Here is a 67,697-nt window from a genome sequence, read left to right on the forward strand (position 1 = left end):
TGATTCAACACGAGTTATTATAATATCTTAAAACTCGCCATTTTACCAACTCTACTAAACGTAACAATATCGATGAGATTGATAGGAAAATTTGCTCGTAGAACTATTGTGCTGTTCTACGAAACAGTGAGTCAAGAATCTTGTAAATAATGAAGCTTCTTTTGTTATGGCTTTGATATTTCATAAAAAACAAAGCTATGTGTCCCATGCTATTTTTTTTTTTTTTTTTTTCAAAATGACTTGAAAGCAAGACCAATTCTTCGATTCCTCAGCTTAATTTAAATAAGTACTTGTAGCTACGTATGTACAATGCTCCTCAATCCTCATCTAATCTTAAAAAACCAGATCAAATTTTTATATTTTGTACAATCATATGAGAAATAATTCTGTCTACTTTTCATAGTACAAAATTAATTAAATGTTCAATTAAAAGATAGCCTGAATTTTGCCCTTTTAAAACTCTTTAATTGTTTATCGGTATTTTTAAAAATTTATCTTTTAACGCGTCTTTTCAAAATTATTTCAATGTTGTTGTTGTTGTTTTTTAAATGATCTGATCATGCTTAAAAGCAAGCTTTAGTCAATGGCTCAAAAACAATTTTTCTTATACTTAATCATTTGTGAACAAAATTTGCGGTACTAATATATAAATTATAGAGTAGACATCGGCAGTTTTTGAAAATTTTGTAGTTCATCTGATGTTTTAATTTTAATTATTCTTTGCAATCTTATATCAGATCTGAATCGCCATTCTGAAAGATGTACTGTTTTGGTGCTCTTCTAGATAAATATTATAAAAGTTTTATAACAGCAAAATTATTATACTTAATGTGTAGGAATTTTATAGATTTTTAAGCACGAAAAGGAATCATTACACTCTCATATGTATAATTGGGCATCTTATTATTTTTTGGAGTGAAAAGGGTTAAACGCTTTAGACGAAAGAAAGTTTTTGCACATTATAAAATTTCATACAAATTTAGTTTTTACTTTAAAAATGTGGTTTATGAAAAGATTTTAATCTCGATCAACGCCGGGCACATCAAGTAAATTTTTCTATAAAACAAGAAGGAAATGATTCAAATGTTTGAGCATATACAGCCAGCCTCAAAATTGAGTATACCCCCTAAATGTATTTCATATATATTTTTTACTTAACGAGCTAAATTTTGCTATAAGAAAAGTGTGTTTTTTACTGTTAGTACTGTTTGTCCTCCTTTTCCAATGTGTAAGGAAAAGAATTACGAAATTGAATTTATTAAAAAAAAAAACTAATAAATGGAGTGAAAACTACAGACTTGGAGAAAAAACTATGCGACAAAATTGAGTATACGCCTTTATTATAGTCTGTGTAATTTCTGTAGGTGGTTCAAGGTCACATTTTCTCCCTCGTTATTGGTTGTTTGGTACCATTAACGTGGTAGAAAATGTGACCTTGAACTGCCTACAGAAAATACACAGACTATAATTTCATAAAAAATAGCAAATTAATATTTTGTCGCATATACACTTTTGCCTGGATCACAGACTCGCAATCTTTTAGGCATGGATTCCACCAGCTTTTTTTGTTGTTTCAACCGAAATTTTTGCCCACTCTTCTCTTAAGACCTTCTTTGGATCCACTTTATTCGCCACATCATGTTCATGGACACAATTTTTTAATTGAGCTTATAATTTTTCTATGATATTTAGGTCTGGAGATTGGAGTGGAATATGATGGAAGTTGCTGCTTGAAGTGATACAACAAATACAACTTGACTATTTTCGCGATATGTTTCGGGTGATTGTCTTGCTGGAAGACGAAGTTTGATCAAGTTCTAATTTTTCAGCACTTTTTTGTGAATTATTCTTTAAGATGCTAAGATATGCCATTCTATCCATTATGCCATTAATGAAGACAAGTTCTCTTACACCTTCTATTACCATACACCCCCGAACGAGGACGGATTAACCACTATACTTTACCGCCTTTACGGTATTCCTAGGATCTAGTTCTTTCCAAATTTCCCTCCACACCTTTTATCGTCCATCGCTTGCGTACAGATTGGATTTGGTCTCATCGAGAAATAGAACAGTGCCTCAGAATAATTCCAATTTTGAAATAGGATTTTTTTTATAAAGAAAGTCGTAACTAATGAGTTTTTGCGCCATTAAAATCCAATCAATCAATCGTAACTAATGAGTTACTTTCTTATTGGAGAACGGCTGTGAAATCCTGTGTTATGAAAAACAGTCTGAAGTTTCAGCTGAAACGCTTCTTCCAATTTCTGAGGACATTGAGTATGCAAGTTAAGGAAAGCTTAAATTCGGATTTTTTTTTTACTGGACGTATAATCTTCCTTATTGCAGTAGTGCTTAAAATTACCTTACGCCTTCTCTTCCGGGAATAATAACTAAAGATCCAGATCTTCGATATTTCTGAATTATTGTTTGAACACAACCACGACTTTTCGCAATTAACAACGTAATTTCTCTAAGAAATTTGCCATTTTTGACCATTTGATGACTAAACAACATTCATTTTCAGAAATTTCCTACCTAGGGCTCATTTTAAGAGGTTTTAAGATTGAAAAACAATAATTACAATAATGAAAAACTATTAGTATTTTTATATTCTTCATGCGTAATTGTGATAATATTTTAAAGAATTTCTTTAAAAAAAAATGGCTGTAAGAAATTTCAAATTCGTTAAGTGCGTACTCGATTTTGTGACATCGTTTTTCGGCAAAGTTTCATATTCATTATTTTTAAGAAAAAAAGGAAGAATGATGCTAATTTTTTTGTACACATAGCGGGAGGGACAGACAATAGAAATGTGATTATTTCGGAGAAAAGTTTTGCTTTTTATTCACAAAACATGTGAAACTTTCAAAGGGTATACTTAAATTTGAAGCCCACTGTACTTAGTTGCCGTTTATATGGTAAGATAAGGAATACATAAACTATGCAGTTATTTCATTAAGGATTAAATGTATATGCAATCACAAAATTGATGCTTATGCATGTACAAGTGAATGTGGAATAATAAAAATTAAATGGCTTCATAAGTTTTTTTTTGTATTTTTTTTAATATGGTATGTTACTTAAATAAAATAAAATAAAAATAATCTAGTTCATTCTTTTTTTAATAGCTTTTCAAATTAAATAAATTATTAAACTGAAATTAATATTTCTGTACAGAATTTTACAATATCAATGGGTTTTAAAATTTCGAAGATTTTTTAATATTGTACTATATTCTTGATACGATATCCGATATTTATTGTTCAATATTTCCCGGTACTATTGCTAATATCAAAAACTCAATTTCAATCTAAGAATTTAGGATTTTTTTTATGTTATTGTTTTTTATTCAAACCGTTTTTCAGATTAATCTATTAACAATAAAACACTGGATATATAATATATTATGAAATAAGTAATGACAAAAAACTTATTTTATTACAATTTCAAGCGCCATCTTTCCCTCCCTTTTTTCTCCCACTGAAGCTCCTGAGCTATGCCTTATTGCCTTTTTGCCTCATGCTTTGCAATGTGACGTGACGTAATTGCATTGCATCAGAGTATTAGTTTCATCATTTCTTTTTTAATAAAAAATTTCGACTAAATACTGTCTGGATTGATATTATCCATTTTGCCAATTGAGCTTTGCACAGTAATTTTTGATATCGATTTTTGTGGCAACAACATAGTAATCGTTCTAATCGTTTCCATCTATGCTAGCGTAACCTGAATTGGGGAGAGAAACAATTGTCAAATGCTTAAAGATTCAATAGAATCTAAATAATTTAACAAATCGAATTGTTTATTTATCATATTATAAAAAGTATTGCACTTTCGGAGGTGTAGTTTCTATTTGGAGTTGTCACAGTATTGTTTGAAGGTAGGAAGTCAATGATTTCTTAGTTCTGTAGAGATTTACAAATACGCTTTATTGTAATCATACGCTTTTGAAGTTCTTTAGTTGTACCCATAATATGTTGTTTTTATATTTATAATTCATGCAATAAGAAGTGTTTTTAATAGTAAAAATGTGAGGTAATTATAATGAAAGGTTCTTAAACATTTTAAGGAAGTGATATGCATTGTTTATTTCATAATCTGTTTATTGTTCATTCGTTGATATTACTTTTATTATGTTTTTGTTCTTATCTAATTATTTTCTTTAATAAATTAAAGCAGTTTTCTAAAAATAATATCTGGTTATTTACAAATTTTATTTTTTGTTCATGATTTATAAATTGTTTTGTTGTATTTGAAAGTGGGCCATTTATTTTTTTAAATAAAAATTCAAAACTAATGAATATTTAAAAAAAAAAAATTCTTTAAATAGTATATCGTTCCTCGTCTGACTCTCATAGAGTTTCTAAAATTTATTAATGTATAAACTTAAATTATATTTTTATGTACCAATTAAATCTTCTCTTATAAAATGACTATTTAGGAGATTTTATCATTTCTACTATTTGTTTTGTAATAAATAAAAAAAAAAGTGAATATATATATTTTTTAAAACATAAAGTTTGAATTGATTTTATTTATCCAATTGTCTCAGTAATAAATCACCGACACAATTGAGTACCAGAGGTAAATGGTGTAACAATTATTTCTTATTATATAAGTTAGTTGTAACTTTTAATAAGTTTAGTTAAAAAAAAATTTCCCTTTAGTATGAAACATGGTATTCATTTCTCTGGTTTTACCCAATTTTTTTTAAAAAAATTTCTAGTATTACTTTGAACAAATATATAAATTTTAAATAAATGGTTAGGAATCTCGCATTCAAAAAGAAAAATTTAAATGTAGTAAATTTTTATGCAAACTCTTTCCAAACTTAATTAAATAAATAGACTCTAAAATAGGAGGATTGGGTGCCAAACTTTTTACCAAAACAGAAAAAAATATTAACCAGAGCTATTAAAATCGCCTAACTAATAATTTATTAGAAATTTTTTTTAAAGATTAAAACATTTGACAGTTTATTTTCTTTTTAAAAAATTGCAATTTGGTGCTATATGGCATATCCAATTTTCTTATATGGCTGAAAATTATAATATATTGCATTTGCATATGAGAATCTAGAGGTATATAACAACTGTTAAATTCTGATCAGTGCAATAAATTTTTAATATGGAAATTGTAAAATATTTTTAAAAATTGACTGTCATTCTCTGAAAATGAAATGATATTTATAGATCTTTAAATATGTTGTTAAAATCTTTTAATTTTAATTTTTAAAATATCCATAAGGATTTAATAATGCGTAGTATTTATTTGTGTCTTCAAATTACATAATATTCTTATTAAAATTATTACATGCAATAAGATATACTTTTATTAAAATATTCCTTGATATATAAATATTTCTTCATGGCAAACAATCTTTAAGGAGATTGCTTTTTTTTAACCTAAGAAATTTTTAAAAAATAATGAAAAATATGATTTGTTATACTTGTGTATTAATTGCATGCCAGCAGTTAATCACCAAAGTTTTCATATTCATTGTAATCAACGAATATTTGTCAAAAAATCACCGAACATGTTATATTATAAGTAGCTAAAATTAGATTATATTCATCATGGCTTTTATTATGTTTTTCATATTTGGTAAACCAAAATCAAAGCTTATGTTTAATATATGAGTACTAATATACATTTAAAAGCATTGAGTAATGAAATATCATAAATGATATTAAGATTTTTCCCCCCTTCTTTTAGATCCTATTATGGAAGATTGTAGCGATTTAGATCGACAGATAGAACAATTGCGGCGTTGTGAAATTATAAAAGAGAGTGAGGTTAAAGCTCTGTGTGCTAAAGCACGTGAAATATTAGTTGAAGAAAGTAATGTGCAGAGAGTGGATTCTCCTGTAACTGTAAGTATGATAGTTCTCAAAAAAATAATTTCTTTTACTCTATTATTTATATTAATAATGCAATATTTTTTATTTATGTTATTATCATCGTGAAAATATCGTAATTATTTGGGTTGCAATTTAATTCTGTAAAAAAAAAAAAAAAAAAAGTAATATTTAAATTTTATATCTGCACAATGTTAATGGCTTTTACAAATAAAATTTTCAATTATTTTTAAAGAGAGATAGTCTTTTGTAGGGGAAGGTTGGGGACAAAGTTGCAAATTTTTTATTAATATTTTTATTATTATTATTATTTTTCAACTGTAGCTTTGGCAAACAAAGTACTTAAAATGATTTTTGACCACTTACATGTTTCATATCACTGAAACTAAAAAGGATAACATTAATTTTCTGCATTTTATGTTTTTGATAGTGCTGGAGATTGTAATATTGTCACACTATTAAGGTATAATTTTTTATATAGCAACAGTTTTATTATAAATTGTGGGTTTTTATTCATTTGAATTGAAATGTGGAGATATTTAATAATTCCTTAAGGCTGCCTTAAAATAAAATGTTACATTTCATAAGTTTATATCTAATTGAATAGCTTTAACCCTCTCGATGCCAGCCGGGCGGTTTGAGAATTTGCCCTATAATATCCACGTGGGTCGGTTTGGGGCGGCTGCTAGCCGTTTCAGGGGAGATGGGTATTAAAAGCGGCTACTCTACTAAACACTCCAGGTGGTCCTCGTTATCGATGACAATCGCGGCTTTTTCACAGTAGTTTCCCCTGTGCCTTAGGGCGGTAGGGGTTGAGGAGGGATTCAGTAAATAGGTTGTTGGCGTATATTTTGTATTTTGAAAGGGTTTTAGTTTCTATTTTTATGTGTTGTTAGCTGAAAATTGGAAAGACTTTTATGGCCATTTATTAAAAATTTTCCACTGAAGTGCTCTGTTAACGATGAATGAAATGTAAGGATACCGACAAGTTGTTTATTTTTCGAATAAGCATCAGAAGCTCTTTTCAGTATCAAGACTATTGTAATGATATAAAGAAAAACTATTGCATTGTCACTGCAGCCCATTCACATGGCAGTTTTCTCACAAAATGTGTAGCGACTCTTGTTACTGTAGATGGAAGTCGCTTTACACTCCAAGCGTCTTATTCTGTCATCAAAGGACTGTGGAATTTCTGAGGCCAAGTACAAACTTCCGCTTTCAAAATAGCAATAAAAGACCAGAAAAAGATTGGGAGTATTCTTTATTGCCCCCTTCACAGAGTGAGATAAGTTATATAAATACTGAGTTCCTTTTTCAAATGCTATTCTGAAAATTTCTCCAATTGTGAATTTCTACTTTTTATTTTACGTACTGTGAATCGGATTTTTGGATTATCAGAGTAATTTTTGTATTGAAACGCTTATTATTTTTTCATTATGAGTAAAAGAAATCGTGAACACATTGAAGAAGAAATTAAAGCAATTTTACTTGCTTCTGATGAAAGTGACTGCGATCTATCAGCGAAGATGATGGTTGGCCAAAAAATGATACTTTAGCTCAGCTCTCGTTTATTCTAAACAAAGAAGCAGGAGACGAAACTAATGAGGATCAGATAAACGAGAGAGATGGAGATGAGGAGTCAAAAAAATGTGACTATGTTATATAATTTGTTATATAATTTATATAACAATGTTATATAATTTACTTATTATCAAAAATTTGCAAATGATTCCCTCATGCGTAAATTTATGAAAATTTCATATGAAATTTTCTTTCAAAATGTTATCTTGACTTAATAATATAGAAAACTTCACATAACGTTTTAAAAGCAGATTTTCAGCATGACAGTTTATACTAAAAACATAATATTTATGATGAATGTAATAATAAATGTGTTAAATCTTCATGTTTAGTTAATGAAGAATGCAATAGAGATGAATGTTTTAGTAAAATGTTCAGGCTGAAAACTGAAGGAATGTATTTTCAAAATATATTTCGCTGAGTAATTTTTTTTCCCGAATTTTATTTCATAATTTTTGTATTTCAGTATTAAATAAAGTTTAAAAAATATGTTATCTCATCTATCGAATTGTCTCGATAGATGAGATATATAAAGTTTGACATAATATATTCCTTGGTTGGACAAAAATTTTAAGTTATATTTTAAAAGATTAGTAAAAAAGAGTGGCAAAATAAAGATATTTTTGAAATGTATATTTACTCCACATTCTTTTTCGATTATTTAATGTAAAAGCAAGAATGCGTAAGGTTTTGGAAAAAAAATGTAAAAACTTCTTTAAAAATTTAATTAAAGTTCTAAAACTTTTCTCTTAGTATCACTATCGAAAATGCAAAATAATATTTTGCATTCAAAATTTCAATAAAGATAACCGTATATACTAAAAAAAAAAAAAGAATGCTAAAGGCAATAAAAAAAAAAATCTTAGGTAAGTGTTGAAAGAGCGTATTCTTTTCGAAACGTCTTTCAAAAAGTGCAGTAACATTTTTTTTATTTTTTTATTCAACGAATGTTTTTATTTTGGTATTAAATGAAGATTTAAAACATTATCTTGTCTATCAATGAATTGCATTGACATCTTTATTATGTAAACAAATGTACTAATTGCCTTGATATATGCACAATGTATGTTCTACATTACTATGTAAAAAAAAAAAAAAAATACATGCTAATATATGACATACTATTTAATTTTGGCAAAAAAAAAAAAAAAAAATGTAAAAGCCTAATGAAAATAAGACGAAAAGATGTTTTTGGAATTGCTAGTAAAGCCAGTTTTATTTAAATGGTTTGGAAGCCTAACATAAAACTTGCAAAAAATCCCTATTTTCTCAATTATAGAATAAATTTAATATTATTTGTAAAAAAAAAAAAAATATGAGAGCGAAACGCTTCACACTAAAAAATATAAATACATTAGAATAAAACTCTTAAGTTGATGGAAAATGATTCCCGTCGTCGAAAACCGCAAGGCAATTTTTCAAGGCAGAGCGTCGACAGATTTATTACTCGGAGTGCGGGGGGTAACTGCCCCTCAGCTTGGGAGAGTCCATGTTTCCTATAGACACGCTGAGAAAGTCTGGATGTTAAAGGGAGTACCGCTTGAAAAGTGCTTGGATGTTAAAGAGTTAAATCTAGAGGGAACTATAAAGATTGTAACTGCAAAACACCTGCCATCATATGCTTCCCTGACAGTAAACTTATCTTTCTATCTTAGACTCATGTTTAAATATCCAAAATAAAATGCAAGTCAGTTTTATAAAAGAAAACTAATAATAATGTAAAGAAATATAGTAAACATTTCATTTTAAAAATCAAAACTTTTATTGTGAAAATGTTTTTAGAGAAATTTATATTTCTAATTAAAAATCTTTAAAGGGAATGTGCATAGCTGTAAAAAATAATAAAGTTTGTATTGCGAAACATATGCTTGTAAATGTATTAATTGGACAAATTATGTATGTAACAATATGCTCTATTTCATCCTTGTAATCTTGTACCTTATCTGATGTAGCAGGTAAGAAGAAGATTTTTACGAGTATGTAATGTAAATTTAGACTATCCATTTAATCTAAGCAGAATTTTAACTTAATTTTTTTACTACTAAAATATTGTTCTTTATAGTATAAATACTGCTCAGGAATAAAGATAATTTAATTTGCTTATAAAACTTGTATAAATGGACATATAATTAATAGAACAAATTTTTCCAAAATCCATGAACTTCTGGAGAACAAGATAATTGACAAGATTTTAAATAATTTGGCCTTCAGTTTAAAATTAAAATTTACGGCATCCTGTGCAATACTTCTTCTATTGATAAAAATTCGCTAATTTTTTTCTAAAATGTTGAAAATGAGGCTATGATATAATGCCCATTTGGAATTAATTTTTCTTCTAGAATTGTTCATTTCATGTTAACAGATAAAATTGGTTAATGATTTAATTTTTGAACCAGGCCAATATTTGATATTTTAATGTTGATTCATTTATTCTCAAATAATTATTAAATTGTATTTTATTCCTGTGAAATATAAATTCCTATATTATATTCCATAATGTTATATTTTCAGTAATTAATTAAAAAAATCAGTACATTAATTTTAAAAAATTAATATCGATGAGAATTAATGTTGCAAAACGCTATGCCTCCAATTTATTTACATATATGTTTTGAGAGATTTATATAACTGGAAGTTTAACTCAAACTTTATCTTTTAACCATATTTTACAACTGAAACATGAAATTATTATGCATCTGTTATGCTATTATTGCAGCATCTGAAAAAGAAAATGTTGCAAAATTTAATCAAATCTATATGTATGATTTCATTATGTTTTTCATTTTAATAAGATCATTAAAACAATGTTTTTGTAGTTGAAAGATGAATTTTGCTAATTTCTTTAATAAAATAAAAATTCTTACAATCTGAAAGTGATTTCTATTAAATAAGACATTTTTTTTTAAGTGTTTGAAATAACTTTCTTATTTTGTTGAAGCATCTAAGAGAATAATATTTTTTCCCCCTTATCAAAATAACTTGATAACAAATTAGTAGTTTGGTGGGAAAAACAAATCAACAAACTGGTTTTCTTGGGGGAAGGTGTAATGAAAACTTCCCTACTACTCTTATTAATATTTTCTTAAAAAGCTTTTTAAGAAATAATATTAATGATTTACTTCATGGTTTTTGGTTCTCCTCCCCCCCCCCCCAGTTAAAAATGAGCCAGAATGTTGAAGTTTATATGACAAAATACATGTTGTGCTTTATGTGTGTATATCTATATGCTTGCTTGTTCTCTTTTTCTTACTATACACTCAGTTATCAATGTTTTATATTGGTTTAAATTTATGATGCAGCCAGTTTAATTGTAGAATTTTTAAAAATTTGAAATAAAAAAACTTGCTGGAAATAAAGATCAATATAACTAATAAATAACAAATAAAATCTTGTTTTAAAGAAACTCTTTGTACTTTTATATTTAATGTATGAAAGATGTTAACTTATGATTAAGTTCACAGTATTTGACATTTTGTTGCATAAAACTGTGTTTAGGTGTTTGCTTATCTCAGTTAAACATTGTTATCTCTATGAATGATAAGCATACTAAAATCAGTTTTAATTCTCTGAAGTTGTTAGCTAAGTGTTTTCTCTTTTCATTACTTTTTGGATTTTTTCTTTATAAATTTTGGTGCATAGAAGATTTTTTTTTTTTTTTAGCATATTAGAATAATTTTTAATAGTTAAATTTTATTGATTTTGATTATTTTTAAAAATGAAATTTTGATTATTTGTCTCTTCTAAAAGTTGCTTATACCAGGTCATAAATAAATATATAAGGGCTAATGGACTAATATATATTTATATTTAATACAGCCACTTTTTACAAAAAGTGTCTAAATAATAAAATATCTGGACATATTAACTATGTAAAACAAATTTCAATTAAAAACATTTAATTAAGTAAATTGTCAAAAGCAAACTGATTTGGCAGCCTATTAATAAATAATGTAATTTATATGAATTAAAATTCAAACATTTGCATGGTGATTTGTATTATTTATACAACTTTTTAGGGGGAAATTGTGCTAAAACTATGAGAAACCCTCCCTTCTTTTTCCATATCTTTTCATAAGTTCATTATCATACATTCTTGCCTAGTTTCTAACATGATTTCAATTTCTTCTTGCATGAACTAAAAGAGAAGACTATTAAAATCTACATGAAATGCCAATTTGACCGTAGTATGGTAGCATTACAATAATCTTATTTAATTATAAAAATTTTAAAAAAATTATAATTTATTTCACATTTTAGTAATTTTATTCTATTAGCTTTCTTACTGAAATAATATATTCTTAAATAAGATTTATGAATTAGTTTAAGAATCCAAAGAATTAAAATTCTATTACTTTGAAATTTCTAAATCATAAATTTTAGCTCCCAAATAGATAGCATTTAAAAAAATGAAATAAATTTTTAAAGAATGAATAAACTTTCTTTCCAGTTTGATTATGTATTCAAACTTTAAGTTTGATGTACTGTAATTATTTTTACATGTCATTTAAGTTCTTTTAGTAGATATTTTTATCTATGACACATTGCAATTGTCTTTTTCATGTATTTCAAAGAAACTAAAATATGATTATAGCCTCCTCTTCCTTAAAAAGATTCCAAACTTCTAGTTTTTAATATCTTTTTTATATGTAGATGATTATTATTAATTATATTTTAATTCCATAAATAAAGCTTTCTTTAAAGCTCTTAATTCTTAGCATTCTAAACAATTAAAGATTTTAGCTTTGTAAATTGCTCTGTGTCTACTTTTGTCTTTCAGAATTATTTGAGTGAAACACAAATCTAATTTTCAAAGATAAGATTTTGTATTCAAGTAAACGAATCTTTTGGTTTCCTTACTTTAAATATTTTGAGCTAAATAGTACTTCTTTGCCTAATATTTATGTAAGTAATTTTACTAAATAATAATTTTAAATTTCTCTTGTTAAGATTTATGAAATTCATAAATTATCGATGAAATGCAACTTAAAATTAATTTTGTATGGAAGTGCTATTGATATTTATTACTTGGAAGCTATCAGTTTTATGTATTTCTTCATGAAGGAAAAGCCAGCCATGCATTTTGCCATTTTTACATCTGTGTAATATGTATAGACACTGTGTAATTTTTTTAAATTAATTTTTTAGGTTTGTGGTGATATCCATGGCCAATTCTATGATCTCAAAGAACTCTTCAAAGTTGGCGGTGATGTTCCAGACACAAATTACCTTTTCATGGGGGATTTTGTTGACCGTGGTTTTTACAGCGTTGAGACATTTCTTCTCCTTTTGGCATTAAAAGTAATGTATTTATATATGTCAATTTTTTTTATATATGAAGTGTGTGATGCATATTTGCATTACTTATTGTTTTGCCTTGAAAATTAATCTTATTTAAATTGGTACTCATTTTTGACCTGATGAGGCTCTTTAAAAAAATTTAATTAAATGTTTTCAATTTTATTTACTTCTAAATTGGAAATGATATGTTTTCTACATCCAATGCTGCTTATCTACTTATGTTATGTATACATATTGGTTTTATTTTTTGAAACAAGATGAGAAAAGTGTTTGTAACTGAACTTTGCATTTACTTTGCTCATGGTGTAAGTGAAAGTCTACTCCATTTACATTTAGAGTAAATGGCTCTTTTGTCCTAAGCATATTCCTTCTTCTGAAATTAAGCTAAGATCTCTAATAAAAGTATATTCAAAATGCAGTAAAATTACCTGGTGATGTGAAAAATATTTCCTTGCTCTGAATTCCAAATTTAATTTATTTTTATCTGTTACTAGCTTTAAGTTTCTTTGGATGAATCTGAGATGGTCATGAGGCACTAATTTCCAATGTTGAAGGTTAACCAGATTTATTTAAAAAATGTATTAGTTTTTATATACCTTACATTGATTTATATAATTTTGTTCAAAGGCTTTTTGAAAATGAAAGAATTGTGGTAAAATGTTTTAATATTATTAATTTTTGTTTTCTAATGGGAAAATACATGTTAGTTAATAACAAATATTTTAAAATAAAAAATGAATTAATTTTTGTAAAAGGTCTTCAGAAAAAGGATTGTTTCATGAGCTAGAATTTTTTTAACCATTTTAAGTTATTATATATTATTTTAAGGTGTGTGTGTCTGGTATATCGGAAAACATTCTTCCCCTCCTCTTTATTTGAATTACATATGTAATAAGGAAAAGGAATAAATAACTATATCTTCTCTAGTATTTTTAGTATATAACTTTGCAATGAGATAAGACAAACATTCTGTCAATATTATGCCATATTTACAGTTTACACTGATTTAGACTTATTGTTTTACATTTTGAAAATTTAGATACTTTCATTGAATAAAGTTTGTGTAAATAAATACTTTAGCTGAAATATGCCTTTAACTTGTAATTTTGAAATGAAACACCATTTTGAAATTTCATTGTAATATTTTCTTCAAAATACACAAATTCTGAAAAGAATAATAGCTCATGTTTAGATTTTATGATAGATTATGTGTGAAATATTTTATAAAAGCAAAAAAAAAAAAAAAAAAAAAAAAAAAAAAAAAAAAAAAAATTCTACATTATTTGTTATAAATATATATAAATATTTCATTGAAATTGTTTTGCTCTTTACTAGATTATATATGAATTTCAATTATGTTTTTAATGTAATCAAGTTATTAAATCTTGGTAATGTTTTGGTAATGTTTTCATGTACTAAGAAATAAAAAAAAAAGAAAGAAAGAAAAGAAAACATCACATGCATGTCTGTATTTATGCTGTCATTTTTTTCTCTTCAGGTTAGATATCCTGATCGCATTACATTAATCCGTGGTAACCATGAAAGTCGTCAAATTACACAAGTCTATGGATTCTATGATGAATGTTTGAGAAAATATGGTTCTGTAACTGTTTGGAGATACTGCACAGAAATTTTTGATTATTTAAGCTTATCAGCAGTTATTGATGGAAGAGTAAGTAAGAATTTTGTAGTAAAGCATGAGATTTCATTTATATTGTTATTATAAAGAATGTTAAATATGTTGTGAGCTCTACGAATTTTAATATAGAAAAAAAAAAAAACTTAACTAGCTACTTTAATTTAAAAAGAAAATAATTAGAGAACTCTTGTGATATTTGGAAGGGCTCCAGAATGATGCCAGAAACTCCTTCTCATTATTTAGTATGAGATTAAGAGAAATATAAATAAATTCAGTAGTATTTTTTTATACCATCAAATGAAATTGAAATACTCATAATTTTCATAGGCATTTCTTTTATATAAAATCTTTCCAACAAATATGCTGCTAAATGTAAGTGTTCATTTTCCTTTGTAGATCTTTTGTGTCCATGGTGGTCTTTCTCCATCGATTCAGACGTTGGACCAAATTCGAACAATTGACAGGAAACAAGAAGTTCCTCATGATGGGCCAATGTGTGATTTGTTATGGTCAGATCCTGAAGGTAAAGCTATAAATAGATTAATTTAATATATAAATTTTTTTGGTCTGATTTTGCGGCAGGTATATGCTTATAAATTAAAAAGCTTTCATTTCATGACAATCTATATATATATATACTGAGTGACCAAATTATTATGACTATTTGACGTTTATATGCAGATCGGCCATAATTTTGTTACTTTGCTAGAGGGTGATATAACTATAAAAAGATAATGCCAGGCAAAAGAAGCGATTGCACTGTATTGCTTATGAAAAAATGGACAAAAAATATGTGATTTATCTGATTATAGATGCTTGAAGTGTCAGAACCAGTATCAGCAAAACTTCTGAACTTGTGAAGTGTTCAGGAGCAACAGTTATTAATGTTTACACAGAGTAAACTACTAGAGACATTAGTTTACACAGAGTTTCATCTGAAAACAGACTTAGAATAGTCCGGGCCAACAGAAGAGCTGCAGTGTGTCAAATTGCGGAGAATTTTAATCAAGAAACAACTGCGAAGGATTCTGGCTGAACTGTTCCTGCACATTAAACCATACAGACTATAGAAGCTTACAACTGGTTCAAAAGTCTCTACTGTTTGGCTTGAGTAACAGCAGAAATCTCTATATCACTAAGGAATGTAAGGATTGCATAATAGACGACTGGAAAAGGGTCATGGATCTGATAAATTTCGTTTTCAATTGCCAGTACAAATGACGGGGTGCAAATATTGAGAAGACATGAACTCCAACTGCATTGCTACAGTGCTTCAAGCTGGTGAACCTAATATTATGGTTTTGTGGATGTTTTCTTGGCAGTAGGGTTTATGCAAAAACCAGTTTTCAAATTCCATATTTCCAAAAGGCCGTTTTTTGAATTTTTGTTTTAAAAAAAAGTAGAATAAGAAAAAATATTTTCTCTAAGTTATATAAAATAACAAAAAAAGAAATCAAAGTCTCTCTCTCTCTCTATATATATATATATACACACACACACACATAATGATATTTTAAAACTTAATTTAATCCTAATTAATTTCCTAAATTTTTAGCCTAATTCATTCAGCCCTTGTCAAAGTCATTCTAAAATATTCTCTTATTTCCTGATCCCATTCCATTTCTTCTATTTAATTAACTCAACTAAAGCTTTGTAAAAATAATTGCATCAGCGGTTCCTATGTCCTGAGTGAAGACATAAAGAATAGCTGATGTAAACAAATTCTTCTAATGGTTCCTTCTGTTTTTCTTGTCAAGGTCGAAATTCCAATTCCACGTGTGTGAAATTCCAATCAGAATTGACACATGTCATAAATCTCATGTTATATAAGACCAAGGATAATTAATGTTGTTTTCTTCTTCTTGCCTAATCTGTTGATCTCAGTGGATGTGTTTTGTCCACTTGTAATTATATGTTAAAGCTCTTTTTTCTCCCTCTTCTATTTTTAGTTCAAAATATTCTTGAAAATGATAACTTGAACAGGAAATAAATTTCATTAGTGTTGAATGAAAATGGAAAAAAAAAATACTTTCTAAATATTGATAATAATTAAAAATGAAAATTTCAAACCCTAGCAGAAACAATTTAAATTATGTTAAAATAATAAATGGTAGTTGTATTGAATTGTTAGATATATGAATTGAAATCTTAATATATCTTTTACACAACATTAAAGATGATTATACAATGGTATTTACTTTTATTTCCCTCATTCATTTAATATAACTTTATTTGTTATTGCAGTTCTTGAAAACTAGTCACCTTTAGCAACCAGCTTGTTCATCCAGATTGTGTGTTTTTTTTTAGCTATTAAATATTAATATGAAATGCATATATATTTTTAAAATTTTATCTTGTTATATGATAAAACCCTAAAATATGAATTTGCATAAGTTGAGACTAATTATAATACATGCACATTAAAAAGCATATAACTATGAAATAAAAGATTGTTGGAAATTATTTGGTTGCTGCTTCAAAATTAATATCCAACAAAAGCATTTTTTTAATCTCAATTTTAACATTGGCAAAAACACACAATTAAGTATTTTGATGGATGACTTTGTATTCATAGCATTTAAAATTCATTGTTACAAATATATATTATTAAAAACATTGTGCAGAAAGAAAATAAGTATCATTATAAAGATAATTTTTTGAGATAAAAAGATAATCCAAAGATAATTTTTGTTAAATAATAGTTTTGGTAGATATGGTAATCAATTTCCATAGGCAAGTCACAGTAATTACTCATTTGGTAGTCCTTAATCATATTTTTGCACTATATTGAACTGTGTTTGAATCCTTTTACAACTTCTCTCCGAGTGAAAAGAGTTTTGGTAAAAACTATCCAGAATATTTCTTATAATATTTTGCAGCTTTACTAATTAGTTAAACATTGAATGAAATGTAGTTGTAAAATATTCATAGTGATTTGTTTATATTTGATTTTTGCCATTTGACAGTATGTCATAAAAGTGATTATCTAGGCTTTTAATTTAGATTTTTGTTGAATATTTATATTTAGATACACAAGGATGGGGTGTAAGTCCAAGAGGGGCTGGATACTTGTTTGGAAGTGATGTTGTAGCCCAATTCAACACTGCTAATGACATTGATATGATTTGCCGAGCCCATCAGCTAGTCATGGAAGGTTATAAATGGCACTTCAATGAAACAGTATTGACTGTTTGGTCTGCTCCCAATTATTGCTACAGGTAAGAATCAAGATTTTTAAAAATTGTCCCTATTCTGTTATTTGCTCTGTTTATTGTATTGTCATTAAATTAATATAGTTCTGTGATTTTTATTTTGTAAAAATAGATATAAGGTATTAATTTCATTTTAAAACTATAAAAATAACTTTAGGAGAATTTTACTTTCAAAAATAGTTTTAGCCCCCTTTCCACCCCTCCATTCCTTACACATTTAGACAGTTGTTACTGATTTGATGCATCAAAAACAGTTATTCATGCAGTTTTTGCTTTTATGTTTCATGTTTAAATTGTATGTGTCAGATGCATAGTTATGCATATTATATTTAAAATAAAAACAGAAAATTACTGTAATTCAATTATTTCATTTATTGAATGATAATTATAATAAATTGGAGTTTTATTACAATTGAATTGATAGACGCTAAAGACTTTTGAAATTTTAATTACTTCCTTTAAATTTGCTTTCGTAGCATTAATAGGTTTTTTACCAAAATAATAATAATAATTTATTGTACATTCATAATATTTTATTAATTTTCCATTAAATTGAACCTATATGTTTATTATATTCTGTTATTTGTTATGACTATTATATTGAATTTCCTGAATTAAGTGCAGATTTAATTTTGTTCAGAAGCAGTTCAGTGAATTTAAAACAAGATAATCTATTTTCTAAATTAATCAGATTATTTTGTTGAAAAAATGTGTATTTGTCTTTGAAAGCATATTAAATTTATGCTACAATTGAAAAAAAAATTAATATAGCTATAGAATCCAGTATTAATCCATTCATATTCTTCGTGTTGGAAAAGACTTAAACACAAATATTATTGAATTTGACTCTATGCTCATGAATTAACATTCTTTGCTGTTCTAATTCTATTCTATTAATTTAATATTCAATGATTTTCTAATGTATCCACTTTTATATATTAAATTGTAATTTTTTTAATGAAAAAATTTTACTTTTCCTCTTTAAAGTTCTGTGGTATTTGACATTTAAAATTAATGAAATCTGTAACGAATGGTTGGTTACAGCTTTAAATTCTTTGTTGTAAATATAACACAAAGTAAAAAAAAAAAAAAAAAAAAAATTAGATTGTTTATTGTGAAGTTATTGATGGATGATTTTGATATGTTTCATTCAGAAATCAATATTTTTCCCTTCCTTCCTCCTTTTCCCTTAATATATGTGCACATTATGAAATATGTTTGAAAGAACATTTTGGGGGGAAATTTGTATGGTTTGTAATCATTTCAGCATTAGTAAGCTGTACATTGTGATTATGTATTTTGTAATAGTATATCTTGATCAGTTAGGATTTAAATTTTAAATATATTATTGTGCTTACTTTATTCCTCACTTATTGCCTTTAGTGACCATTTGGTTCACCAGGAATATTGGTTACATCTAATTTAAGTTTAATCTCTTATGCATGTTTTGATATTACTTTTAACAATGTGATTTTAAGCCTCAATAATGTGATATACATTAAATATTTTCTTTTATAACTTTACATGTGTTCTGTTAAATGAAGCTGCCAGTTGGAATTAAGACCCGTGGCATTATAGCGATGTTAACATTATGGTTGATTAGGCATGCAAACAGCATCATATTCCAAAGTTTACTGTCCTATTCATCTATCTTCTAATTATTTGTTGTGTTACACATGTATGTAACTTTACGTTTTCGTTCTTCATATAAACCAGCTAGATAGCTTTCAAAAATGGGGGGGGGGTATGAAATGTATTATTTTTGAAACTATAGCATTTAAATTTTATTGCAGTAATGAATAATACTAAAAAGTAAGCAAATATATACATACATATATATACAGCAAATTTTAGGCAAAAGATTTAGAAAAAAATTGCAGTCATTTATTTAAAAAAAAAAAAAAAACTAAAGCTTTTATTTATTGTTTATCTGAAGCAATTAAAGAGGAAATTTTAATTTGGTTTTTGATATTATTGTTAATGAGTCAGATCATTGATGAGAAATGCTGTACAACTTCTCTAAGAATTTGAAACAAAAAGTGGAATGAAAAAGCAAGTTTGCAGTATATGAATAGTTTAGAAAAGGAATTTCTCATTTGAGGGTGTGCAGGGAGAATTGAAACTAAAAAATTGTGTGGGCAGCAGTTTAGGACAACAGTTGAAAGATACTATTATTATATCCCAAGAGATATGGCAATTCATTGTAACTAAGAGTGTTTTCTAAGTTTACATTTAAATCAGAAGAAAATAGTTTTAATAAATAAATAAACATGGTCAAAGTGAAATATATATATAGGAAACATTGTTTTATTTCTGCTTTTACTATTGATTCACAATTTATATTGAATAATTGTCGAAATTCTGGAAAAATTACTTGGCAAGTAAATTGTTTTCATTTTTAAACTTTTCTTTATTATGATTAGGAGTTAGCTATTGTCTTCATTTGGGTATTGATACAAATCATTATTTGAGATTTTTTTTTTTTTTTTTTAAATTCTGGATATGAATTTGCTTACATATATTTGCTATGTGTTTTACTGAATTTGAATTCTCAGATTTTATGTCTAATGATTCTTGTTCTTCCAGAACCTCTCAATTTCAAGAGATTTTGGGATCATGAGGGGTCAAATTTTGGATGAAAGTCAGGCCCCTCACAGAAAAAAAATTCCTGGTTTAAATGCCTGCCTGAAGGTGGCCTTTGATAAGGTGTTCAGGCCGGATTCATTTTTATCTTAATTTTTATTAATTCACAATTGTTTCCTGGTTTTCACAATTGTTATTTCCTTTGGATTATAACTGTAAAGAAATTTATGGCTTTTCTTTACATATATATTTTGATTGATAATTTTTAATTATTGATTTATTAATAGTTTGAATTTTGTTTTGAAGGTGTGGCAATGTTGCTGCTATTTTGGAATTGGATGAGCATCTACAGCGAGAATTTACTATCTTTGAAGCTGCCCCTCAGGTTTGTTGATTAAATTTTTTACTATTGCTAAAGTTGCATAGTTTAAAGAAAAAGGGGAAAAAATCTTTAAAGCCACCATTGTTATTAATTAAAATATTGAGATATTTTCAATTGAATTAAAAATTAGTTGTTTAAATATCTTGTAAAAGGTTAATATAGTGAATTGTATAAATTTATTATGTATATGCATATTGATATTCTTTTGCAATAAGTTTTTATTTAAAAAATAATTATATTAAGTTATAAATTAGTTACTGTTATCCAAATTAGAATATGTGTTTTTTTTTTTAATTTTCATGTTAAGATTTTAAAAAAAAAATTGTTATAGTAAAATTAGGAAAATTTAATAAATGTTAATATAAAATTCTATGTTTACAGGAAACAAGAGGAATTCCAACCAAGAAACCTCAGCCAGATTACTTTTTATAAAAATGGTATTGGTTTCCATTGCAAGAGTCCACCGTTAGCTGCTGGATATTCTAGTTGCTTGTACTACCATCCCCAATTGTACAAGTTCATTTGTTGAGTAGAGAGTATAGTTCTGAACTGTGCCACTTGAAGTACTAAAATTATTTAAAAAAACAGTTTAAGATGTACAGTTGCCATGCATGTTTTCTTGGAAATATATTTTATCTTGAGTATTAAAAGTGTAATTTTTTAATGAAATGTCTTGTAAATATGTCTCTTGTTAGAATTTCATTTCATTCTTACTCTTGTACAATCTTTTACATGTCAATGGAATTTAAAATAAATCTCAACATTGTCTAATTGCTTGTTTTTCCTTTTTCTAAAATGGCAGTTCTTCAAAAATAAGATTAAATATATATATTTACAGCTGATTATTTGAAACTCTTTCTTTTGTAATATGAAAGGACTGAATTATTGCTATAATAAATTAGTAAAAAAAAAACTATTATTTTAGAATTAGTTATGATATTGCTTTAATGTTCTCTTATGTTAATGTCTACTTTCTGTGTGTGAAATGTGATTTACTAATGTAGATAGTTCTAATTTATTATAATATATATATCATCAGCATTAATGTTGAATATGTTCATAAGGCAATTTCAATGTATCAGCAAAGTCTATGAACAGCATTCGGGGGAGGGAGCAATCTGTTTATTAGAAGAATGGTTCAAATATAAGCATTTAATTACTTTTTTGTTTCCCTAAAAAAGAAAAATTGTAAGTTCTTTATACTATTCTAGGAATAGATTTGTCATTTAGATATATGTTAAATCAATTACTCTTTCATTTTAAATTTGTGATTTGATTTCTGTGTTAAAAAATTGAAACCTAATCTGTTATGAAATTGGTACTTGAATTTTACTGTGAGAAATTTTTGAGTTTTAATATTTCATCTGTAAAAAAAAAAGGGGGGCATACCCAATTATTAAATTATAAAATTGCCCATTGCTTTTTTCAAAGGCAGAACATTTCTGGCAGACAATCATACTAATATCTGTTGATATTACTGATGTAGATATAATTTTGTTGTCATTTTTCAAAAAAAAAAAAAAGCGTATTTTTTTAAAAAATGAATTAATAAAATCTTGAGACAATTCAGTTTCTTATGACAGTTACAATAGCTAGGAATAAGCTCATTAACATTTTTTTTATTTATATTGTAAGAAATTTAAAACGGCAAAATTATACAATTTTATATAGTTTTTACAAAAAGTATTCTAAGCTAAATCTAATATATGTAAATTAAGAACAATAAAAATCTTTCTAATAATAATACAAATATTAATGAAAAATTAGAATTACCGAACTTATAAGCACAAAATAAATAGTAATTACTTTTAGATTATTGAAATTTTAAATATTTAATTTTTAAAAGTTGCACAAAACAGGTAGTAGAATTTGTTTTCTTCATGAAATTGGATTTTTCATATATGAATAGGAGAAATGTTAAGCAAGCGATGTCCTCAGATAAGGTTGCCTTTAAAACTTTCATTTTGATACATTCCAAAATAAATATAAACCTGGTATAAAATTATGAATGAATACCGCAAGGATGTTTGAGGTTAGTGATTTTGTAAGGCATTGTAATTTTTAAAAACATAAAATTTCCAATATTCAAGTCTAAAAAAATTGGAAGTATTTTAAATTTAAAATTAATTTTGTATGGAAAGCTGTATTCTATCACGATACCATCTATATAGTTCTGGAAGAAAATAATATAACCTCTGTGCTGGAAAGAATTACAAGATTTAAGATTCTTAACTAATAATATGTAATTACAGCTTTGAAGTGTTTCGATAAATACCATTTTTCTTTTCTCATAATTTGGTATATATGTATAAAAATGATTTCTGTATTGATATTAGTAACTTAAGATATTGTTTGTAAATTACTGTAAGGCTTTAATCACATGCTGTCAACAATGTAAGTTGTAAAATTGTTGAAATGAAGATAGCAAAGTATGATGGGAGGAAGAAAGAAGGTGGGATGAGATGGTGAGGAAGCAGTGGAGATAAGTGACTGTCAGAACTGTGTTGTCTTTGTTCACCATGAACTGATGAAATTGTTTTCATTTTAGACTGATGCATTAATCTCTGTATATATGTAAATTTATGTAAAATATAATAGTCTAGAAAAGAATCTGCATCATTATCATTTTGCAAAATTATCATTTTGCATATCATGTTTAGGTGGGGAAATTTTCCAAGAACAACGGTCTAGGCCTTAGGAAGAATGCATGATGTTAATCAGATTGAAATATTAGTGGGGAGGGGGGGGCAGATTGAAAGTATTTTAATGTTGCTATTATAAGAGAGTGGAATCCTAGATAGAAATAAAATTATAATGATTAGTGATCTGTACTATGCTAAACACAATGGAATAATAATTTTATTATTTTAATTGTTGATCTTCAAAATTAAGTAGTTTTCCTGTATTAGTTCATAGAGTTCAGATCAGATTACTTGATTTAATACATAATCTACACACAGACATCTTAATATGAATTACCACTATAAACAAAATTTCAATAAATAGAAAATTCAGATATACCAGTAAAAAATATTCATAGAACAAAATGCAAATCATACTTAACAAAATTCTAGTGTACAAATAAATAAATATATTTTTGAAAATATTTTTAGTTTTGTTTAGTTTTAGTTTTGTGTGGGCTACATTCATTATTTTAGGAGCCTTAGTATCCAAAATTACTCAATATTTAATGAAACATTCAAAATTTAATATAAGAATTGTAAGTACTGATGATATAACAGTAATGGTTAAAAAACATATATATTATTAGATTAAACAGAAAGCAACAATTTGTTAGAAAATGCAAAGAGGAACTGTTTTTGATAAGTTTTTTAAAAGTATGAATTTGAAGCAAGGATTATGAAATAAGTAAAAAGTGAATATCTGACAGTTCATCTTATTTTGTGAAATAAAAAATCTTTTCATTAATATTAATAATTGCCATATTTCTGTTTTAGTATTTACTTTTAAATAAGGTATGAGTCATTAAAAAGGACTTAAAATCCATTAAAAATTTTAAAAGTAAAAATATAGAGATAAAATTAAATGATTAAAGAAATGAAATTACAATAAAATTAATAAAGTTAAAAAATAAATAACTGTGCATGAATATTTAAATGTGTGTATACTCAAGGAATGCAAATAAATATTGGCAAAAGAATACAATGAGATGTAATTAGATTGTAAAGTAGATTTAATATTATAATAAAAAAGCATTTTTACAAATTGTGTTAATATTAATTGTAACTAATTGATTAAAAGTTAATGAAATAATTATGTGAAAATAAAAGTGGTATCACTAAAAATATATATATATATATATATTTTAAGGTGGTGAAACCTCCCCCCTTTTTAAGCAATATATTTTTAAAGAATGTTAAAAATTACACTAAGTCTTATTAGGATGTGGAACTCAATGCAGTTCAAATAAAAGATTTTTAATTTTATATACATGGATTACAAATTAATTTATATCATTATGAAGGTAGTTTTACTATTTCAATTCTGGCGGCATGTTATTTCACAATCTTATCCTTTAGAGTTTCTGAAAGAATAATCACAAATATATTGAGCTTTTTTTTCTTCCCCTATGATGCATGCTTTAGCATATGGAGTGAATTGAATGACCGGACTAATGTGGTGAACTCTAAATAGCCCCAATGACAGAGCAGCGGCTCATTTAAGATGTATGATCTGTTATCTGAATAGAAATAATTCGACTATTAGTGTACTCAACAAGGAAGCTAGCACTCACTATTATTTATGTACATTTATATGGCATCTCAATCCCATAACTGATGTGTCACTGGGTATAAGAGCAATTCTTCTAAAAAAATATAAGGCTATTATGTAATGAAAGTCCCTTGTAGTAACTACGTAATCGCAGTGAAAATTGTCATTATAACTAACTTATTATATGCTAATCATAAACACACGCTAAAAATGCATAAAATGGGCAAACTTATCCCTTTTCGTAAAACTACCTTTAATAAAAAGCATCTCCAAAGTATATATTTTACATTTTTTTTTTTTTTTTGATTGGATAATACAGTATTCTGTTAATGGATCGACAAACTAAGAGAGTTGTTGACATAAAGAGGAGACAGAATTGCAATGGAACGTGGTCTCACAAACCACGCTGAGAGCATGAAAAATGCATGCAAGTTCAGAAGGCATCAACACACTTGTGGACGATGGATAATGTCAATGTACCATCCCAAATAAGTACCGTACCCAGTATCTACCATAAATCTCAAGTAAAGTTTGGTGTCAACGTATGAGTAAGAATCCTAGGTAATTATTTCTTGAAGCCGCACTTGTCTGAATGGAGCTACATACTTTGTTTTTCTGTTGTATTTCCCACTGAGAATGATACTTTTAGCGGATTGGGATGCGCGAGGATAGAACCTGGGACCTTATGGTTCGCAGTCCAGTAACATGACCATGATACCAAAGCAATTGCTCGGTAGCGTCGTTGTTATATGCTATTCACTACAGATTCTCCCTCCAGTGAGACGAACGATATGACTGTTGATGTATTAGCTTTTGATTCTAATGCGCCTGTACCCATTTGAGTTGCGCCAAGCATTATGGCGGGCGCGTGGTTTCTGCGTCAAGTGAATCTGACGAGTTTGGCTGCGGGTAGATAGCGCCACAACAGCTGCACGAAGGTTGAAGGTATCACCTCCGGGTCACCAATTTTAGCGGATTGGGATGCGTGAGGATAGAACCTGGGACGTTATGGTTCGCAGTGCAGTAACGTGACCATGATACCAAAGCAATTGCTCGGGTAGCGTAGTTGTTAACTGGCTTATATGCTATTCACTACAGTACCAAGCATGCTGGGCGCAGTTATAGCAACATATGGTTTTGATATGATGATGCCCTTGAATATTTTTCCGAGGGGAGTGAAATCCCCTCGATGTTGCATACTCAAGGAAGAGGAAATTGCCTAGCCTCCACATTCTCCGGATGCTAATTTTCTCTAACGCAATTGAACATTCTATCAATTTATTTTTAATGCAGTGTTTGCAATCACCTACATGTTGACAATTATCTAATTAAATATTGTTAACAAGATTTTTTTTTTGATAAGTTGCTTAGTAGCATTAACATTGCAGTATTCAAAACGTTTTACCATTAACAATAAAGTGATAAACCAAAGGGAGTGGTCTCTCCCAAACATTCTCGCATATACCTAATAAAGATGTTATCCTAGAGAACGACTTAAATAGCATTGACATAATAATGACAAACTTTGAGTGTGAATTTAGCATTTTTACTAAATCTATCGTGTCATCCTTGGCCATTTATTCTGCTATTAATCCCTGGCATGCGGTTTAATAGTATCCGAAAATCGAATTTATTGTTTAGATGCTTTTTTTCCCAACCGATTGAAACAAATTTCACACAAATCTGCACTTGTAGTAACAAGATCACACACCAAATTTGATATATTTAAGTCTGGGTTATCGCTTGCATGTTTCTAAATGTCCAGATCAATAGACGGGCAATTCCTTGTTGGATTTAGCACAAAATTTGATATCTGTCTAGACTCATTCTGTGCATCGAATTTTATCTATATACCTTCGTTTTGTAATGCATTAAAATATTTTCGAACAGCCGGACCGACAGATATCCTCTGAGCGGATTTTGCTCAAAATTTGATAGAAATGTACGAATGTGGTATATATACCATGTGCCAAATTTCACCCCTCTAGATCGAAGCGTTTTTGAGTTATCTTTGGCACAGACAGACGGACATTTTCCAAAAATGTGTTTTTCGAACTCAAGGAGGTCTAAAACGGGGAGATTCGTCATCTCGAGTTCAAATTTTTTGACCATTACTATACTTTTTCTATATTATTAGGGATTGCAATACCGAATACCGGTATTTTGAGGCATTTGTACAATTTCGTAATACCGGTACTCACAAGTTTAAATACCGGTTTTTCGGTATTTACTAGAAATTAGAATAGATGTATTATGCCAAAAAAACAAACAGAAGAATCCAAATACTGTGGATATAGAAACTTCGGATTCCGACTTTGAAGAAAGTGATATTGACAGTAAAGATAATGACAATGTAATTGTTGAAGAAGATATTGCTAATGAGAATGAAATATTAACCCATCAAGAATTGCTTCCTATAATTTATAAAGTTCGAAAAATTGTTAAGATATTTAAACGTTCCCCTGTAAAAAAAAGAAAAAAAAAAAAAGCCATATTACAAAAATATATACTAAGTGAAAATAAAACAGATTCTAGATTCTAAATACTATTCTAGATACTAGATTCTAAAACACGTTGGAACTATTTACTCCTAATGATGGAACGATTTTTGAAACCAAGAAATCCAATCCAAACAGCAATAATCGACTTAAACCTGCAAATTAATTTTTCAGATAGTGAATTCGACTTAATATACAGAACTGCATCAGCTTTACTTCCAATAAAACTGGCTGTTGAGGCATTATGTCGGAGATATTCTAATTTATTAACAGCTAATGCAGCAATAAAGTTCATGTTGCAGTCACTGAAAGAGCAGCACACGTCACTGTCTGAAGTATTATATATTACATTGAAAAATCGCAAGAAAGGCATATCGAAATAGAAAATGTCTTATGGTATTTACATAATTATAATGATTTTAAAAATGAAAAAGAAGACTAATCCACATTCAGAAGAATTCGGTACAGTTATCAAAGATTATGATGACACTAATGTCGATAGTGAAAAGGAATTGTCTCGAACAAAAATTAGAGTTTGCGATAAATAAAAAAATTTCAACAAACCAAAATATAATACAGAAATCAGCTATATCCAAAACCATCAGAGGAGAAATGAATTTATGAGGATTATGAACGAGAAATGAATTTATTTGAAGATGAAGGATTTAGAGATTGGATTTAGATACTTGGAAAAAGTATATTGCGCATTGTTAACAGTACCACCAACTAACGTAGATGGCGAAAGAGAGTTTTCGGCAGCTGGTAAGTTTTGCACAAATTACTTTTCAGGCTTAATGACAGTACAATTGATGCATTATGTTTTTTAAGATCACATTTCAAAAATTTGTAATAGTACCACAGATTGAATATTGATATTTACACTTTTTCGTGATTTAAATAAATAAAATGTTTCTTTATTTTTTTATGATTTATATGCTGTTATAATTTATAAGTTACAAATTATTTTTTGTGATATTTACACTCTCTAATAAAACTGGCAAATAAAACAAAGAAACACCTGCGTTTTCTTTCTTTTTCTAAAATTTCTACTACTGGTATTAAGATCTAAAAAATACCGAATACCGGTATTGAACTTTTGGTCCGATATTGTATTCCCTATATACTATGTACACCAGAAAGTAAAAATTGTAATTGAAACCAAGATTTGAATTGTTTTTATCTTCTAGAATAATTAAAACATATAAAAATTTGAAATTGTTTTTATAAATACAGTTTTATCTTTCATAACAATACATTCTTTTTGATGAAATTTATAATGAGTCTTTTCATTGATTCTTTTACTTACAATAAATTAAACCCTACCAGTAATGAATTATATGTATTTTATAATTACCATCTTTCGCTTTGGCTTGGAAATAATTTTTTTGATAACTCTTGAAGAAGAAATAATTTTCCTTCTGGAAGTTTTATTTACAGTTGAGAATAACCTGCATTAAGCTTAGCGTTAAGTCAACGGATTTTTTTTTTTTTTTTTTTTTTTGAAAAAAAAATATTTTTCAATTATCAGCAGTCATAAAATGAGAATGTTTAGAATTTAAAAGCGAATTTTCTAGTTAGATGGCAAAAACAGAGTCAAAGTGTAAGTATATCAAAGTTTATAGTATATCCCAATGTTGAAGAAGGGGTTAATTTAGTCTTTTTTTTAAAATTATTTTCGAAAGCTTTTTTTCATTTTTATTTTGTTTCGGAATTGTTTTTCATATATTTGCAGCCATATCTTCGTTTTATTACTATTTTAACCTTGACTTTCATTTTATTTTTACGGCCTGGTTTCTTTTTGTAAGGAAAATCTTTTTCTGGCATCGAAATTTTTGTTTTTAAAGTAATATATTAAATTTGTCGTATGCCCGAGATTTTGCCAGAGAACAGATTTCCTGCGGTAAGTTCGAAAATTTCTCTTCTGTTCCTTCTTTCTTTTAAAAACGTGACGCTCGTTTTTAATTTCTCGGATACGTTGTATAGAGAAAGTACAGTAATCGTCAAAAATTCGAGCTCGAAATTTTGACGAATCTCCACATTTTAAACCACCCTAAGTTCAAAAAACGCTTTGAGCTAGACGATTGAAATTTGGTATACGGTCTTTGCACCAAATCTGCAGATTTCTATCAAATCTTGAGCAAAATCTGTTCAAGTCCGGTCATCCTTTCCGGCTGTTCGAATATAAGTTAACACAATTATTACAAAATGAATACAACTAGATAGATAAAATTCGGTACACAGACTTAACATATATAGTGTATACACCTGTCAAATTTTGAGCTAAATCCAACTACGAGTTGACTGTCTGTTCATCTGTAGCCTCAGAAACATGTTAACGCGATAATTAAAAACTGCAATGACTTATATGTATCAAAAGAGTCATGGAATTTTGTAACTACAAATGCAGTTTTGCGTCATTTTTTTCCCCCCTTCAATCGGGTGTGAAAAACGTGTTTAAAACACAAATTTGATTTTTGAAAAGGCAAAATTTGTTTAAAAGTCATTAAAAAATGCATAATACTGAAACTTACTTATTCAATTAATAATAGAAATGTAAAACATATAAATATAAAATAGAGATATCTTCCCTTAATTGTTAACAATGGATCAAAATAGCAATTAAATATTGGATGAAATAATTAAAATGGTTTGGATTTCATTTACAACATTGAAAATGCAGTAAAATATACTTAGTAATAGCATAAAAATTAATTAAATATAACCGCCAACATTTACAATAATCGGATTGGTATCATTAAAAAGATAATTTTTCGAGCTTTAAAATGATGTAAAAATCATTTTTATGCAGGAATATTTCCAGAAGTTATCTTTTAAAAAACGCAACAATCTCGTTTAGTTTTTAGTTAGTTAAAATTTTTAAAAAAGATCGATAAATTGTTCTAGAATATTGGATATTTGGTTTCAAATACCAGGTGATGCTTTTCTTATCGAAACATCTATTAAAACGTTTTCATTATGCCACTACATATGAGAGTTTCTTAGAAATTTTTGATAAATAAATAATGATTTCTTAAATAGAATAGCAGCATTCGGCGATCAGCTGTTCATAATGATATTCATGTAGCCATGTTAATTACATTAAAGAATTACATTTTATCACAATAAAAGAAAGTATCAATTTAAATTGCATTTATATAGTAAACATATAATTCTAATGGCTTAACATATTTATATTTTTTTTCCATACCGATTTAGCTTGCCCAAAGGATGCAAACTGGTACAAGTTGCTATGGTTACTATGCTTGCAAAATAGAGAAACTGATTTCTACTACTAATAAAGAAATATGTGTTTATGTGTGCTACAGGTCTGGTGCACTACATGGCAGACTAATTAATCTAGAGCTATTAAATTTGGTACAGGTATACTTTGGAGGATAAAAATGCGGACCTCGGTACAATTTTTTTGAATACTTGAAAGTCAGTTAATTAAAAATTTAGCGAGATTTGGCACAATAGCTCCTAAAATATTGCATAAAAGTTTTACAACTTTTTAAAATTCAAAAAATTGTCTTTTTAATTGTATTAATTTAGTTAACTTGCAATTTTCTTCTGAATTTCGATATTTTTTATAATTATTGTTTTTTATGATTTTTAACAATAAATATAATAATTATTATGAAATTCAAACTGCTTTCATTGTTTCCTCAAATATTTAATCGCATGATTTTCCCCCATTATTGAAAGGTAAGGAGGAAAAAATTCTGCTTATAATTTACATAGTTTGCAGAGAAATCGAAAAGAGAAACTACATTACCACAGAAGAATAAAATGGATCACACATATACTTTAGTTTTTAATAGCTTTGTGATGCCATAGGAAGGTTCATACGTTCAAGAAAAGAACCGGTGAAAAACTATTTAAATAACTCGGCTTTAATGTCTATCACAATGTGATGCTTAAAAATACTAAGCGGAATGAATCATGAATATCAGAGTGCATAAGAGCTTTCATCAAAATCAAATGCAACCAATTTACCAACCGAAACAACTGGTCGCCAAAAGCGGCTAATTGGTAATAAAAATGGAGAAATCTATTGAATTGTTGAATTTTGGAATTCTATCAAGGCTTTATTTTGCGGTATATCTCAGAAATGAAGAGTTGTGAAAGCGGGTGGGGGAGGCGACAACTTATAATGCATTTAGGGATGTATGTCGATTAAATAAGTTCATATGAAATTAAAATTGGTGAAATCAATACAGCGGTTATGGCTGGACGAGACTATCAAGATTTTTCCTCCAAAAAAAAAGTGTATGTACAATGAGGCGATGCTTTTGAGATTTCTTTTTAAAAACATAGGAGGGGTTGATGGTAATGGAACATTGATAACATACCCGGAGATCATAAACTTTCGCTATAAGTAGAAATAAGGGAAATCATACCTGTGGTTGACGTTACAGAATTGATTCTTTAATGTTGTCGATTATTTGAAACGAGTCGCCTCAGGCGATCAGTTGTTGTTGCTCCAGGAATATTGGCCATATTTGTTTTCACATAAATCGTTTAGATGCAAAATCATGTCCAAAATTCCACCAAATTACCTGAAATTAAAGACTTATTATTTTAACTGTCATAACTCTGTTTATCGTATACATAAACCTTTATAAATTCAGAGAGTTCCATAACATCGCAACGCTATTAGAAACGTAAATATCAAGTTCGTCTATCTTAGGAATTTCGAGGTATTGTGACTTTTTTACATGTCTCATAAACTAAACAGATATCACACAAAATATTATTTAATTTTGGATAGAAGAAATGGAACAACAGAACAAAAATCAACCGACCAGATAGTTGATGAAACAATGTCGGCGAAATAATATGTAACATATTTTGATTTAAGTAGAATGCAGGGCTAACAAGCAGTGAAGAGACTTGGTATCTTTATTTCGTTTTATTCTATTCCAAGTGGCAGGCATGATTTTAACAAGAATGCACATCGTCACACAAAAGCAGAAGGCAGAAAGGGACGAACAAATGATCACTAGTCTAATATAACATAGGATTTCTGGCCAGGAGCCAATTCAATACACGTGGTGACCTTTGAAACCTTTTCAAGGGCAAAAGTATCACTTTCATTTGATACGTAGTACTGATGGCGCATTATTTTTACAAAGGGATTGATTAAACCGAAAGTGGAATGGGATCACGAAATAAGAGAATATTTTAGAAAGAAGTTACGATGGGCTAAATTAGGATAAAGTTTTGGAAATTAATTTGGATTAAATTAAGAGTTTAAAATATCATTATATATATATATATATATATATATATATATATATATATATATATATATATATATATATATATATATATATATATAAATAAAATTCACATGATCACTAAATTAGTATCATTAAAAAGACTTTTTTTTTTAAATTTTGAAACGTTGCAAAATTTATTTTTGTACTAAAATATTTTCGAAAGTTATCGCGGAAAAACGCTAAAATTTAGCTTAATGTTTAGTTAGTTTAAATTAAAAAAAAAAAAAATTCCGAGGTTTTGATTCTAAATTCTATAAACCGGTCGAATATTTTCAGCCATTTATTCAAAATTTGAATTAAAATTGATTTCAGCTGTTTGCAGTAATTAATGGAAGCTATACTTATGAATTGAAATTTTTGAAACGAAATGTATGTAATTTTAAAAACTGGTGTGGGACGGAATTTATGAATTATTTCAAATTTCAAACAGAAGGTAGTAAAAGAATTTCGTCTGTTGCAATCTTTCTTTCTCTCTTTTTTCTTTTCCTTCCGAGTTGTGTGTAAGTCTAATAGTTACCGCATTAAATTCTGGCATTAAATTCTGAATGCAGTTAGAAGGGTTTTAATATTATTTAATTTTTTTAATATTCTCACTTACTATCGTTTTTATTATTTTAAAAACAACGAGATTATGAGCTTCATATTTGTTTGTTTGAGGAAAATCAAAATTATTTCAATTTTAATGTTTTATAACAAATTTTTTAGAATAATTTTCTTGAATTCCCTTTAATACTATAAGATTAAATAGTGTTTTGTTTTTAGGGATGAAACTTCAATCTATGTGAAGGAAGATTAAATAATATCTCAACTACTAATAAAAATCGATTGTATGTGTGTGTGTGTGTCTTGACGCTCTATCGGACTGCTTGTAGAGCTTACTTAGACCTACCAAACCTAGCACAGATGTTTTTCAGATGTTAGGAAAGTACACTTCAGAGATAATTTTTTTAAATTTTAATTAATTAAAAATTAAGCAACATCTTGGCGCTTTTTTGTTGATAATTTCAGAAAATATTACACAAAAAGGCTTTTGCATCATCTTAAAATATAAAAAATTACCTTTTTAAAAATATAAAATTATCTGTGATCCAAATTTTTCTGTAATTTTAATAATTAAAAAATATTTTCATTAATAATATGTAATAATATTTTGATTCTTTGCAGTGAAATTGAAACCTGTTTCATGAAATGCTTAATAACATGCTTATTTTCTATTATTAAAAATTAAGGAATTAAAATTCTATTCTATTTTCTATGATAATGTCGTAATAATTTTTTTTTTATTTTTTATTTCATTTTATTGAATTTTTTTATAACATATATCATAACTATTTGGTGCATGCCACATCTATGATGTTTACTTATTATAATAAGAAAATGCCCCAGCATATTTACTATTTAATTTTTTATCGACATTTTTTAATCCAACCAACATAGTGTCAGTACTTGCAGAATATATGTAAATTGTTCATCATCAGTTTAATTCTGGTATTAACTGAGCATTTTATAGAAATAATAAGATGAAATTACACCACAGCCGTACTTTATAGTTTGATATTAAATAATGCAGGTAATAGTAAAAGATTTTTAGCTACAAGATATGACTCGATTCTAATGGAATGGTTCATATACCAAAGAGCAGAACAGATGTAAGGCTGTAAGAAAAAAACGCTGCTTATATCTCTTATCTCTATTTGAAGTTTAAAAATATTTTGCTAAAATAACTATGAATATTGAGCAACCCATAAAAGATTTAATTGAAATCAAATACCATCAATATTCCTGGCGAATAAATAGTCATCAAGGCTATTATGGAAATAACTTTCAACTCAGGTGTATTTTTTTTTTTTCATGTAACAATACACAATTCCGTTTCGTAACTGATAATTATATTAAAATCAAAATCACAAACAAACGCCATATATCTCACAAAAATTAATATTATATACTAATAAATATTTTTTAAATTTATTTTTTGCTAATACACACACACACACACACACACACACACACACACACACACACACACACACACACACACACATATATATATATGTAAGGATATTTTAATTCTAATTTCAATTTAATTAATTTCCAAAATTTTATCTTAATTTAGCCCATAGTAACTTCATTTTAAAAATATTCTCTTATTTCGTGATCCAATTCCACTTTCGGTTTAATTAATTCCTCTGTAAAACTAATGCGCCATCAGTACTACGTATCAAATGAAAGTGATACTTTATTTGCCCTTATCAGAGGTCAAAACACGTATTCCGTCGTGGCCGGAAATCCTATGTTATATAAGACTAGTGATTATTTCTTACGGCCCCCTTTTCGCTTTTTTCTTACTTTTGCTTTTGTGCCGCTCTGCGTCTGCTTGTAAATAAATTGCTTTCTCGATATGGATATTATAGAGAGAATAAAACGGAATTTAAAGTACAACGTCTCGTCTATGTCCTCAAAACTGCGCTCTGCTTCAACCAAAATTATGTTACATATATATATAACATATTTTAACAGCTGCGTGGCCGACAAGAAAAGACTTTCGAAATTTCAACTTCGATTTATTTCATCCCTGGAGGCATAATTTGTACAAGAAACGAACCATCATAAAAAATGCTTCAGTCTATATCGTGACACAAAAGCAAAATAGAGAGAGAAATTTTTTCCTTCTGTGATTTTATTATGAGATTTTACTAGAGAATTTTTTGTCACATGTTGACTTGGGGAAAAGAATCTTAAGGATTTTTATTCCTTCACTCGAAGCGTAAGAAAATGCTAAGGTCGTTGGTTTTCTAGAGCGCGTGTTAAAAAAATTAAATAAAAGTGAGAATTGAATTAGGAAATAAGAGAATATTTTAGAATGAAGTTAGTAGGGGCTAAATTAAGATAAAATTAGTAAATTAATTAGGATTTCAATTAATTTAAGAGATATCATTACATATATATAAAACGCTTATTCGCCATTTAATTTTTCCACTTTTGTAGTATAGTTAACCACTAATAATATCTTATCATTATTTCTCAAATAGAATTTAAAATAATATGATATCCTTTTGTGAAAGATGTATTCATCAAAGGTTGATTAATATGGCTAAATTAATCTTATTAATACTTACTATCTTCGGCGATTATTTCAGTGTTATTATTATGTCCATCAATTTAGATGAAATAAATTTTATCGAAACATGGAAAAAGAAGTAAATTCGAGTTTGTTTTTTAAGCATTTTAGAATTATATATTTTTGCTTTCTAATATTTACTTATATATCTTTTTGTTACTAGAAAATTTTAATTTAAAAAACTGATTGAATTTGAAATGATTTAAATATGCTTTTAGTAAAGAATGTATTTATAACTTCCTATTAGCTGAAATGCATAACTATATGTCGTACGAGTTGGAATCATGTCGTGATCCTAAAAGAATCACGACATGATTCTTGGGAATTGGTGAGCGCATCGAGCAGGGTGTGTATCTCCCTAATTATTTATGGTATTGTTAAATATATCTAATAAAATTTGCAATGAATAAAGTTTAATAATATATTTAGTATTTTGTGACAATTTTAAAACACATTGCATGAAATAAGAAAGTATGCAATTAAATAAATACAAATAGTATGCAATGAATTAAATAATAAAAAGATCTGATTCAAAGATGTATTAAAGTTAACACAACATTAATTTGTCTATGACATGTGAAATTGCATTTCGTTATAGTTTTCGTAAAAATTATTTATATGCATATAAAAACGGATATATTATTTCTGAAAATTTTTGAAGACTGTAGATGTCAGAAATGTAAATTCACCTCCTTCCCTCGCTTTTATCGACACGAAAGTGTTGATGATTTCATTGAAGTTAGTTTATATTCAAAAGAAATAAGTCGCAATCCCCCTCCCCCTCCACTAAAATTCTGAGGTAAGTAAAATAAGCACTTATTACCTAAAAGATCTTTAACAGTTTGTAGTTGATGCTTCTGTCATCAAAAGTAGCGGCAGAGCTGACTCATATAATTCTAAAGAAAACAAATTTATGAATGCGTTGTGTGGTAAAAATATCTGATTAATATTTGTTGCTATATCTACGCCATTTTATATCTTAACAAACATTTTTCAATGTATGTTATGCTTCAAATTTTTTTGCTAATGCTTCAAATTTTCAAACCTAAAATTTCAAAAGATTGATCGAAATAAATGTGATCTTTTAAGCATATTTATAACTAATCTGGGGTTGTGGCTCTCCCACCCCGTTTTCTATTGATTTTCTAAAAGAGAAAAGCTGGGAAATTTAATTTTATTATTAGTATTTTTCATACATTATTTTATCGCGAGATACATGTCACGGTTATATGTGAATCATATTTTCTAATATTCATGATTCCCAGCTCAGAAACGTGATTTCTGATAATCTGCTTTACTGTGTAGATAATGAAAAATAACTTCTTTCTGAAATACATTTGATACCGTCATTGAAAGATTTTGAAATTTATATAATCTCTAGTTTATGTTGTTGTCAAATACTCACTACTTTTGCGAAATTCGTTGAGCAAAACTAGCTCTTTTCATATAAATCTAAAAGATTTAAATATCTAACTTGCTTTTCATACTAATAAAATGAAACTATCTGATATGAGTTTTGTTATAATTTATTCTGCTTTTAAATCTTTACTCTTTGATTTTCATACAAATAAGATGAAGCTAGCTAATATGAGTTATGGTACAATGTATTCTGTTTTTAAATCTCTACTCCTTGCTTTTCATACAAAAAAATAAATGCCGGTAATATGAGTTCTGTTATAATTTATTCTGTTTACAACATAAAATAGCCATCGGCTTTAATCCATGAGCTAATATCCATAAGTTTCTAATAAACGAGGCAAACCTTATTGCCTATGAAAGTTTTTAATTTTCTCCCATTTTGCTGAAACCATTTTAATTTTTAAAATTTTAGGAATAAGAACTTATTATTAACTTAAATTTATTTTAATGATAATTTATTCTTTGAATTAGTCCCCTCCTCGATAACTGCACCCATAGCACATGCTCTACCTGCTCCATTCTAGATACGCACTAATGGAACAGAAACAAGTTGTCAAGAGCACACCTGCCTCCATTTAGAAAATTCACTTTGTGAAAAAGCAATTTTGTGTTTTGATTTTCTTTTCACTCCTACCTTTAGCAGTCACTACGCATGAGAGATTCAATAAGAAAACGAATTGACCCATTCGCGTTCAAAAGAACCTTTTCAACAAACACCCTAAAAAAACAACCCCCAAAACACCCTACAAACCCCTAAACAAATTATTATTCTAAGAAAGTTCTTATCTGTTATCACTACGGATAAGGATTTTCTTTGTAATACATTCATTTCTAAGACAAAACTTTCTAATTTTTTTTTAAATTCGTTTTTATACTTTTCCGCTTATTATTTTTTTTAATACAGAAAGTATAGTAATCGTCAAAAAACTCCAGATTTTGACGAATCACCACATTTTAGACCACCCTCAGTTCAAAAAACACATTTTTTAGAAAATGCCCTTCTGTCTGTGACAAAGATAACTCAAAAACGCTTTGAGCTAGACGGTTGTAATTTGGTATATGGTCTTTGCACTAAATTTGCAGATTTCTATCAAATTTTCTGTAAAATCTGCAGAGAGGAAGTCCGTCTGCCCGGATGTTCGAATATAAGATAAGACGATAATTAAAAAACGAGGAGAGCTAGATAGATAAAATTTGGTAACAGATTTAACATCTATAATGTTGATACCTGTCAGATTTTAAGACAAATATAATGACGGGTTGATTGTCTGTCAGTCTGTACTTTCAGAAACAAGTAAACGCGATAATTCAAAAAATGCAATGACTTAAATATATCAAATTTGGTATGGGATTTTGACACTACGGGTGCAGTTTTGTGTCAAATTTTTGTTTCAATAGGTTAAGAAAACCATCTCTAAAACAGAAATTTGATTTTTGGATAATATTAACGTGTGCCAGGGATTAATCGCCAAATAACTCGCCAGGAATGACTCGATAGATCCAGATTCACGATTTTTCCTAAATTCAACGCCAAAAGTTAATATTTCGTAATTATTGTACGCCAATGACATGTAAGACGTTTTTTGGCATGACAAATTTATTAGAGAGTATTCGAGAAAGTTTTTTTTGGGGGGGGGCATCCCCGCTGATTATCCCAGTAAATTTCTTTTATGTTAACAACATATTCTACTTAGAATTATTAAATTAAATTATTCGTGTTTTCAAATTTATTTTCAATAATAATTATGATCGCATGGTATTTGAAGGAGCGAAACGCAGCCATATTTGGCATTGTTTGATTCACGTTTCATCCCTTTACTTATCAAATTAAATTCATCTGATATGATGCCTTCTTTCCTCACAATCTCATCAAAGTCAGTCTGTTATATAGAAAATGTCACAGGTTTTCCAAACCAAAGCATAAAATGTATTGAAAAGTTTGAAACTAAATTGTTTATTTATTTATTAATTTGAATAATAAGATTCACAAGAGAAAGATAAAATAAGATTGCGCTATTTCAAGGAAGCATTTTACAATCCTTTATTATTTATTTCTAATAATAGTAATAAAATAGTACCGAAATGGCTTCACTATTCCTCCGCTAAAGAAGCAAACATTTTGCTTGTTTAGAAGCATTACTCGAAATAGGCACATGCTTTAACATTAATGGCACACGGCAACGGCAACGGCAACGTCGTGATGTTTCGGAGTTCCGCGATGTGACAAAGTGGTCACGAAATGGCACACTAGATTGGCTTGATGCTTTTCTGGGTATTCTTTTCATTGATGTCTTCTTCGTTTGGCCACACAATTTGTTATGTACATTATTTACTAAGTCAAATTCCACACGAGGTGGTATTCCTTTTACGATTAAACACGCTCTTGGTTTTCCATTCTAATCTCTCCCATCCTCTAGACTTCTTATTTCAATTCTATTCTTTTTCTCAGTTCTTAGTGGAGGGTACATTTTCATTGTTCGATGCCCATCTGCTTTCAGGCATTCCATTATCACCATTTCTTTTCTGTTAACGTTTTGATTTATATTTCCTAACATCCCAAAGGTCACATAGGGGCAGGAGGTCACATTGGTTGACCTTCAGAAAGTGCATGCACGAAAGTTTGAATCTTAAGATAAGGATTTTAATTGACAAGCTGGGCGTTAAGGTGGGTTCAGACGAGGCTTATTATTGCGCGCAATAGAAGGTCACGCCTACTTCAGGAAAATCACGTGACTGCAACGGGACATTGGTAAATGGTTGTCCCGTCGGGACAACTATTAGCCATTGTCCCATCAACGTTGTCTCAACTGTTCACACGGGGACAATAGAGGGACAACAGTAGAGAGACAACGATTGCGCGCAATAAAAAGCCTCGTGTGAACTCACCTTTACTTTCAAGTCATTGATAATAATATATTCTTCCAATGAGATTACTTCCCCCTCCCGTTATCTATATCTTTACCTGACTATGAATGTGTTTATATTTGTGTGAGTGAGTTGACATTTTACAGGCTACACCTATTAAGTTTGATATATATTTATTTATAATGATGGCATATATTTATATATACAGTTATTAAATTTGACACTTAAGGATAAAAATGTGCATCTTGGAGCGATATTTTTCTGAAATTTTATTTAGAATTTTAATTAATTTGAAATTATGCTGACATCTGACATTTTTCCAGGATAACTTCCAAAAATATTATTGAATAAAAAGGAATTTTACACTATTTCAAAATTTAAAAATGTGTCTTTCTACTTATACCAATTTAATAGTCGTATAAACTTTTCCTAGAGTTTTAAATTAAAAAAAAATTCTAAATTTCCAAAGATTGAGTGTATTATTTTCCTGAAATTCAAACTGTTTTCATTGTTTCATCAGATATTTAAACGCGTGTTTTTTTTTCCCATTGTTGAGAATTAAAGAAAAAGGTTCATGTTTAATATGTGTGTAATTTACAAGACGCTTTGAATAGCGTTATGATGTCATGAGGTTTATTTCCGTTAGAAAAGTTCATGCACACAATGTTCAGAACATGTGTAAGAGAATTAAAATAATAGGGATTTAATGTCTAATAATTTAAGGGAATCATGGATATGAAGTTAAGCTAAGCGATTTTAATTGAAATTAAATATAATCAATATCTTTGTCGAATCAGTTGATCGTTAAAAGAGACTAGTTACTAATAAAGTCTTAAATCAATGTTCCCAAAATAAATAAATGAAAAAAAAAAAAAGGTGCAAGATTAGTAAAAACTTTTAGCATACTTTTTTTTCCATACAATCTACACATTTAGTAAAATATGTATAGATTGTATAGTTCCACAATTAATGTGGAAAATACATATGGCTTTCATTCAGCAACTAATTATTGCACATTAAAATCAAAACATTCTACTGATCTTTAAAATTACATCTTTTCTTTACGCAGGGGTTTGTCACCAGAATAATATTTGCAATTTTTTCAAGTGTTAACATTGAAATTTGAGGAAGCATTCCAAATTTGATATTGCCAATTGATAAACTTCAGATTAAATTAGCTATGTATAGAACTTTTCGAGTTTAAAGAAGCGGATGATGAGTTATTAACAAATAAAATTCAAACCCTTTAATGTTAAAAGATTTATATTTTTTTCTGCATATCTCTAGATATAACAAATCCATTAATACAATTTTTACTTTATATAAAACTACTGTATAATATAAATAAAAAACTGCATTTAAAAAAAATAGATAGTTTTTTTTAAGATTGTAATTGATCAAAATTTTCATCTTAAAATTATTGAATAATCAAAATGTATTTGATGTCAATCGGAAAATTGAATGCCAATCAAAAAAGCAACAGCAGGAACAATTCTGTGAAAAATGTCAGCCCGTTTTTTTATAGATCTGCAGATATATTTATTTCAATTCTAATCTTCATCTTTTTCATTCTTTTCAGAGTATATTCACAGTTTAATATACATATTAGCTGAAAGGAAAATATCGCTAAAGTGAAAGAAAAAATATAGCAAATATTTGGATATTATTTTAGAGCAATACTTAGATTTTTATTTTCAAAATAATCAAGAGCAATACGAAAAAAAAAAAAAAAAAAAAAAAAAAAAAAACAAGAAGAACGATAATTTAGTCAACAAATATGATTTATCCAGCATTCAGACGCAATTGATTTTATACTTAATATATCAGAAAAAGTCGAACTGATTAAGACTGCAAAGCATTCTGAGGAATCTTTGATTTAATAAAATTAAATTAATGTGTAAAGAATTTGTTATAGCAACCTGTCTTTTTTTTTATCATGGTATGGTGTGAAATTTAAAAAACAATTTCACGGGAACCAAAAATATTATATAATAAATTAGAAATGTAATAAAATCAATTGAAATTGAATTTATCATGCTGGCCAATTACTCCGATTGCAGGATTCTCTGTTGTAATGTTGAATTGGAATTTAAACTATCATTATCATTCTTATTTTGAAATTGTTAAAAAAAAAATTAGAATTCCCCCATATCACGTCTCTTGAAAAACTGAAACGATTTATGCGACAAATTTACTTTAAATTTCAATTACGTTGAATAGTTCAAATAATTTTGGCTGTATTCAGTAATATGGTAGTAAAATTTTCAAAACTTGTCTTAAGAATAAACAAGTATGGCAACCCTATCGCCGATGACCAATACAGGTAAACGATACAACTGACCAATCTCCTGCTGTATTGTCAAATTCCTGGTCTCGCAGATAGATATCCATAGCAGTGAATTAGTCAATGTTCCTGCACTCTTTGAGTTGAAGTTCGCCCAAAGAATCCGCTTCGAGTTACTAGGCATCTAGATACATTCATACTGTTACATTCATTTTCATCTTTAGTACAAATGGACCAAAGAACTTCTGTAAGTTAATTTTATTTGAAAGTGGAATACGTTTAGTTTTAAATTTATTTTGAAATACTGAATTTATTTTTATTTATTTTCAATTTATTCTTTAACTTTAGGTAAAGCCTTGATAAATATCTGATGATTGAAATTTATTTTCCACCTTTCTAAAGAGTATTTCCAACACTTTATGGAAACTGTGTATAAGGGATAAATTATTCTTGTTTTGGAAGTTTTTATTTTTTTGTAATTAAACTTAGGAAAAAAGAAGCATTAAATGAGCTTGTTTGATAATGTTAACCCTGATATAAAATATAAAATTACACTTTCAGGTACCAAAACTTCTAAATTTTAAATATAAATATGTGCGGTTCTTCTTTCTTTCTTTATTTTTTTTGCATATGATTACATAAGACCGACTTTTTTTGTTCGTTTATTTCTATCTAGAATTCCAATCCTCGATTTGTGTGCCTGTACTTCCACTGTCAACCAGGATCTGATCAGAGAATGATGGCCCAAGTGAAAGAGGATATTACCATCTGGGAATTGCACATGATGGCGAAATATATCAGTACAGATATGACTAACGATAGGCAGTTCATAAAAACTCCAAGCATTGAACTCTTTTATAAGGGAAACAAGGTAATTTTTTTATTAACAATTATTTGAAATCGTTTTTTTTCCTTTAATTTTTTTTAATCTGATATTCGATACTATGCAAAGAGGAGTTTTCCCTCTATCTGTTACTCAATAATATACGAATAGGATTATTATTATTATTAATTTATTTTTTGACATTTTTTGGGGATAGTCATTGAAGTTGTCTGAACCTTAGTTATCACCATCGAAACAAATAATTGTTAATTAACGATTATAAAAGCGAAAGTAAAATATATAAATAGGGCCATATTATCAAATAGTCTTAAGAGAAAAGTTTGCGCGCTATAAAACTTTTTTTAATAACAATTATTTGGGAATTATTTTTTCGTCAAATTTTTTTAAATTTGATATTTAGTATTATGCAAAGAGGAGTTTTCTCTTTATTTGTTGCTCAAAAATATACGAATAGAATTTAAAAAAAAGTTTCCTTAGGATAGTCGTTGAACTTGCATGAAGCCTTAGTTATCGCCGTCAAAACATGATAATTGTTAATTAACGATTATAAAAGCGAAAATAAAATATATAATAAGGGCCAGATTATCAAATAGCTTTAAGAGAAAAGTTTGCGCGCTATAAAACTTTTTTAATAACAATTATTGGAGAATTATTTTTTTGTCAAATTTTTTTAAATCTGATATTTAGTATTATGCAAAGAGGAGTTTTCTCTGTATTTGTTACTCAAAAATATACGAATAGAATTTAAAAAAAAGTTTCCTTAGGATAGTCTTTGAACTTGCATGAAGCCTTAGTTATCGCCGTCAAAACATGATAATTGTTAATTAACGATTATAAAAGCGAAAATAAAATATATAATAAGGGCCAGATTATCAAATAGCTTTAAGAGAAAAGTTTGTGCGCTATAAAACTTTTTTAATAACAATTATTAGAGAATTATTTTTTTGTCAAATTTTTTTAAATCTGATATTTAGTATTATGCAAAGAGGAGTTTTCTCTGTATTTGTTACTCAAAAATATACGAATAGAATTAAAAAAAAAGTTTCCTTAGGATAGTCGTTGAACTTGCATGAAGCCTTAGTTATCGCCGTCAAAACATGATAATTGTTAATTAACGATTATAAAAGCGAAAATAAAATATATAATAAGGGCCAGATTATCAAATAGCTTTAAGAGAAAAGTTTGCGCGCTATAAAACTTTTTTAATAACAATTATTGGAGAATTATTTTTTTGTCAAATTTTTTTAAATCTGATATTTAGTATTATGCAAAGAGGAGTTTTCTCTGTATCTGTTCTCAATAATATACGAATAGAATTTTTTAAAAAAGTTTTCTTAGGATAGTCGTTGAAGTTGCATGAAGCCTTAGTTATCGCCATGATAAATGTTAATTAATGATTATAAAAGCAAAAGTAAAATATATAACCAGGGCCTGATTACCAAATAACCTTAAAAGGAAACTTTGCGCGTAATGCCATTTTTTTTTTTTTTTTTTTGCGATATTTTCAAGCTAATTAATTTTTTTAATTCATTCTCCGAAGTCTGCGTACTCAAACATTTTGAAATCAAAAGTAAATATCATTTAAAATTTAGAACATTACTCATGGACTTTTTTTTCATGATTTTAAAATTGTCTTGCAGATTTATGAGTCTTATTCTCATTCCTTTTTTCCTCCCCAGTAGCTAAGTAATCTATATGTTCGCAGCACTGGCAAACATAGTGTTAAAAAGTTTTATGGATTTTTTAAAATCATTTTATTGTATGTAAATAACATGTAAATTAATTTTATACACGGTATAATTGAAACGTTTCTTTTTTTGTTCATTTGTTTCAGTTTGTTGTAATATTTATTATTTAAAATCTTTTATACATGGATTAAGAAAAAAAAAATCAATAAAAAAATATCTGACTCAAAGAATTGCAGAAAGAAGGGGGGGGGGGGAGGGTGATACTTGAAATTAGCATTGCCCAAGTGCCACCACAAGGGTACTAAATGAAGAGAACTGGTTGTGAAACAATATTTCTTTAAATGATGTTGTTCTCTTATGTTATTTTCAAAACTGCATCGAAGTTTTTAGTATCCAAGACATTACAAGATTTTCCCTTAATATTCATTCTCAATCTAGGCGTTTTTAGTATATTGGAGCCCCTATAGCTAAAATTTTTGTGGGCTTGTGAAAGATCTCACACATACATTTTAATTTGTCAAATATTAAGTTTTGGAATGCCTTAAGCTCGCATAAATTTAACTTTGATAGCTTTTGTTATGTATAATACCTACAACATTAATTAGTTTTAACTAGAGTGAGGGGTTTTTATAATAATTAAAATCCTTTCAGTTCAATTATTTTAAATTTATTTTTGAAATGAATGTACATATAAATATTTTTTGGGCACAATTGAAAAAAAAAACTAATAAAATTGTTTTAGTCATTATTGTTGAATAAATAATTGCTGCTTTCTAAACAAACGTTATTGAATCATATAGATCAAGACGAATACAAATTTAAAACTAAATATTGAAATGTAATAAAATATAAATACTCAATAATAATTATTATTTTTTAAAATATATAGTATTCATTAATTATTAATAATACGATAAATTTCATTAATTTTTTTTTATCTCCTGCTGAAGAACGCATGTCATTTATCAATTTTTACTCTTTTTTTTCTTTAATTGTTTAAAATTTTTAGAGGGTACAATACATGTAAAATTTTAAAAATTCCTATTAATTGTTCTTCAATGCATTTTCAGAAAGAACTTGATTATTTTTAAATAACATTCAAATTAAGTTAGAAAGCGGTTTAGTGAAATATTTATTATTAAATATTTTGCGATTGTAATATTACTATTAAATAAAACTTAATTTATTGGCTATAACATTTAAAATAAACCTCTTTGTTCGCTACAGGTATATCTAATTTTAGTTTTCGCTTCAGAATATTTCTTTTTTAAATAACACCGTAAAATATTTTTTTTTTTTTTTTTGATGATGAAAAGAGACCAAAAAATTGTGGAAGCTTATTTTTGTTCAGTGATGCTCTACAAATTTCGAATAGATCTAGAAAAATGGTTGAATATTTAGTAAATACCAAACTTTATCATAATCTTAAACAATGGCTGATGTAGGTATTTTGGAGCGCTAAACAACGTGCATTATGAACCACTTTTTCAATTAACAGGACAACATTTTAAAATTAAACAACAGGTTAATGACTTATCTTAGCAATATTGTAAAAAGTATATGCTAATGTTTATTTATTTATTTATTTATTTTGATTCATGACTTTAAGGAATCTAGGTTTATGCACAATATTATTTAAGCAGTCACTCAGTATTTATAAATAATGAAGTAAACGTAATGAAACAGTCAGGAACCTGACCGATTATATAAAACAAAGTGTTAATATTATCCTAATATCAACAGAATCTATATTTTCTATTTTAAAATTATTTTCTTCTGTTATTAGGGCAATAACATTTTTTAATCTACCTGTCAATGCACTGTCTTCAATCCAAAAGCTCTATAGCCTTTGAGACGCACTACACTTTAAATTTAAAATTAAAACAAAAAAAAAGTTTATGTAACCTATTTAGGACTAAAGAAGAACACAAGTTAAATTTAGGAAAGACTGTATTCATCGTTTTGATTCTCTGGATATTCCATCAGCTGGAATTCTGCTTCACCAGAGCTCTAAAAAGTGCAACTAAGCGAGTGAAGAGTGAAATTCAGTAAAATCTCTTGCATTTGAATTAAAAAACTACTATTTTATATTTGTATAGCAGATTTAACATGATCCAAGGTGCGTCAAAGGAGACATGCTCAGATTCGCTATTCGAGGGCAATGCTTGAGCATTTTTGGTGCTTCAGAAAGACTTGATTGATCACTTCGCGCCATTTTCAATACAATTAATTTACAATAAAAATTTAACTACAATTATATTTAAAATAAAAAAAATACTAAAATATATATAATTAAAAATATTTACACAGTTATATAAAACGAACGTTGGTAAAACTCAAAATAAAGAGCAAAGCTACTGATAAAAAGACCACGAAACTACAGAGACCCAAAGGAAGGATAGGTCATTTTCAAGAATTCTAAACCCCCCAAGCAAAATTCCTTGAATTGAGTTCATTTTCCAAGAAAAAGTGGGAACAGGAAACGAAGAGGGCGAGAACACCTGTTGGACACAGGTGTTTCCTCCCCATTATAGCGTTCCACTGCATAATGCGATCAGTGCAGTGTGCCAGCTGATGGAACATCTAATTTTATCCAACGATTATACGTATGATTTTTCTTTAAAAAAAATTAATGATTGGATAAAAGGTTTCAGATACAGCCAACAAAATAATGTTGAAATTTTTTTTTCTTACAATTGTTCTTTATTATAAACTTTATAGGGTAAAAGATTAACAAAATTTCTTGAAAAAGCAGACTTTTATGTAGTGCGCTATAGTTGAAAATCATAGATCTGCGAGATTAAAACTGTCATCTATTATTAAAAAAGAATGTTTAAAATGAACCCTGAAGTTAATTTTTCCATTTATAATTGATTTAACGATTTTAGAAGCGGGTGAAGTTAGGTGTTCCATGTAGTGGAATACTGCGCCATAAAGGGATAAAACTGGTTTCTAGCTGATAATATGCCACTCACCCAAACACTGCCGAATAAATCATCTTACAAGATATCCCTTTTCAAGAATATATTTGATGGCCTGATTATGGTGAGAAATTAATGGTAACAACATTGAAGAATGTTCTCGAATGAATCTGAACAGGTTTTTGATAAATGTATGGGGAGGGGGGGGACAGCCCTCATATCTGAGTGACCGGAAAGATGCATAACGGACAATTAGGACAATGGTTGAACACTCTATACACTTTCAGTATGTCCCCTCACATGGGGGTTTAAATGGTAATGGTAGCGGATAACTTAGCAAGACTGCCTCAGTGGACACACCAAATCCCTCACCTTCCAAGGACGGAGGATCTTTTCGAGATTTAAGGGATCCGCTATTATTTTTGGACTTTTTAGAGATCTTTGGTTTCATGGAGGTGGTATAGCGCAGCTATACCACCTGGGATCAGAAGCAACAACAAGGCAATGGCAGTTTTTTAATGGATATACCTGTGTCCCCACCCTTTTTAGCTCTGCAATCCTATGCAGCTGTCTAATCAGTAATCCACCACTGATCCAAACACTACCGGATATATTAACTTTTTCGATATCCCTTTTCAAGAATATATTTGATGTCCTGATTAGAAACGGAAGGAAACACCATTGAAGACTGTTCTCGAATTAATATGAATAGGTTTTTGCCATGTGTATGAGGGGTGAGGGGAGTATCCCTCCAGTACTTGTCAGAGTGATTTATTTTCCTTTACCAACAAGACGGTTGTTCAAAAATGTTTCCTGAAGATGGGTGGTTATCTGGAAATTACTTTTATCTGTTAAACTAATCTATTGTTGCTAATGACCAGTGATATACAAATGTTATCGAACCGTTGTTACTATAATGACCAGTGATATACAAATGTTATCGAACCGTTGTTACTATAATGACCAGTGATATACAAATGTTATCGAATGAAGGAAAGCACGGTGGTCATTTTATGACTAAAATGACAACTTAATGAGAAACTGTTTTATTTTTATTACCAGCCGTCTTTGGTAACCAGCTGGTTCGCCAGAAATAATACCTTCTAAAATTTTCAATTAAATATTTATGTCTTGCTCTCTTAATAGGTTCTGAAGCAAAATATATTTAAGCTTCAAATTTCGTTCGCCTCATAACTCATATTATTATAGAAACCTTACAATATTTTGTTCCTTGTACTATATATCTTTCTAATTTGCAATCAGTTGCAGTGGAATCATGTAGAAAATATTACATTTCATATTTACTGCATAACATTACACTTCCATTTAAATACGTGCTGAACATCACACTTTTCTTGGTTTAATTTCCAATGAGAGTTTATTTAATCGTGAAGTTTTTGTTTTTGTCAACGTGCAGATTAAATTGATATACTCTTGCGTGCATTGATATACTCTTAATCTGCTCTTGCAGATTAAATTTTACTTTTATTTTAAACGAAATAAATTGTTGAAAAAAATAATTATAATTTAAAAAAAACTATTTAAAAATAGAACATTAGAAATAGAATAGAAAAAAAAAATAGAATAGAAAAATAGGTTAAAACATTGGTATCATTAAAAATTTCATTTCTTTTTTTTTTTTTTTTGAATTTTAAGATGATTTAAAAAACAGTTGTGCTGTAATATTTTCGGAAGTTATCGCGGAAAAATGCAAAAATTTCGCTTAATTTTTAATCAATTAAAATTTCAAAAAAATCTCTCTGATTCATATGGTTTGGTGTGTAGAGCACACATACATCACACACATTCATCTAATTATCAACTTTGTAAAAATTCCGGGTACTAATTGCCCCGGAATTGACATTTTCTATAAGTTGCTGATTGGACAGATCTAAAATCGCACGGTTTTATAGAATAGTAAGATTCGAATTTTCATAAATCAGTCAATTTTAATGATTGACTTAGTCAATTGGTGAAATAACTACTAATATTTTTCAGACACTTATATTTTAAATAATTTTATTTTAAATATTAGTGCGTGAATAATATTTTGTTAAAAATGGCTCACAGAGCAGAGAATGAAAAAATTTAAAATTCGTAATTCATAAGAGCATTTATCGATTCAATTTACATAAAATATAATTATTTCCTTCATTTAGAGCATTTTAGTAATAAACATACATACTATTTAGTACTGTTAAAGATTTACAAATTAGCCTTTGGGACCGGATTTTAATGGATATCCTGTATGCATTAAACAAAAAGTTAATAAAGCTGATTGATTGAATTAATAATATAGATATTGTAACCGATCATAGACAACTTGGATTTATTTTTTTAGAAAAAAAAATCATATTTCTTATTTATTTTATTTCATACAATCACATACTGAAAATTACATTTAAGATTTAATTTGTAATAACATTTTACTTATGTTTTAACCAGAACTTTTGTAAATATGATGACAACGATTTCATAAAAGCAATTTTTTTGACATAATAGTGCAGGTTAAATTTTATTTTTACTTCATGCGAACTAAATTGTTAAAAAATATAATTGAATTATTTTTTAAAAAATTTCTCAAAAATCAAAACTTAATTTATAGATTAAAGCATTGGTATCATTAAAAAGATAATTGTTTGATCTTCAACATGATAACGAATTATAACGAAATATATATAAAAAAAATTTCAATTCAGATTTCCTGGTGCTTTCATCTTTCTGATGTTTCTAACTTGACCTTCAAGCTTTGGGCACGAGTTATATACCAATATGAATGGTAACAACAACGTGCGTGTTTCCTAGACACACGACTACAAAACATTTCTTTTTAGATTGTAGGAAAATTAGGTTATAATTGAGAAAAACTTAATAAGTAAAATTATTTTAAACAATTTGTATTAAAAAAAGACATTAACAATGTAATCATATTATAACATGAGCTGAAATTAGCTCAATGACCTGAAAAGAAAATAAATGAAACTGTCAAGGTCTCAGTTGAAATATTTTAATTTGTAATACAAAATTGTAAAAACAATATGGAAATAAAAAAAAATTGAAATTTAGATATAAAATGCTAAAAGTCTATTTCATATTTACTTCATTGCATCGTTGCAGTCCGAGCAAATATAATTAAAATGTTCCAAACATATGGATTTCAAACAAATCTCACAGCTATTCTACTATTCTTATCAGTTTGGTAGGTTTGCATCCTTTTTACCTCATACCTTCGTTCATTTCTTCAAGACCTCGTTCTGCTTTTCTTTTCATCACTTTTAATGTTAGCTCACCTTGTAAAGCGGTATATGCTCATTGTTCATAACAGCATTTGTCAAGTGTCGTAGATATTTCCTTTTAAATAGTTTTTCTTATTGTTTATCAAATATTATAATGTAATTGATTTTTTTTTTTTTTGCAATGTACAATTTGTTTGTAATGTTTATAATGTAACTGTTGTTTGTAGCTATATTATTTTTAAAACATTTTTTTAAACATTAAAAAAAAAAGTAAAAACTTGCCTTACCGTGGAAATCTCTAAAATACAAATAGCAGATTCACAGAACTCTGTTAATACCACGGATTCCAAACTTTGATTAACAGTTCGTCGAAAGGAGCTGCAAATGCAGTTAAAGTCAATCTTTCGTAGCTCCCTGTGGTAAAAAAAGATACAAAACAAAATTGTGCTCTAGTGCATCGCTCTCATTCTCGCACCCGTTAGATGGTTAATGCATCCCTGTTTGCTTTCATTACCAGATTCATCGTATAGTTGAATACATCATACAATATCTTTCGTATTTGATAGGAGCAGCTAGAAAAATTTAATTGCAACCTAAATCGTGTGCATCCATATAACTGAAAAGTAAAATTCAATTTGAATTTTTTTTTTTTTCATCCGGTGGTTTAAAATGATGAAAAATATTATTAAAATTTACAAATAAGACAAATAAGGTTATGACTTTGATGCATCAAAATGTATTTTTTTTTTTTTTTTTTTTTTATGGAAAGAATTCTAACTCGTCATGTAAGTGTTATTTTTATGTTTTACATCTGATCGAGCTTTCGTGTGTAAAACTCTACTTATAATAAAGACTAAATTTAGATAATTGTCTATTAGTGTTAAATTGTAGGACGGATCATTTAGTCTATAGAACATGCTACGAAAACGAGAAAGCACACATATAATAATTTTTAAATTATAAAAATTAAAATATCGATGTAAATTAGCTTTCGCAACGATAATTTTCGAAAATATCGCATTAAAAGTAATTATTACATAATCATAAATTTCAAAAATAATGCCAATATAGTTATTGTGGGTATGCTTTCCTTAAATTTTGAATTTTTAAAAAATTATATATAATTAAAAAAATTTTTCTTGAATTAAAAGTCATTAAATCTTTAAATCGAATGTTTCTCTTCTATTAAAGGGTTTGATTTGAAAATTCCGAGATAGTTCATTTCAGTATTTCATTCATTCAGTCAATCAAATTCAAAAGATATATTTTTTTTAAAAAATTGAATTTTTTCCCCCCGAAAAATGTACGATTGATTATATATGTCGAATTTTTTTAAAAATTTTTTTATTATAAAGCAATGTACTTTTTAGAAATTTTGGCCAACACAGTACAAAACTTGCGAAAGGTAATTAGTAGGAATATTAACCCTTTGCATTTGGAAAAGTAATCCGATGCATTATCTTACACCTAATACGAGGACTTGTTTATTTTTCCGAAAAATAAATAAATATATATATAATTAAGTTGAATTCCCCTGAAAAATGAATCTACATCCTTTTACTTTTCTGTAGGCGTTTTTAACAATCAAAATTGAAAAATAAAGAAACAAAACGTCAAAATAATGCACCGTCTTGGATGATAAGTGAGAGGCACCATCCGAGTACAAAAGGGTTAAAATAATGTTTTAATATTTAAAGGATATTTAATAGGAATTTGAATCAATTTTAGTATGTGACCCTTGTAGATTAAATAACGGTATGAAATCAATATATTCAGAAAACATTACAAAAAATCTATTCAAAATTTTTGGAAATATCCCTAATATTGTAGGAGCGTTAGGCAGTAACCTATTTTATATTTTGGCCCTAATGATAAACTTCCGCCAGCATGCCAGAGGCAAATAGCACAAGTAATAATAACAGAAACCCTCAATCCATATAATTGATGGTTAAATTTCAATTACTACATTAAATGATGAATTATTTTCATGCTTCAAGCGAATTTTTTTCCCAGTGTTCTATAGTATGTTATTGATTCTTATATTTTATTGCTTTTATTTAGCTAGTGGAATATCAAAAGACAGTTAAAGATTTTGGCATCAATTCCTCAAATGCAACCAGAGAAAATCCTGCTATAGTGGATCTGATTTTCAGACTTAAAGGTATGCTTAAGTAATTTTTGTCTGTTGATTATTTCATATTCTGCTGATAAATGAATTATTCTGTGATGTTACAGAAATTCTTGGAATTTTAAAACGTGTCCGTTGTATCAAAGAAATTATATATTAATGATCTATTAAGTTTTCAATGTATTCCACGTTTGACATTTTGATCAGACGTTTAAATTATTAACAATCTTTAAATTAAGATTCTTTAGTTTAGTTGAAATATATTAACGCCCCGTTTTAAAGTAACACGAGGACTATTTTAGGACGGCCCTCGTAATTTTGAATCACTGGCAGATGACGACACCTGAGCTAGCACCCCATCTCCATACACACAACACCACACCAGCGGGAGGACGTTTGGCTCTGACAGATTTAACGCGCAACAGATCCCCTTACGTGACGGTTCTTCGTTAGAATCGAGTCTCGAACTTGAAACAGTACAGCTCACCAGCCGAGACCTTACCACCATGCCACCGTGGCCATCAGTTAAGATGTAATTTGTATTATGAAAAGTTTAAAAGCACCTCTTTTTCCTTCACTAATTCATATCTTGTCTTATAGAATTTTTTAAAAATATTCCAATAATTTGACAAACCTGCTCCCGCCATAGTCCCATCCCCCGTTACATATTTTTATATATTTTCCACTACCATGCGTTTGTACCATGCGTATACTAAATCGTATACACGCATTGTTTGTGTGCATTATCCACTTTAAAATAAAAATTTCCTCGCCTTTTAACAAGATTATTTCGTTGATTTTAATTGCATTGAATCAAGACATGAATTATAATTAATTATCAAATATTTAGAAATAAAAACCGAAAATTCATACTATTTTTCATTTTAAAATATCAATCCACTGGAATATAAACAATTTGAAAGTCACAATAATATTTAAATTTTTCTTCCAATTTAAATACAAATTTAGAATGTTCTTTCCGTAAATTATTTATTATATTTTAGTGTTTTTTTTCCTTCCATTTGAACGGAAATATATTCGGTTATAATATTCCAATAAAATAATAACCGAAGTAAGATTGTGCAATAACATTATCGTCTGCATATGAATTCTGAAAATAACACATTTTGTTCATTTAACCTTTATGTACGAATTTATAAAAATAACACATTTTAAAAAAGGAAATTGATACTTTGTACTAATTTTTCCCTTCAAAAAGGCACTTTAATTTTTTTTGAAGAATCAAGTGACGAATGTCATAGTGTACGGCACGCAATTCTTGTATTAAGGAATCAGTAACTCACGATCTCTGCAGACAAATGGAAAATGGGATTCTTTTGTTCTTTTCTTTTGCTGTTAGTTTAATGGTTTAGAAATCGATGATTTCTTTCTCTATTTTGGTCACATAAAATAAAATCTGTGCTTTTGTTTCGCATATTACAGCCATGAAACTGACAGGTATGAGCCGAATATGTTTTCATATTTTATTGTCATGGGATGTTTTGCTTCCAATGGAAAGGAATGAAAAAAAAAATTCCCATTATAAAGCTACATACAGCAACTCAAACTAAAGCATACATATTTTAACTTAAATAAATAAATTTTTTTAACTAAAATAAGTATGCATTTTATGAACATTTTATATTATTAATAAAAGGGTCTTGAATTTCACAAGCTTTTGAAGCATCAGCAAAATTCCTAAGAGTCAGATGAAAATTGTTTCTGTCTTTTAAACAAACAGTTAGAATTTTAATAAATGTATATACTGCCAGATTTTGTATTTCCACTAATATGCGTATCAATAAAATTTTGTATCACAATTAATATTTTTTATTTTATACTATTGCTAGCAAAACTGGCACTGCGTTTCTCGAAACATTGTAAACGTCACTGAAGTTAAAATCATAATAACATACAATAAAACTATAAAAACTAAATAAAGAAATAGTATTAATTTTGCACGTTCACTTTGCTGCGTGGTAAACTATCTAGAGCTAAATCAAAATGAGCAAATAGAATGTAAAATATAGATGTAAGAAAAAAAAAAGGAAAAAAAAAACCGAAGCAAATAACTGAAAGATAAAGATGAGCTGCAAATGAAAGAAAGAAAGAGACAGTAAAATTAAAAAGTTAATTGTAAACATTGCTTTTTGAATACTGCATTTATAAAACTATAATTTTCTTGATTTTTTTTATTTTTTAATTTGGTTTCTTGCAAATCAGCGGAGATTTTACTGGAATCATTGAAATAATCTCTTTGCATTCATCAGAGAAACAACTAATTAAACATTAATGATATTTAATTTTTTTAAAAAAATTAAATAAGAGATAAATATTTAAATAGTAACCTCAAAAGATTTGGAAAAAAAAGAGGATTAGAATATCCGATGCAGGTATTTTGATCTTTAACATTTTTCATGAAAAGTGTTTATAATTTTTTTTAAAAAAAGAATTCCTGAAAATTTAGTTAAGTTCCCTCAAAAATACAAAGTAATTTCTTAGAACGATAATTATTTATTCTATTCGATTGTGCCCAGATTTTTTTTCTATAATCATTAGAAAAGAGAATGCCAGTAAATATACGTGAAAAAACACTCGAAACAGCAAAAAAAATATTGAATGGTTTTTCTTCTACTTAAAATTTAAAAATTCAATCTGCGGGGTGTATTGAGTTATTATCACAATCTCCCATATTTCAAATTTCATAGATGCAAGGAAATATTTGTTTGAGAAACACACAAACAATACCTTTTACGATACACAATAATAGAAATTCCCGTGTAAGACATGCCAATTTTGGCAAACCTGCTCACCACTTATAGCAATCCCGCAGCCTAACGGAGGGTGGGGGAGGAGAGCGAGGGTGAAAAGGGAGATCGGTCTGGAACCGAAGAGGAAAATAATGCTCTATTCGAGTGTTTGTGTTTCTTTTCGTATTTTTATGTTTTATATTTGTGCTGTGTCCCGTATCAATATGTAAATAAAAATTTGGGACTAAATTTGGAAGTGATCACTGTCTTTACCGCTCACACGAAAGAAATCTCACGCAAAAAGGTGTTTTTACATCCCGTAAACACAAAAATGCTTTTTTTTTTTTTTTTTTTTTGTAAATATAGAACATGAGTTGCGAATAAAATTTTTTGCGGCCTTCGTTATCATCGGAAATGTGGAGGATACAAAACCGGAATAATTTATACAAAGGAGTATTATTTTCTTTAAACTAAGAAAAAATGTCGATTGTGTCGATTTTACTTTTATAATGAATAGTACGTTTAGTCTTATTTTGAGTATGACCAGCAGAATTAAATTGATTGCACACGAATAACATCTGTGCTTGAAATATTTTCCTTGTGTAAATGTAATCAACTAAATCTATAATAAATCTTATAATATGCTTTATCATTTAAAAAGTTTTTCATCTTTTTGCTTTGAAGTTATTTTTCAAATATTTCATGGTTTAAATCATTCTCTTTTTCTCAGTAATATTTTTTTTTCTCTCTCTACAGAACCAGTGCAGGCCCAAGAAAGATCACGCTGAGGCACAGAATGAATAAGATACAGTGCCAAATCATTTCATATGGATTCGCCGGGACGAAAATGCAGTTATAATAATTTTTATAAATCGTATTCATTCAATTATTCAGCTATATAAATATATAGCCAACTGTTTGATAATCATAATTTTGTACAAATGTTGGTTCATGCTGCATTATTTCATATGTATTTCTAATATTTAAACTCATAATAAATTCTGCACTGACTTTCTGTTATTTTGTATTCTATAGAAGTCTCTTCTAATTTTTCTGTTGTGTAGTGTATCTACTTTTTTTTTATAAAGTTAGAAAAAGAAAAAGTGAAACTCACTAGTCTAATAAAAAAAATCCTTATCATTATAAAAGTTAAGGCAGTTAAATGAAAAATCTGTAGACTTAGGCAATTACCATTGAGGTGCTTTATATAAAGTTCAGACAAAAGGCTTTTTTTTTAGGACAGAAATGAATACATATTATTGATATGAAGTATAAAATATATCATTATTATTCTTGAATTGCCATCAAAAGAGATGTATCATTAAGAATTTCCGGAATCTTCTCTTTAGTTTGGTTCTCTTATTTTCTATGATGAATGTTATTTTTATTTCATATCTTACAACTGTTTAATTTTTGAAATAAAAAAGACAATTACAAAAGTTCAAAATTTAATCTTTGATTTTCTCTGAAGTAGACGATTTCCATAAATTCTGTAAAGTAACATATTTCGATTCTTCTAATTTATTTGTTTCCCGTGTTATAATATTTAGATATAAACATTAAAAATGGAAGTTATAATTGAGAATTAATTTAAAATAATTTATACAGTAAAAATTTGTTTTGTCTTATTAATTGTTGAAATAGTCCCTAAAAGACTGTGGCGATCCTGCTTCCATCAAAATGACTGTATTCGAAAAACTATTTTCCTAACTGCGCACCGGAAGTACGAAGCAGTTATCTACGATCAAGCGCGCAAGCTGTGCGAATTAAAAAGATAAATTTCCGGTCTTTCACAAAAATCTGTTGTCTGTCGATGTGTTAGCGTTAAAAATTAAAAGATGTTTATTTTTATATAAAAAAAGTCGTCGCTCATTCTTTATGTGTGGATGTAACTTAACTATCCCAATTTGCAACCTTCTCCACTAAAACATCCCACATTTGGTGACTCGAAAAGTGAAAGGATAACTTTCCCAGTTTTCTTTATGCATTAAATGGCGCCATAGCGCATTTCTTCCTAATGGCGGTAAGCGTATCGTTGAATATTGTTTCTATTTTCACAGTCTAAATAATTTCCATCGGAACTTCTGTTATATAATTTGGATTAGCATTTTCATATTATTTGCTCTGATTATCAGTATATTATTTGTATTTTCGTATTTCAAAGCAGTTTTGTGAAATTATATTTATAACGTGCCTTTGATTTCTTGAATAAAACATGCCAGGAGATACTCCAAATTCCGCCAACAACGACGCAACAGTTTCTCGTGTTGGAGTCAAATTTCCGCCTTTCTGGAAAGCTAACCCTGCATTATGGTTTGTTCAACTTGAGGCGCAATTCGCCTTGGCGGGAATTACTGCTGACGATACAAAATTTAATCATGTTATTTCTGCAGTTGATTCTGATATTTTGAATTGTGTAAGCGATATAATATTGAAACCTCCTGATACTGATAAATATCCAACATTAAAAAAACGTTTAATTGAGTTGCATTCTGAAAGTGAAGCTTCGAAAATACGTACGCTGCTACAAGGCCTAGAACTTGGCGACCAACGACCATCTCTGTTATTAGCTCGTATGAAAACATTGGCGGGCGATACTGTTGGCGAGCCACTCTTAAAATCTCTTTGGCTCGGAAGACTGCCAAACAGCACACAAACTATTTTAACTGCTTTGAATGAAGATTTAGCTGGTTTAGCATCAGTTGCAGATAAAATAAATGATTTGGCTGGCCATTCAAACATTAATTCCGTTACTCCTCAATCTTCGAATAATCAAATAGCCCAACTTGAAAAACAAGTCGCCCATTTGACGACTTTAGTTGGCGAGCTTACTACAACAATGCGCCAATCACGCTCTCAAAGCAGAAATAGAAATCGACCTTTTAAAAACAGTCGTAGTTGCTCTCGTGATCGCTTAAAAAAATATAAAGAACCTGCTGATGGCATTTGCTTTTATCATACAAATTTTGGCACAAAAGCAAAAAAATGTAGTTTGCCTTGCTCTTTCAAGAATTCGGAAAACTAAATCGGCGGTCGTCCACTGGCCTTGGCCACGATCGCAAAATTAATAGAATTATGCTGGCCGATAAAGTTAGTAAATGGAAATTTTTAGTGGATACAGGCGCAGACGTATCTGTTTTACCAAACAATTATGCTCCTAAAGCTGATTCCTCTAATGAATTACTCCTCTTAGCTGCTAATGGCACAAAAATAGCTACTTTTGGTAAAAAACGCCTTACGCTAGACTTAAATTTACGGCGAAATTTTACTTGGTCTTTCATAATTGCAAATGTGAACCAACCAATTATAGGTGTTGATTTTTTAAAACACTATAATCTTTTGGTTGATGTTAAAAGTGGTTGTTTGATTGATGGCATAACTAAATTAACCACTCAAGGCAAATATACAAACACAGATTCATTAACTTCTGGTATATCCATTTTGCTTGGTGATTCAGAATTCTATGACATTTTATCGCAATTCCAAGACCTCACTAATCCATCTCAACCAACAAAAAGCAAAGTATCAACTAAAATACATCATTTTATTGAAACAACTGGTCAACCAGTATTTTCGAGACCTCGTCGCTTATCTCCCGAGTTGCTAAAAATTGCACGTCAGGAATTTGAATTTTTAATGTCTCAAGGTATTATCCGTCCTTCTAGTAGCCCATGGGCAAGTCCTCTACACATGGTGAAAAAGTCTAATGGAGAATGGAGACCGTGTGGCGACTACCGTCGTTTAAATTCAATTACCGTTCCTGATAGATACCCAGTTCCTCATATTCAAGATTGCACTCAAATGTTTTTCAATAAAACCATTTTCTCCACCCTGGATTTGATCCGAGCTTATCATCAAATTCCGATTAACCCAGCGGACATTCCAAAAACAGCAATCACAACCCCATTTGGTCTTTTTGAATATGTTTATATGCCCTTTGGTTTAAGAAACGCGGGACAAACCTTTCAACGTTATATACATCAAGTTTTGTCAAATTTAGATTTCTGCATTCCTTATTTTGATGACATACTGATTGCATCAAATAATGTAGAACAGCACAAACAACATTTAAAAACAGTATTTGAACGATTATCTCAGCACGGATTGAAACTAAACCCTTCAAAATGCGTCCTTGGGAAGCAATCGGTAAAGTTTCTAGGTTGTCTAATTACATCTGAAGGCGTGAAACCTTTACCGGAAAAAGTTCAAGCCATTTCTGATTTTCCCAAACCTCAAAATATATCTGAGCTAAAGCGTTTCTTGGCCATGCTCAATTTTTACCGTCGATTTTTGCCTCATGCCGCTCAGACTCAAGCTAGCCTACACGAACTTTTAAAAAACTCTAAAAAGAATGATAAGCGACTTGTTCCTTGGACTGACCTCACTACAGAAGCTTTCGAAAAATGCAAATCCGATATTGCAAATGCAGCTACTTTGAACTTCCATTCACCTAACCAGCAATTATCTATCATGGTTGATGCTTCAGACTCAGCCATCGGATCTGTTCTCCATACAATTACGTCTAATGGTCAACAACCTCTAGCATTTTATTCCCGAAAACTTACGCCCTCAGAACGTAAATACAGTACGTATGATAGGGAACTTTTGGCGATATATGCAACTATCAAACATTTTCGACACTTGTTGGAAGGTCAAAATTTCATAATATTTACAGATCATCGACCTCTTACTTTTGCTTTCACCAAAAAATCTGATTCTTCTTCTCCAAGACAACTAAGATACCTTGATTTCATTGCACAATTCAGCACCGACATCAGGCACGTATCGGGCTCAAAAAACGTTGTAGCTGATACCTTATCTCGTATTGATGAAATACAGTTACCAAAAATAGACTTTTCTGCCATGGCGGAAGCACAAGCATCTGATGAAGAACTTCAGACTATTTTGGCAAAGAATGAACTGTCACTTTGTTTAAAACCTCTCGCAACCGACCCCAATTCATCTAAACTTTACTGTGATGTCAAGCAAAACAAAATTAGACCTTACGTCCCAGAAATTTTCCGAAAGAAAGTTTTTCTATCTTTGCACAATATTTCCCACCCAGGTATCCGTGCCACTAAACATTTGATTTCAGAGAGATTCTTTTGGCCGTCCATGCAAAAGGACATTTCAAATTTCACCCGTTCATGTCTAGATTGCCAAAAATCTAAAATAGCTAGACACACCAATAGTCCTCTTAAATCTTTTCAATTACCTGCAGCCAGATTCGATCATGTTCATCTAGATCTCGTAGGACCTCTTCCACCTTCAAACAATTGCGGATACCTACTTACCTGCATAGATCGTTTCACACGATGGCCTGAGGCAATTCCCATTCCTGATATTTCTGCTGAAACTGTTGCGCGTGCATTCATAACTCATTGGATCTCACGCTTCGGTTTGCCTTCAATAATCACGACAGATCAAGGACGACAATTCCAAAGCAACTTGTTTTCTTTGCTCAGCAAACTCTTGGGTGTCCAAAAGATCCGAACGACCCCATACCACCCAAAAAGCAATGGAATAGTCGAGCGATTCCATCGATCTCTTAAACAAAGCCTCCGATGTCATGCATCTACGAAATGGACCGAATCAATTCCTTTGGTTTTGCTCGGACTCCGAACCGCATTAAAAGAAGATCTACAGTGCACATCGGCCGAACTAGTTTATGGCTCAACCCTTAAACTACCATCAGAATTTTTTGAATCCTCTTCAATTAACGTCGAGCCTCATGAGTTCCTAATAAATTTACGGACCTTGATGGATCAACTTAAACCTGTTGCTACTGCACCTCATGACACCAAGAAAGTATTCGTTCATCCAGCTCTGGACACTTGCTCACATGTGTTCGTGCGCCACGATGCTGTTAAAAAACCTTTACAAGCGCCATACGATGGACCATACCTCGTACTCAAACGAACTGATAAAATGTTCACAATTGAAAAGAACGGCAAACAGTCCACGATCAACACTGATCGCTTAAAGCCTGCGTTCTTCGAGAACTCTCACCAGTCCTCTGCACCAGCAATATCACCACCAGTTGCAGTTCCGACTTCACCAAAACCAGTACCTGAACTGTCTCCATCGAGTCCTGTGTCACCTACAAATTCTACTCCAGTACCTTATGTGACCAGATCTGGCCGACGAGTTCGCTTCAACACTCGTTACCTCTAACTTCAGTGCCTGCTGCACTACTAGAGGGGGGAGTACTGTGGCGATCCTGCTTCCATCAAAATGACTGTATTCGAAAAACTATTTTCCTAACTGCGCACCGGAAGTACGAAGCAGTTATCTACGATCAAGCGCGCAAGCTGTGCGAATTAAAAAGATAAATTTCCGGTCTTTCACAAAAATCTGTTGTCTGTCGATGTGTTAGCGTTAAAAATTAAAAGATGTTTATTTTTATATAAAAAAAGTCGTCGCTCATTCTTTATGTGTGGATGTAACTTAACTATCCCAATTTGCAACCTTCTCCACTAAAACATCCCACAAGACCACATAATTATGATTTTAATTCTTTTCTCTTGCATAATTTTTTTTTAGCCCTTATACTAAAAGCGGGTTTTTTTTTTTTTTTTCTTATACTAAAAGCGGTACTTAAGCGTACATCTAAAAAACAGAAATATCTAAAAAATTTCTTTCGCTTGTTTAATTAATCGGAGGTATTTTAAATAAATTAAAAATAAAACCAAACAAATTAGAATTATTTTAAAACCAAAGTATACCGAGATAATTAAGAATAGATTCAACATACATTCACTTTGTGAAAAATTTGTTTTATATTTGAAGTTTGGAAAATTTTCTTACTTAAAATATGCATTTGTAATAATTTTATAAAGCAGAAACTAACTTCTGGTGTTATTTTAATAAGAGAATATATTGTGTTTTTAACCTTATTATCAGAAAATGCAATCTTTGATTTGATTGAAAATTTTACGTTTATATAGCAATTTTACTTGAAGAAATGGTAAATAAAAAAAGGTAAGAATTCTTAAAATGTATTAAATTTAATTTTAATAGAATAATGATACACTCAACAAGGATCTAAAATAACTGGAAATTTTGAAATGTACCGAAAAAAAATACTGAATTTTACTCAAAATATGGAAACCATTTAATTTCGTAGTTATATAAATACATGAAAGTGTTTAGTTAAATCATTATTATTAGGAAAAATATTTACTGAAAGATAGAGATACTTTCAAGATACATGAACTTCTCAAAGAGAAAAACAAAGTATTGGAAAGTACCGAAAAAAAATACTGAATTTTACTCAAAATATGGAAACCATTTAATTTCGTAGTTATATAAATACATGAAAGTGTTTAGTTAAATCATTATTATTAGGAAAAATATTTACTGAAAGATAGAGATACTTTCAAGATACATGAACTTCTCAAAGAGAAAAACAAAGTAAATTATCGTATAAATATTAAAATAGCTTGAATTACGAATAAAACAAAAGGAAGTAAAAGTATTATATAGATTTGAATGAAGCCTTCATTTGCAAATTACATATTGCATACATAAATAAAAATTTCTCACAACATCCGTACGAAACGTTTGCCATTTAAAATCATAATATTAGTTTGAAATGAACAAAATGTAAGTATTAGTATTATTTCTACCCATTTTTACTTTTTCGGATACGAAATATAGAGAAAATATTTTAATTGTGAAAAAATTCGATATCGAGATTTTGAGGAATCTCCACGTTTTGGACGTCACTGCCTTCGATAAACACATTTTTAGAATTATATCTGTCTGTGATAAAAATACTTCAAAAACGCTTTGAGCTAGATGGGTAAAATTTGGTATATGGTCTTCACACCAAATTTGTAGCTAAACACGGTTCGAAAAAGTCTATCTGCTAGGCTGTTGGAATATATTAATACAATTATTACAAAACAAAGAGATCCAGATAGATAGAACTTAGTAGAGAGATTTAACATTCACAGTATAGGCACCTATCAAAGTTTGAGCCAAATCCAGCAAGGGAGTAATCGCCTTTCGGTAAGTACTTTCAGAAACATGTAACTCTAAACGCAGTGAAATATATAAATTTTTGTATTTTATTTTGTGGCTAAAAATGTACTTTTTAATCAAATTTTTGTTCCAATCGCTTGGGAAAAGGCTCGTATAAAAAATATTCCATTTCGTGATACTATTAACAGCATGCCAGGGATTAATGCCAACAAACTCGCCAAAGACCACGCGATAACTTCAGTAGAAATGCTAAATTCACGTCAAAGGTTAATAATTCATAACTAATATACGCCAATGCGATGAAAAATGTTTTCGACCTTTACCCAAAGTCCACAGTTTTTTGCGGTGGGTGGGAGAATAATATCTTTATTAGAGAGTATGCAAGAAAGTATTTGAAGAGACCATGCCAGCCGGTTTTTCTTTTTTTCTACACCTTTGTTCTCTTCTTCAGCGGGCAATCCATGCATTCTGAAAATTGATAAATCAGTCGCACTACAATGCACATATTCAACGTCTTGCAAATAATAATAATCTATACTTATAATAAAGCTCAATGTGTGTGTGTGTGTGTGTGTGTGTGTGTGTGTGTGTGTGTGTGTGTGTGTTGGCGCTCTACAGGCCAGACCGTTTGACATACAGCTACCAAATTTGCTACATGTATACCTTGGAGGTTGGAAATGTGCACCTGAGGTTCCTTTTTTCGAATTTTTAATTAGAATTTTAATTATTAATTAAAAACTAACTTTCCCGCCAAAAAAATCTTCCATTTTCCCCACCGCCAACTTTTCCGCCAAAAAAATCTTCCATTATCCCCAGCGCCAAACGAGAAAGGCTTCAGTTTTTTTTCTCGCAACAGTAATGAGGCTAGGGTTAAAATTTTTCGGCGGATTATTTCAATCGGTTCTGTTTATTTCCTTAATGTTTGATGCATTTAAAATTAAACATTGTTAATGAATCAATCTTTCAGATTCATTCTGAAGTACTTTTGAATTAAAATAAAACAATAAAGGAAATTAAAAATTTCTAATCCGCATAGCGTTACCCCAACTGGCGTAGAAAAAATCACGTATTTGTGTTACGTAACCGGCGAAAAAAATTCACGCATGCGCATTCTATTCTGATTGTTGCCATGGCAACGTTATCAATGGATGATTTAAATTATTTTTGGGTTAGTTGCATGCTTTTGTAAGTAAATTGTATTTATGTTAGTTATATATTTTTTGTATGTGCTTATAGTTTTAAGTACATCGTTTTTTAAGTAGTTTTTTTAAAAAATGTTTTCAACCGTTTATTTTAAACGATTCGTTTTATTTTCTTAGTGTTTGATGCATTTAAATTTAAACATTGTTAATGAATCGATCTGCTCATAATGAATCTAAGAAAATTTTGTTGACCAACTCTTGAGATATTACATAAATTAAAAAAGATATTCTTTAGTGCCCATAAAGTTTAAACGCTGAGTGACTCTATTTTCAGTAATCAGATTATAAAAAATTGCTTTGTTTCAGTAAAAAATATTATTATATTAATTGAAGATAAATTCTTTCCACTTTAATTTAAAGCATAAATTCTACCGTTTTCAACCGTTTATTTTAAACGATTCGTTTTATTTTCTTAGTGTTTGATGCATTTAAATTTAAACATTGTTAATTAATCGATCTGCTCATAATGAATCTAAGAAAATTTTGTTGACCAACTCTTGAGATATTACATAAATTTAAAAAGATATTCTTTAGTACCCATAAAGTTTAAACGCTGAGTGACTCTATTTTCAGTAATCAGATTATAAAAAAATGCTTTGTTTCAGTAAAAAATATTATTATATTAATTGAAGATAAATTCTTTCCACTTTAATTTAAAGCATAAATTCTACGGGTGCTAACAGAAAATGAGAGAGATACATATTACGTTATGACTGAAGGCCTTTATAATATTATGAATAAATTATATGATAATCAAAATTTGAAGTTTTAAAATATTTTGATGAAGAAGCTATTAAAGTAGAAATTGCATAAAATATTTAATTATTGAAATTTTAACGAACATTAAGATTGGCGAACCGGCTGGTCGCCAAAGGCGGCTAGTAATAAATAAATAAACAAATAAAAAAAAATGGAATTTACGATCGCAAATTTCATGTTATCATGTGAGAACATTATTATTTTTAAGTCATTATTTGTCTTAATTAATTTAAATCATAAACCAGTTTAAACTGGTATGAAAAAATCGCGAGACTTCTCGATTTCTCTATTGGTCTCTCTCTCTCTCTATATATATATATATATATATATATAAATTTTTTTTAAACTTTCATTTTCATTTTTTCTAGCTGACAAACAAAGTTTTGGAGCTCGACCGATTTTGAGAGGAAATAACAGCTGTGATGTCATAGTTCTACGTCAACCTTTTAAAAACGCATCTGCTGTCAAAGAAGCATACGTAATAATAAAGCAACACTGGTAAAAGCAGGCCAATCTTTTAAAAATGCATCTACTTTCAAAAAAGCATACATAATAATAATGCAATACTGGTAAAAGCAGATAAAAAAATATATGCGATTAAATGATGTTGAAGAACATTTCCATTTATGCTTTATTCATTGCCCATTGCGATTTCGAGCTTCAAAACCTCCTAACCAAAACATTATCATGTTCTCACATGATAAAAAAAAATTAATTTGGAGAAAATGCGATTTAAGAAAGTTTTTTTTTCTATTCAAAAATTATAATTTTTATAGTAAAAATCTTATTTTATTTAGAATCATATTAAAATGTAGTGTTAATTTAAAAGTGAAATTTTAGAAAGCATAATGATGAAACAAATTTTTTCTAAATTTTCATCTGACGAGTTTTTATCGGCCAATGGAAACTGGTATGTGTGAAAGACAGGAGCGGATATAGACAAACATTTTTTGTTTTATATTGATGGGGGAGGGGGTGCTCAAGAATACGAGAAAGTACATCTTGGATACGAAAATTGTTTGGAGGGAGTTCGAGGATTGGATTAATAAAAATTACCAAATCCATCGGGAATAAGGTGTTTAAATTTAAACCAAACCATTATTCACCTTATGATTTTATTTTAAATACAAAATTAGAGCTGATATTTTCAAACTTTAGTTAATTAATTTTGTAAAAAATAAAAAGGAAAAATTATTGCAAATCGTTACTTAAAGTTTTGAAGACTGTCAACTGTCAACAATTCCAAACTTCAAATATTATATATAATATGTATAGAAAGAGTATATTACAATATCTTTGATAATGATACATAGTATATAGGATTTTCGACATGCAAACGGCGAATTAACTGTTCATCAATAAAGGATTTTTTTTAAAAGTTGGATATGTAAGGCTACAAAAAACTTGGTTCTCCTTTTTCCTCACCAGTTTCGATAAAACTTACTTAATTATTTTTTATCAAACGATCATACATAGCACGATCGATTGTTCATATGCGATCAACCCCATCACAACATTTCATTCAGTTTTCAAAATATTGTCTGCGATTCTGGTGAGTAACGCCCCCCCCCTTCTTGTGTCCTCCCCTGATGCAAGGGGCCCGTCTTTAACAATCGTTCTCTTGACCTTCTCGATTTGTTTGATAAGGTTTTGAAAGGAAATAGGAGTCCTAATCTTTACCGTTTCAAAAGTCCAGAGTCCATTCAAGTGAGTGGAGAGTTGAACAGGTGTCCTATAGTGTACACCTGCATTTTCTGAGCAAGGAAGAAGTAATAAAGATTAATCATTTCCCTGTCAGATGGCTGAAAGGGTATAGTAATCTTATTGAACTGATATTTCTTCCTTCATTCCACAAAAATAGTGGGGAGTACTGTTGTATAACTATATAACCAATCCAGTCATGGCAACTTTCATGATCAAATTCA

The 67,697-nt window shown here is 28.8% G+C and overlaps 2 protein-coding genes across 2 annotated transcripts; both read left to right on the forward strand.

Annotated features, from left to right (window-relative positions):
- The first annotated feature begins 3,655 nt into the window (after positions 1-3,655).
- LOC129968739 (serine/threonine-protein phosphatase 4 catalytic subunit) lies at positions 3,656-21,327 on the forward strand. The gene is made up of 8 exons (XM_056082938.1): positions 3,656-3,883; positions 5,719-5,876; positions 12,588-12,740; positions 14,239-14,412; positions 14,776-14,902; positions 17,408-17,597; positions 20,481-20,559; positions 20,938-21,327. Exons 2-8 carry the CDS (start codon positions 5,727-5,729, stop codon positions 20,986-20,988), a joined length of 924 nt encoding a protein of 307 aa, XP_055938913.1. The 5' UTR covers positions 3,656-3,883; positions 5,719-5,726; the 3' UTR covers positions 20,989-21,327.
- Positions 21,328-42,426: 21,099 nt separating this feature from the next.
- On the forward strand, positions 42,427-56,737 carry LOC129968450 (uncharacterized). Its single transcript, XM_056082318.1, has 4 exons — positions 42,427-42,505; positions 42,935-43,129; positions 53,009-53,108; positions 56,582-56,737. Exons 1-4 carry the CDS (start codon positions 42,488-42,490, stop codon positions 56,611-56,613), a joined length of 345 nt encoding a protein of 114 aa, XP_055938293.1. The 5' UTR covers positions 42,427-42,487; the 3' UTR covers positions 56,614-56,737.
- Positions 56,738-67,697: the final 10,960 nt, after the last annotated feature.

Source organism: Argiope bruennichi, chromosome 5, assembly GCF_947563725.1.
Source record: "Argiope bruennichi chromosome 5, qqArgBrue1.1, whole genome shotgun sequence".
NCBI lineage: Eukaryota > Metazoa > Arthropoda > Arachnida > Araneae > Araneidae > Argiope > Argiope bruennichi.

Bases quoted from the DNA above. Each gene is read 5' to 3' on its own strand.
- LOC129968739 (XM_056082938.1), top strand. From the start codon at position 5,727: ATGGAAGATTGTAGCGATTTAGATCGACAGATAGAACAATTGCGGCGT. The intron at 14,413-14,775 runs GTAAGTAAGAAT...TTTCCTTTGTAG, and splicing joins CAGCAGTTATTGATGGAAGA to ATCTTTTGTGTCCATGGTGG. The intron at 20,560-20,937 runs GTTTGTTGATTA...CTATGTTTACAG, and splicing joins TCTTTGAAGCTGCCCCTCAG to GAAACAAGAGGAATTCCAAC.
- LOC129968450 (XM_056082318.1), top strand. The intron at 43,130-53,008 runs GTAATTTTTTTA...GCTTTTATTTAG, and splicing joins TCTTTTATAAGGGAAACAAG to CTAGTGGAATATCAAAAGAC. The intron at 53,109-56,581 runs GTATGCTTAAGT...CTCTCTCTACAG, and splicing joins TCTGATTTTCAGACTTAAAG to AACCAGTGCAGGCCCAAGAA.